This window comes from Ruditapes philippinarum, unplaced genomic scaffold, assembly GCF_026571515.1.
Source record: "Ruditapes philippinarum isolate M1 unplaced genomic scaffold, ASM2657151v2 ctg3573_1_1_1_1, whole genome shotgun sequence".
Taxonomy (NCBI): Eukaryota; Metazoa; Mollusca; class Bivalvia; order Venerida; family Veneridae; genus Ruditapes; species Ruditapes philippinarum.
The window spans coordinates 20,583-92,671 of record NW_026860406.1 but is presented as its reverse complement, the minus strand read 5'-3'; the positions used below and the strand labels follow the sequence as shown (position 1 = coordinate 92,671).

Genomic DNA, 72,089 nt, shown 5'->3' with positions numbered 1-72,089 from the left:
GTTCTCTTTGAAGCCTAGGTCACAAATAAGAAAATGCCGCCGGGCGGCGTCTGTTTCTCCAAAAAATCACAATATCGGCCGGCGTCCGTCCGGCGGCAGTGACTATCGGACGGCAGCAGCTGCAAATTTTGCTCATCGGGCGGGCGCCTTCGAGTTTTAAGTAATACTTAAAAGCTAACGGCGGCCGGACGATAATTTTTGGGGTCACTGAGTATAAATATCATCGAGCGGACATCGTTCGGTCGCCGGGCGGCGACCGGGCGATGATTTTTTTGATCGGGCGATTTTTTGTTCTACTAAAACAGCGTCCAATTTAAAAGGCGTCCGGGCGGACATCGGCCGGGCCCCGCCCGGTGCCTGAATAGAGACAAGTAGTCAAACGATTATTGCCCGGTACCCGGAAGATTCATGTACAGGCACCGGGCGGTCATCGTTTTGTCATCCGGCGACCGGGCTGCTTGTGTTTGTTGTAATTTCAGCTTGAAGAAGTTGTAATTGCCTCAAAAATATATTTGTGAATATAATAATGTTTGAATTTTAACAATAAAACATAAATTTTCTCCTTCAATTTGCGATGTCTGATTTAATTACGCCTTTAACGGAACTCGACTACTGGTCTTTGGGTGACTGAATGTGAACAACAGGACCAAAATCATTGCCTTCCCTTTTTGAATTTAAGCAGTGATTTTTTTGCGATAATTACACAGCTGATTTAATCTAGGAAAGTTATTTAAATGTAAAAATTTGTCGGGCGCCCGGGGTAAGTTTTATTTATCGGCACATCCGTACGGACATGCGGACTGATCCGTTTTTATTTTTTCTGTAAAATTAGGAAAATTGCTCCCCGGCGTTTCTCCGTGACGCAACTGGGTAAGTTTGTGTTGCAAGGCGTCCAGGGACAAAAAAAAACGGGAAAGAAATCTTAATAGGGACGGCCACATATTAAGTGCTCATTGATCATTTAACTTTATGGGCACAGGCAGGTTTTTTTATCACTTGCAAATTTTTGTGAGTACAAGAAATTTAAACCTGCAAAAACCAGACCAAACTCGCTTTTTTCAACATAGTATCTACCAATATAATACATGATGCTTATGCATGCTTATCCATTTGAAATTTTAATAGAAAATTACTAATGACGGACAGCGTTAGTAGTACATGCCGACAGCACTGTGCATTTTCGACATCAATTATCAAAACAATTTTTTTTATTTAATCAGACATTATAAATGTGTAGTTATCACTTAATGCCTTACTAAAACCATGAAAATGTTTCAAAATTGTCATTTATTGAACTTGTCTCAGACTGTTTAAGAAAAAAATCTGCTGTTTCTTAAAGACCATTGACCCCCTTGAGAACCTATAAAATGGCTAATGATTGCTAATGAAACAAATATGGCCGGATTCCTACTCACTGGATATCTTTGGAGGTTTTCAGGGAAGTTAATTATTTTGAAAGAGGAAAAATTGAAATAAACAAGGCACAATTTTTGCCTTTATTGCCTATGGTGATGACATTTTTTAATTTCTTGGGAGGCTAAGACTAATCAGTTTTTGTATAGGGTTATTGTATGATATAAATACTTCAACTTTGTATTCTGTCTTTCAAATAATTGTGACATTATTATTGTTATTTTGTTTATAAATAGGTACACAGCAACTCGTCCAGAAGGCTGTATTTCACTGATTTGTTTCCAGGACCCAACATTGAAAAAGAAAGTACAGTGACTTATACCAAATACAAAGAATAATACTTGTGTATACATATAAAAACTTTGTGTGTTTTATGTACATGTGTAAGTTTTTTGTGTATAGAATCTGATATGTGTTATTATAACATTTAGAACATGTAATGAACTTGAGGAAAACATTTTACACATGCCTTTGCTCTTTGGTATGCAGGTCAAGTACTTTTACTGTTGCTTAATGATCAACAGATACAAAAAAAAGATATGTTATAATGGAAATGGTTGTTTCAAGTTAGAAATTGACCATGTGACAGTCATGTGATGTCAAAATTTTTCAGGATTATAACAAAAAATTGATAATGTACATATTTATATTGTCTGGCATTGGGTACGTTTTTCTTTTAGGGCTTACTGTTTGAACATAATTTATTTGGAAATAAAGAAGATACAGTGACTAAAAATTCCCAGAATTCAATTGTATATTTTTAAAAGATGTAATTCAGTGATAAAATTGTATAGACATAGTGCCAGTTTTTAACATGGTTCTTTTAATGTCATATATTTCATAGCCATTTACATGTTTTCGTTTAAGCTCAATTGTGATGAAAATTTTGAAGCTTGTTTGAATCTTTTTTTGATTCACCTTCTTTGAACTTACCAGTACTGGTGTCATGTTAGGAAAATATGGTCATGACAAAGTAGGCACAAACCAATTATCCTTTGGTTGAGGGGCAGACACTCTACCACAAGGCCACCATGCCCTTTACTAAGAGAATTTTCGTGAATTAATTACCTGTACTTACCTATATGTCAACAAGTAACTGTTAACTTCTCCACAAGCACTATCATCAAAACATGTGTCTTTTCATGTGAGTTATGCCTTTCTATGTTCTATGCAAATGGTACTGACTAAAAAAATGTCTGATGAAAAAAGACTTAGTTTTAAATATTCATTTTACAAATAGTTTGAAGCTTAACTGGACTACTCCAGAGTTAGTTTGAAGATTTTTCTAAGCTCAAATTCAGGACTTGGGTGTCAGAAACCAAATGAGAATGTACGCTGACCAATATCATGGGAGGAAATTTGGCTGTAACTTCATTAGAAATCAAAGCCATGATCCCTTAACCAATATAGCAACCTTGCCCAAAAATATTGCTTAAATTTCTGGGACAAATCTCAACTTTTATGAAAGAAATTATATGTACCAATTCTTTTGTGTTATTTTGTGCAGAGTTTATAATGTTAGTATTTCTTATATAGTTTATGATGATATGTAAATGAAGAGAGCCTCAAGTGGGCCATAGACATTTTATGCTCAACTCCCTTTTTTTCCATATCAGCAGATAAGTTGGGAGTATATTGTTTTTGTTATGTTTGTTTGGTGTCCCTCTGTGGACAATGGCAGTCTTGGACTAGAATCTACAAAGTGGGTCAAAGTCACTTTTCAATAGTGGTCATACAACCATTATTTTAAAGGTCAATATTCAATAAAAACTTTGTGTTTGAATGTCATGGAAATTATTGTAACCTAACTTTGTAGAGGTAATACACAAAAAGGATTACTGTATATCATTAGTATAAAGATTTTTGACAGGTTATATGGCCCTATATAAAGGGTTGTTTGGAAATATAACCCGAGCTGCTAAGCCAGGGTTATTTTTGCAAACAACCATTTAAAACAGTCATATAACCTGTCAGGAATATTTATAACAAATTTATAATACAACAAACTTCTGTTTGAGAAAAAAGTGAGATTTCTTGGAAAATTGACAGCAGCCGTGTATATAAAACTATATAAACATCATGATTTTCCAATGAAAAGTGACATTACAAACGTTCATTATTATAATGCATGTTATTTACATTATTTTTAACAAGGAGACATGTCTTCTTGAGCTACAATATTATTCTACAATATCTGTGATTACCTGTATATGAAATATACATTGTGTTAAAAAAATTGAATTGTTAACACTTAATGATATTTTTGTCTCAAAGTATTTACCTCTAGAGATTTTTTTGAATGCTTCCAAAGCTATATGGTTGTGATGATTAAACAGGAAGGATCTATATGGAACCAGTCTGTAAGTCATTAAATTTAAGCTGTGCAATGACAAAACCAACATAGTGCCTTTGCGACCAGCATGGATCCAGACAAGCATGCGCATCTGTACAGTCTGATCAGGATCCATGCTGTTCACTAATAAACTCTATTACAAGTAGGGGTGTGGATCGTCAGATAAGTGACGATCCGATCCAAACCACGATTCAGCACTTACAATTCACAAATCGAACCACAAATCTTTTGTTCTCAAGACACCCATAAAAACATGTACAATAGTTATAAAAACATGTTTATTTAAAAAAAAAAAAAACAGCAACAATACTAAACATTTAACATATAAAATATAAACTTTGTTTATGTTTTTATTCTTTGGATGAGTATTTTTGTTTTGTTTTTTGAAACCAATTACTTCCTTGCTCAGCATCATGGTACATGGTCTTTAATCGGCTAATTGTATTTAGGTAAACTTCATATAATTTATACTCAAATCGTATTTTTCTCGACTTAGAGTGTGAGAAACAGTCAATGTATATAAAAAAAATTAGATCGCGGTCCACGATCTCTGGGCTTACGAATATTCAAACTCGAATTTTCACTTTGATTCATGATTATCCGAGTACTCAGACCTCGCAGATGCGCAGGCTGGTCTGGATCCATGCTGGTCGCAAACACACTATGCTGGTTTTTTATGGTGCTGCTCATTTTATTTTTGAAGATTTGCAGGTGTAACAGTAATAATCAGAGATCTCTGTATACACAAACAGCATTGTGCAGTCTGACCAGGCTCTATACCATTGGAAGCATAATTTTTTGCATTTTTTAATTGAAACCCCTCTAAAATTAAATGGACTGTTCCAAATTTAAAGCAGTGCAATTACATTACATAAATTCAGGATAAATGTGATAGACCATTGTACATGCATCTTGCTTTTTAGATCCAAATTTTAGCTGTAATATGACCTATTCAACCAGTAAAATAATTTTATCCAACTTAGTTCAATAAATTCAGTATTGAACCTAAACTTGTTCAATATCCTATTTTGTAGGGTAAAGGTCAAATTCAATAAGTGACTGTGGTGTAAGAAGTACATTCGAACATTTTCATGTTATAACAGCATTTACTAGATAAACAAGAGATAGTTTAATGCCTGCCCTGCCTCATTTATGAAATGGACTTGTCTGAGCTTTGAATTTGAAATGGTCTATTAATAATCAAAGGGGTTTCAATGTCAAGAGTGCATGTACTAAAATTTGGGCATTTGAGATAACCTTGTTAATTAATATACATTGTAATTAAGGGCATTAAAGATAACCTTGTTTGTTACATGTACCTCGACCTTGACCTTTATGACCTTGACATTGTTGGCAGCAAAAGTCCTGTAACACTGTTCTGCCATTGATATATAACTGCTTGCTCAAATATCATTTGTACTTAAAACCATATATTAAGGTGCTTGGGATTTTTATAGTTTGTTACAGATTTTACATTGTGAATTTATATAACATTATATTTGAAAGGATAATTTTTGTAATAAAATAAGAATAAAATATGCATAAGTCTTAGTTATTTCTTTTTGTGTGTTATGAAGTTAGATAATCAAGAACACAGAATGATAAATGCTGTCAAATATATTTAACTTGGCTTAAAACATTAGTCAAGTTATTAGAAAACGTGGTCTTGTGATTGAAAATATATGGCCATGTGATTGGAAAAACATGGCACCATAGCTTTGTTATTGGGAAACTTAGCCTTGTTATTGGAAAATATGGCTTTGCTATTAGAAAACTTGGTCTTGGTGATTGGAAATATATGGCCTTGTGATTGGAAATATATGGCCTTGTGATTGGAAATACATGTATATAGCCTTGTGATTGGGAAACATAGCCTTATTATAGGAAAGCATACCTTGTGATTGGAAAATATGGCTTTGTTATTGGAAAGCTTAGTCTTGTTATTGCCACACAAAACAACAACAAAGACCTAAATGGCTTTAATGATTTCATTAGGAAAAGGTAGGAAAATCTATTTTTAGTCTCAAGTGACCTTGAATTGACTTCGGCTAAAATTTCACCTCACTATAGCTATTAAATGTGCTTCCAAATTAAGAAATGGTGTGTAAGTATGAAAGGAGGACAAACAAACCAGAATCTATATTGCGAAGAAAGTTACAACAGGAGCATAAACTTTAGTTGGTTTGATTACTTATGCTTGTCAAAGACTCTCTAAAGCCATGTTACCAAAATACTTTAAACTTGATGTGTAGCAACTGAGCAATGATCCCCTTCAGGATATCTCAAATTTATTGGATCAGGGGCCGACACAGTTTAAAATACTCCAGACAATTTCAAAATCAGCTGGCACATTGTCTGCACTGTTCGCTGTTCAGTCAGTATATACATATTTTAAAATTTTCACTAGAAATGAACACTGAAAAAACTGGACAAGCCAATTTTAGGTATTTACCAAGGTCAATTTATTTTGCTCCCTCAGACGAAAGAGCATAAAGTTGCCGTATGTCCGTCTGCCTGTCCATTTTGTCAAGAGCATAACTTGAAAACCCGTGGATATAATTTGTTTAAACTGCATACAGTGGTAGAGGGTATTGAGGCGTAGTGAAGTGCCAAAGAACCATAACTCTGTCTTGCCTAATTTTGGAGTTATTGCCCTCTGTTCATTTTTACACTTTGAACTTTGTCCAGGACATTACTCTGAAAGTATAAGAGATATTAACATAAAACTTTGTAGGTAGATAGATCTCATTGCATAGATATGCAGTGCAAAAGAACCATAACTCTGCTTTGCCTATTTTTTTAGTTATTGCCCTTTTTCAATTTTACACTGTGAACTTTGTCTGAGACATTACTGTGAAAGTACAAGAGATATCAACAAGAAACTAAGTTGGTAGATAGATCTCATTGATTTGAAGTGCAGTGCAAAGAACAGTAACCCTGCCTTGCCTAATTTTGGAATACTTTGTCTGGGACATAACTCTGAAACTACAAGACATGTACTTTTCTGTGTCCAAAACCTATCCAGGGAGCATCACCCGGTTCAAACCAGCTCTTGTATTTATCAAAAACAAGACAAAAGCATTTTATAATAAGAAAAATACTTTATTATTCAAAAGGTGCTTAAACAATGAAAACAATACATATAATTTAAATAGAAAGTGAAATGAAGGATTTTTTCAAATTATCTATAATCAAATATAAATCTCTATAAAGCAACAAAAAAAATACAGTTGATCACAATTCATAATATTGATTGCACTAAAATAGCAAATATGCTAAAAAAGAACAATAAATTATAAATAACCAATACTAACTAGGTAGTTCTTTAAGAACCATGGGTCTTTCAAAATGAACTGAAAGGCCCTGAGTATAATTTTGCATTGTGATATGAAATGAAAATATAATATGAATAACCCTTAAGTTAACCTGCAGAATTTTTGTAATGAATTCACCCTGCTTTGAATATGGAACAGTCCATTCAGAGTTTAAATTGAAGTACAAACAGTATAGAGCCTGGTCAGACTGCATGGATGTGCAGGCTGACCCCCCTGTATACAGGTGGCATAACCTAATCAATTCTGTAGCAGGAGAGCAAGGGTTTAACTTCACATCAAAGCAAAGTAAAATCATTACATGACTGTGCTTAATGTCTTTTAAACATTTTAACTACTCAAAGGGAAGATAACTGGCAGATGCCAAAAAAAATCTGAAATTTTTCAATCTTTTCAAATGAGGTGCTTAGGAACAGACCTGAAATATATCTTTCTAAGAATGATTGTTTTCACCAAATTTTCATTTGAATTTGGCCGTTGTGCCATGGAAATATATTTGTGTTGTTTACAACAATATTCCAGTAACTTGTATTGCTAAACACCATTCATTTGTCATGGTGTACTCAGAAATGCATTGAGTTTATTTAATAAGTATATTTTAATATACCCGTATAACTTCAAACCAGTATTAGTTTCAGCTTATTTAAATAAAAATTTAAGCATTCAAAAGATGAAATCACAAGGGGTAAAAAGGCAAATTTGAGCTACTTGTAAAAGTTATCTCCCTCTTACATGTATTAATTTATTTAAAAGACAAAAATATGGTCCCACATCAACGAAATTATCATCTTAAGGCTCATGACCTTCATAACTAAAGTCTTATGAAGTAATGCATGCATGTAAAATCTTTTAATGACATCCACTGTAAATCATTCATTTTCATAATTTGAGCCGCGTCACGACAAAGCCAACTTAATGCGTTTGCGTCCAGCATGGATCCAGACCAGTCTGCGCATCCGCGCAGTCTGATCTGGATCCATACTGTTCGCTTACAAACCCTATTACAAGTAGAGAAACTGATAGCGAACAGCATGGATCCTGATCAGACTTTGTGGATCTGCAGGCTGATCTGGATCCATGCTGGTCGCAAACCCACTATGTTGGTTTTGTCGTGACGCGGCTCATTTTTTAATATGACTTCTCTTTTTTAAACAACAATGGATGCACTACATACAGATATATCTTACATGTGGATATATAAATAAAAAAAACCAACAGTCAACAGCAAACAACTAGCAAAATAATTTCTTATATATAACAACTATTTTATTGGCACAAATGCAACTACAGACATAACTATACTAAGTAAAAATATACAGTTATTTCATTGTACCTAAGTATGTAACAGTATTCGTTGAACATTTCTTCTAAAAAAATAGGTAGCCATAACATTTAAACACTATTAAACAACTATTAAACACATACATATTTGTATTAAAAAGCAAAATTGCAACGAGTAAAATACAAAAATATATTTGAAATTCAAAAGTCAGTACTTAATATTATTATCTACTCTATAACACATGTCTAATATGCTTAAAGCTTCATGCCTCCAGATGAGCAAAATATTTAAAGAAAATAAAACTTATTTTTATTGTTGAAAGATTTTAAGAAAAGCAAAAAGTTCAGTAATAATTAAATGTTTTTAATGAATAATTTTGGAGTAACAATCACCATATTTCTTCTGTGTGGCTGACACAGTAAGGGGTATTAGTTTTTTTCACCTCTTTTTGGTAGTTTATGTGGATTGTACAATCATGTAAGTGTCATTTGCAATGTGGAAATTACTTTCTTTGTTCACTTCACAATGTTTTGATTATAAATACATTTTCAAAATTTTCATGAAAATCAGCATGAATCTGGAGGCATGGTGCTTTCATATCTGATAGAATTTCTTGTGGATCAAGATGAAAGCCACTTCCTAAATGTGCTTTCTTAAGCTGAAAAATAACCCTGTATAAACTAAGAATAATCTCGAAAATAAACAGAAAATGGCAGTTTATATAACAAAGGTTCACAGGTGGAATCAAGAGTGAAAATTTTTCTCATGCAATGTTGATAACTGAGCAAAAATGAAAAATTACCAATGCGAAATCCTAACCATCAATTCTATACAACAAAGTCCTAGGATTACCACATGCAGAACTCCTCTCTAGATTCAATGTGAACAGTAACATACGAAATTTCCTAACTTTGTATTTTCAGAGACTTTCATATTACTGAATGAATCTATGTGATTATTAAAAACAAGACTCAGGTCACTCGATAACAATGTGTAGGTATGAGTTGTTAAATATTCAAGTACCTGAATAATGGAATGTAATATGTTGGATAGTAAATTACAAAATGTTCTTCATCTTCAATGTCTAACTCGCAGATTTTTATAAAAGATATAAAAAAATGTAAAATAACAATAAATATTGTTCTTTCTAATGAGTTATTGATGTCATAATTAAATGTTACAATTATATGGCTTCTTGATGTCATAATATCATTTTGTGACCATTTGATGTCATAATATCATGTCACCATTTAGAACTTGACATTTTATTTCTTTATGACATCATATCATATTCCATCTGATCACCGGTAAAATTTAAAATTACCTTAATAATACTATGTTAGGCATGCATGTGAAAAACATTTAACGTTAGTTAGATTATATTGTGTATTGTGTAAGGTTACATTGTGTTTCCAATTAACTGATATGTCTTAATATCATGTCATCATGGACATGGTAATTATTGAGCAATGTGGGACTAATTGATGCAAAAAATATCATGTCACCATTTAAAACTTGACATTTATAATTTGGCTATCTAAAACTTGACATTATTTGGTAATCTTGTAGCAAAATATCAAGTTAGCATTAAAACATTGTGTTTCCAATTAACTGATATGTCGTAATATCATGTCATCATAGACATGTTAATTATTGAGCAATGTGGGACTAATTGATGCAAAAAATATCATGTCACCATTTAAAACTTGAAATTTATATTTTGGCTATTTAAAACTTGACATTATTTGGTTATCTTGTAGCAATTTATTATTTGGCAATCTTGTATCAAAATATCAAGTAAGCATTTAAAATCTGACATAATTTGGCTATATGGTGTCAAAATATCATGTCACCATTCAAAACTTGACATTATTTGGCTAACTAAAACTTTACATTATTTGGCAATCTTATATCAAAATATCAAGTTAGCATCTAAAATCTAACTGATGTCATAATATGATATCATGTTATCATTTATAATTTTACATATATTTACAGTGTGGCTAAATGGCATCATAAAATCATGCCTAAATTAAACATTGTTTTCTAAATTGTCAAAAAAATTCAAAATATCATATCACCATTCTCATGTGTGGCCTACTAACATCATAATGTCATGTCACCAGATTTCAATTAACTATTGTTTACATAGAAAAGAAAGTAAATTATAAACAACAAAGGATGATGCAGTGTCTATTCTAGGATTCGAAAAAACAGGGGGGATTTTTATCAAAAAGTGAGAATTTATAACATTTGTTGATCTTTTTCCTTCTTTCTCTATGTAAAATTTTCCCCCTGCCTCTGAAAATATAGGGGGGAATTCTCAAAAATATGGGTGAATCCCCCATCCCCCCTCCTAAAATAGACACTGATGATGTAAAAATATAATATTTCATCAAATACAAAATTCATCTGAAACAACTGTAACTTCTTTTACCAAAGAAGTTTTTTGGATAACACTTAACACGTCACTATTGGTGACTTTTCAAACATGCATGAGTGAATGGAATTTTTCATCAAAAATTTATGTCTCAAACATAGCTGCCTTGAAATACAAGAATATTTATCTAATTGTATCAAACAGAAAAAAATTAACAACTGGCCTTTTGGTCAACTCATGTCTATAAAAATATACAATGTAGTTTGAGGGGTGTTTTTTTGTCTGTTTAGTTGAGGAGATTTGCACATAAATTAAAGCTGATATGTACTATAAATGAGCCGCGTCAGGACAAAACCAACATAATGGGTTTGCGACCAGCATGGATCCAGACCAGCCTGCGCATCCCCGCAGTCTGATCAGGATCCATGCTGTTCGCTATCAGTTTCTCTACTTGTAATAGAGTTGGTAAGCGAACAGCATGGATCCTGATCAGACTGCGCGGATGCGCAGGCTGCGCGGATGCGCAGGCTGGTCTGGATCCATGCTGGTCGCAAACCAACTATGTTGGTTTTGTCCTGACGCGGCTCAAATGTATACCACAAAATTTGTCATTGAAAAATGAAATGTAGCTTACTCAATCATTTGCCAATTCTTTTGTACTAATAAATATATACATTCAAATACTTCTGGAAACAAATCCAGAGACAACAATAAGCATAATGCCCTAAAATATTATCACACATGAAAAAGAGGCATGTATGTAAATTAATTATCATAGAAAGAACAAATATATATTATATAATAACTTGTTCACAGTTAGCAGAAAACCCTATAAAACATGTTTCATATTTACATATTATAACGTCCCTGTCCAAAAATAATCTGTAAATGAAATAACAAAACTGTGGAAAATAATTTGATCTTAAAGGGACTCCACTGAGGTTTTTTGACATGAAGGGATAATGGGAATAATTTTTCCAGATAAATATTTAATATTATTGTAGGTGTAGATCAATAACTTGTATGCAAAATTTCAGACCAGTCTCTAACTCCAATTTTTAAAAATAATTACCGTACTCTAATTGTGAAAAATTACCCAAAACTGAAAAGCATTGCAACACTCCTCATTTAAATTGGGCTAAGAATAGCACAAAAATACTGTTTTCAATTTATTTCTGAGTATATTTCTTAATTGTCTTTAGTATATCTTTCTGTATTGAGAGCTGTAAGAAATACAAGTTTTATTTTTTCAGGCTTTTGAACCTCAGTGGAGTACCTTTAAAAGAAAGGGTCAACCAGAGGTAAATTTTTTCCCATGCCCTATACCATTTTTCACCATGCTCTACCTTGTAAATGAAAGGTGTTACTCCTATAAGGATATAGCTGTCTGAACACAGACCAGATAGACAAAATATAAATAAACAGACTGGACAAAAGCAATATCCCCTAATTTATCAGTCAATCCAGGGGCATAAAATGGATTTTAGTTACCCTTTATCACAGACGATATAATTTTTATATGGATCAATTGTCTAACACTATGAAATATAAATTTTTGCAGTTTCACCAGTTTTACTGAGTACCAGTATATAATTAAATATAACTTGGAACATTGGCATACAATAGCACAATGTGTAATGACTACTTTTTTATAATTGTCTGTACACTCAGGATAATTTCTAACAGTATTTCATCAAATTATTATCTCTCTCATTATATAAACACCATTCTTATCATAATACCTTTCATACATGTATATAGCAAAAATAGTCATTTCCTCATTCATCCTGTGTGTCCCAAATTTCCACGATATCATCACATGATATATCAAATAAAACAACTGTATAAAATAAGTACCGTTTCACAGTACGATTTAGTCCTACATTTTAAAACATCTATTTAAATGGTCCTCAGAATAATGATGATGCATACGGCAAATGTGGACAAGTATGTACAGTGTCGGAATGTTTTATATATATCTACATCAACATGCTTTTGGAAACATTTTTTAAGTTTACTGTTGCTTTTGCTCAAAACTTTTATTTATCAACAATAACAAATGTACATGTATCATACATGTGTAGACCTTTAGTAGTATTGACCAATGTGCGTGCCTTCACACATCTTCATCACTTTCCAGAAAGAAAGTTCTATCTTAAGGAATTACTCATGTTTATCTGCAATATCGAAATCTTTATGGATTGGTCCCCAGTAAAGCTGCCTGGTGTATTGTATCACATATCTATCTATTATAATACTCAGAAGGTACCACAGGGGGGCGTACTCTAGCGTAATCAGTCCCATGACATCCCAATCATAGTGAGTATAATCCCATGGGCATAGATCAAACTGTTGCAGTATAAATCCAGAGCTAAACTCCCACAAATATGTCCATATAAGATACACAAATCCTCGAGCAAAGAGCGGTAATTTTCTTTTAGAGCATTCTAAATAAATTTGCTCACAGACAAGTCCCGAAATTCCATATATTGGCATTATCCATATACTGGTGTTACCCATGAGCTTCCAGTTCAGGTTAAACACAAATTCCCACATTGCTGTGAATATTATCTCCGTAGCATAACCGTGAAGAGCGTATATATACCACCTCCAGAGTACAGATAAAGATGCTGATTGGTCCATTATTAACTGGATAATCTGAAACAAAATTTTATTACACAATAATACATATTGACGTAGGGTAATTATTGCATAACAACAAGAGCGATCAGTGATCACATAATGATGTGTCACCTCATGATAGCCAATTGCATGGTGCTACTATTGTGTAGCAGGAGACACAAAAATCATTTTTATTCAAGGGCAAGAAGTTCCCATAACTCAGCCAAAAATTATTCAACCGGAAAAACCCATGTAATATGCACAAGAACTTGAGCTACAATTAACCTGTAAAGTTTCATTGAAATTGCATTAGTGGTATAAGAGGAGAAGTCTGGACAAATATTAAAAATAAAGGGCCATGACTCTGACAAAAAACATTGAACCAAAAAATGCCGATAATATGCACAACTAGACTTGTTATTTATCATTCCTGTAAAGTTTGGATGAAATTACACCAGCAGTTTTCTGAGGAGTAGTCCAGACAAGCTTCTGTGTTGCTGGCAACACAAAAAAACACCTTTTTATTGAAGGGCCATAACTCAGCCAAAAATCATTCATCCCGAAAATTCTGGTAGTATGCCTAAGAACTTGAGCTACCAATCAATCTTGAAAAGTTTCATTTAAATTCCTTCAGTGGTACCAGAGGAGAATTCCATTCAAACTTTATTACCACATTTGTTATTCAAGGGCAATAACTTGGCCAAAGATCATTCAAGCAAAAAAACCTGTGTAATATGCGCAAGAACTTTAGCTACCAATCAAATCAATCCTGTGAAGTTTCATTGAAATGGCATTCGTATAAGAGGAGTAGTCCGGACAAACTTTATTAACACCCTTTTCAACTGGGCCAAAAATCATCAGGAGTAGTCCGCTGAAACTTTAAAAAATAAAAAAAATAATTAAAGGGCCATAACTCCAACAAAAGTCATTGAACCATAAAAAGGTAAGAAGTTTTTGAGAAGCAGTTTGGACAAGCTTAAATTGTGTATCTGGCAACACACAAAAAACATCTTTTTTTATTAAAGGGGCATTTAAAACTCAGTCAAAAATCATTCAAATGGAAAACCCATGCAATATGCCCAAGGACTTCAGTTACAGATCAATCCTGTAAAGTTTCATTGAAATTTCATAAGTGGTATAAGAGGAGTAGTCTGGACAAACTTTCAAAATAAAAATTATTAAAGGGCCATAACTCTGACAAAAATCATTGAACCGGAAAATGCTGAAGATATGCAGAACTAGACTTGGTACTGATCATTCCTGTAAAGTTTGGATGAAATTGCACCAGCAGTTTTAGAGGAGTATTGTTGTCTAGACAAGTTTTGTGACAGACAGACAATGGAGAAGTGATCCAATATATCAGTTATAGTTTATGGAAAATGAAAAATGGATAATATCAGATTAATGAATGATAAAAATGAAATAGGTTTCGTATAGGTCTTATAATTAGGACTAAAAATATAGATCGTTTAAGATACATCATGAGATACATGAGCAAACATGTTGATACTATGCCGTATGCTATTCAGATTTGTCTCACCTGACAACGCTAACAAAAATTTGGCTGAATATCTAAAACGTGCAATACATTTGCAACATAAACCAGTTATATGTCTTATTACTATTCAAAAGTAAAAGGTTAACGGATAACGTTAAGTCATTGCAAAAACGTAATTAATAAAGATAGGCAAAAGTTAATAGCTACATCACTGCGTTTCTTGACAGCTACACCTCTTTTTTGAAGAGTGCTCACGAGGTTGAACGCAACTAAATGTTTTATCAGTCAGTCACGACCGTTTTAGCAATAGCGTTTTTCAAATTTAGATGTATGAACCACAAAATGCCAATTGAAACAGGTAGATTTTTTAATTTGGATAGAAGTCTAAGAGTGTGCTGTTTATGTTCTGATAATTTGTTAGGTGATGAATTTCATTATTTATTTCACTGTTCCTATTTTCAACACCTGAGAAAGACATATTTAGACAATTCATTTTTTCATAGACCTAACATTATTAATTTTTCAAATTTAATGAATAGTGAAAGCAAAAATGTTTTATTCAATCTAGCAATATTCTGTAAGAAAATAATCTTTGTGCTTAATAATACATATTGATATATTTATTTTTTTCATTTTGATCTCATTCTCCGATTCTAAATTGTTAAGTATAAATATGTTATATTTTTATTCTATCTTTTTTTATTCTATTTTGTTCTCTTTTTTTTTATGTACATAATTATGTTCATAACATTGCCATTTCAATTATGTATCACTTTACTTTGTTTTGTAAACATTTGTTATATTGTTGTTTTCTCACATGCCCAGTTGGGCCTTGAGATATCAATAAAAACTTGAAAACTTGAAACGTTACTTAAGGTAGTACACCCCTAATGCACTTTCTCCACTTTGAAGAGTATTCAAATAGGCTAGAATCACTGTAAAGTGTATTGAAACTGAGGGGCGTGGGTTCGAACCCCAGAAGGGGCAACTTTTTTTCTTTCTTTTTTTTCTTTTTAACATTTTTTATTAATCTCCCAGATACCTTATGGAAGAAAAAAGTGTTTCACTTTAATTATATAATTTTTGTAGGTATATTTTTACTAAATAATGCCACATTTAATAGCAAATATGATACCAGATATTTTCAAAGGTTAATAAAATAAAAACTACACGGTAAAAGTATTTTATATTTCGCATGATCAACCAATATACATTTAAGAAAATTTAGGCAAACTTTGAAAACAGCCCCTCATTGTGGAAAATTTTAGGAATATTTTAAATAAGGCTTTTACACATGGAAATGGTGAAATAAGTGTTAAAATTGGGTGGGGTAGGGTTACATTTTTATACATATTAAAAACATTTCGTTTAAAAACAATCATTTTGCTTGTTTAATTTGTTACCTAAATGTCATTATTTGTTTCTTAACAATGAGCAATAGGAAAACATTTTTCATAATGATGATATTATAGATTATTTAGAGTTTCCTCATTTCTGAAAAAACCCATCTAATGGCCAAGTTTAAGTTTAGAAAAAGGTCCATAACTCATAAACCACACGGTAAATTTTGTTTAAATTTTGCATACAGGTGACATTTTAGGCATATAACTGTCCTATGTTGTCAATTTTACAGTTCCTTATAGTGACCATTAGGGGTGTACTACCTTAAGACAAAAATCAGTCAGTCATGTAAAAAGTTTCGACATCTGAAGTGTAGACTGTAGTTGTGCCCTTCCCCCATCTCAATAGTCAAACTCAAATTGATCTGAAGATGATTCGAGCATTGGGTCGAATTTGACTTTAGACACACATCAAGTGTTACACAGATGCTATCTAGAGTCTCTTCAATCGAGCCGACTAGATCTTCGTTGTATTGAGTGTAGTCTCTTTATAATATATAAAATCACCAATGATAGGCATATAGTCACCATCCACATACAAGGTTGTCTCAAACCATCAGGGAATGCCTCCCGACATGCCCATATGCTGATCAAATGTCAATTCCAGCCCACCAGACTACTACAAATTATCTTTCCAAGAACATATATTATCACTGGAACAGCTTGTTCCCAAAATATTGTTCCTTTGCCAATTTAACCAGTTCAATATGGCTGTAAGTCAAATTTAGCACATCTCACCATAACAGCTAAATTGCCAGATTGCCTAAAAGTTATTTTTAGCAAATCCTAAACATTTAATTCAAATTTATATAACAATTTTAATTATATAGATCAACTTATAAATGAAATATTGAGAATAGTGATTAATTATTTAAAATGCTTATTTTAATGTCTAAAAAAATATTTTTCTCTCCAGTGAAACATATTTTCAGTATTTTCGGACTTGTTTCTTCTAAATTCAGCCAGTAAACAAAATTTAAGTGGAAACCTTTCAAATTGTAATGAAAAACGTATAGATTATGAACAGAAAATTTTATACAAAAAAAAAGTCTATAAATACAGGCCGTTTTTCATCTTGTGGTATGAAAATTATCATATTATTTTTTTTCTTATCACTCAATGAAAATAATCCTGTATAAATTTATAGAAAAAGACTTGTATTTCCTCTGTGTATACGTGTAAGTATTTTTTACTTCACTTTTTTAGTGGTTTGACGCGCCGACTCTGCAGGTCCTCGCGAAAAGTAAGATAAATAAATAGACAAAAATTGAAATGATATATTTACATATTTTGTTTCACGTCATGGGTTTTATATCAGATCTATTCAAGACCGTTGTACTACTTTATACTTAGATTTGCAAATAAAATTTAAAGTAAATTTATAGCTTTCATTATAAGTAAATATTTTATACTTCTTTAATAAGATATTTATTGCAAAATATTTTATTTCGAAAATGTTCTGCATGGGTTATCACGGCTATTTTTAGATACATATAGTAATCTACCTATACGCACTTGTACGTATGTAAACATAAATGGGCTATTTATAGTTATCATACACATTTCAAAATAACAATTTCATTTCTTGATAAAGTAACCTCAATCTTGATATTGCAAAATTCGTGTACGTCATGGACAAAATAGGTGTTTATATAAAGATCCCGAATCATGGAAAAAGTTAATCTCTTGTAAACATTAAATTTTGTCGGAATGGGTTCACGATTTGGATACACAAAATTAATCGTGTTTATGCTGATATTTGCTGTTTTATTTCAAGGTGAGTTATTCTTAATTAATATGCAAATTATTTATATAGATCTATGTACTTGTCATCTTTTTTTTTTTTGTTTTAGATTAATATTTTAATAGTTTGGTAAGCACTTTTGAAGAGGACCGGGAAATGATCAACAGCGTGTCTGGTTTTTATAGTAAATACCTTAAATTTATATCATTCGTATCTTATTGTATTTCATATGTACATGAATTTCATGCAGAAAATGGTTCCTTTAATAATTGTAAATGTCCAGAAGCATGCCTCCAGATTCATGCTTAATTTCATCTAAATTTTGACAATGTATTGAAAAGTAAAATAATGTGAAGAAAATAAAGAAGTAATTTTTTCATTGCAAACGGCACCCACCTACCTATCCCCCCCCACCCCCTTCCGAAAAAAGAGGTCAAAATCTGAAAAACTACTTCTTACTGCATTAGTCAGAAAAACTGCCAAATCAGTCATTAATCGCCCACAAAATGTAAATTATTACTTGAATCTCGAATTCTTTTACTGTGTTGAAATCTTAATACATTTTTCTCAAGTTTGATTTTTTAAATATTTTGGCTCATGTGGAGGCGTGCAGCTTTAAGAAATAACATTTGGTTACAGATGTACTCAAATTAAATATCATTATAAATAAAGTATATATTAAAACATCTTTTTATTTTAAAACAGATTTTCAAGTTGAATGTCGTGGTGGGCGTGGCGGGTCCCGTGGAGCGAGCAGGGGTTCCAGATATCGAGGTGGAGGAGGGGGAGGAGCTAGTAGGTTCGTTGATTTCCGTTTTTGTAATTTGATAAGTTTTCATAATTGTTCTTCACTAATTTGTCAGTTATAAGCATATTAATTTAATAAATGTACTAGACTAGTGACTATTAATTTAATATCTGCCTACGTCATTATAAAGCCAGACGTGTCTGTTCATCCGCGAAATTCGATCAGACCAATAATTTTTGCTGGGTATTTATTTATTTATTCATTTGCTTTTTGAACTCCTTATATTAATAAATGGCATTTAAACTCAATTCTTGATTAGCTCATTATATAAAAAATAGAGGCAACGTTTCAACTAAAATTTACTGAATGGCAAATCGTGAATTCTAAAGAGATGCTTGACCTTTACCCTTCGCAACAGAAAGTGATTAGCCTTCGCGCCATCAGTTTAGAGCCAGTCTATCCAGCACGTCCGGTAGTCTACTAATGGCTGACCTTTTGAATTTTTATTTTGATTCCTAAAAAAAAGCTAATGGACAGTTTCAACAATGGAAGCTGGAAAAATCAATTCAAGAAATCCAGCAGCTTAATCGTTCAGAATGTAAGTAACCTATCGCTATGATATCCATAATAAGCACAATTAAAAGTTTTTAGTTAAATAAATTTATAATATTTTTCCAGTTCCGGAAACGCAGTTAGAGGTCTTTGGTGGTCAAGTTTGGCATTTGTTGGAGGAGTTTCATACCTTTTTACAAAACCGGCAATAACGTTGCTTATATGAGAATGTTGTGGTATCGCAGTAACCACACTAATAACCACACTGATGATAGAACATTAGGCTTTCTTGATTTCTGGAGTGGTAATGCGGCCAGATAACAAGGACTACACGCTACTGCATGCATTGTAATACTAGTGACTGAATCGCACCGCACTAAATACTAGAAGTCACCTGTGATGTGAGACATTTGATATACATGTACATTTGTTTTGTACATGCTTAAGTTTATGACTTAAAATGAGCGTTACCATGACCAGGAACAATGAAAAAATTGCCAAGTTCTTGACGGATTTGTATGACCTGTTGCTAGATGTATAACAGTAAATGAAATGATTTTTGCCTTAATCATTTATAAATGATTTGACATGTATCTAAATTTTAGAAAAATACATTTATATAAGACCGGCAGGAATAATTATCATACAAAAAGTAATATCTTGCACAAACTGTACATAAATCAATGTTATTTATATATGTGTATATATATATTTTTTGTATATATTTTGTTAGATTGTAAATAAAATATTTGTTAAAGCATTTGATTTGTTCTTGATTTGGTTCCACCACTCCCTCTGGTTTGGAGTTAATAATAAACAGGAGCTGTCAGGGGAGATAGCAGGCTCGACTTATTAAATACTGGATGCAGCAAAGAAAGCCAAAAACTGAACTGTGAGAAAAATCAATTATATAATATACAAATCAATATTTTTGTATCATTACCAAGAAAGCACTATAAAGTCCAACTTTTCCAACGACAAAACACGTCCATGTTATTGAAGGTGAAAAAGAAAATATCAAAAGAAAATTCTTTTCTAAAACATTTAAAATAAATCCCTTACGCCTTACGTAACAACGATGATAAGAGTAAAAAGTAAGATTTTAAAAGCAAAATTTTATCTTCAAAGAGATGAGTACTTTTGAAAAAATAGATGCTGAAGTATATATTATAAGTAACAAATAAGAAGAAGAAATAGTATAAAGAAAGAACATTTTCAAATGAATTCTAAGTTCAAAATGCAATCTTAGAGCTTAACTTATGATTCTTGTCACATATGAAAGGTGTTGATAAGGAACATATATTTGAAGTTTAAAGATAAAGAGGTTAAAAAAGCGAAAGTTCTAAGTTTTTACGATGAGATAATTCTGGAAATAATGCTGGAGTTAAAACCCCTATCAAATGTAATATAAGTGATGAGAAAATCGCAAAATCTTATGCCATCAAATGTCTCAATGGTAACGTTAAATGTCTTACTATTTTCCTTTGCCGTTAAATGTCGCAACAATATTGTTAAATTATCGCAAAATGTATATTCATGATAAAATTAAGTTAGCTAGAAGTATGAAATTACATGTAATCAACATTGAGTAAATGTTTGTATACAGTCCGACCTCGGTTATTCGAATACCGGACATTATTCGAAGTAGATCGGTGGTCCCGTTTATATCTCTATATAAATTAATATAAAGACGAATATAAAGTATTTACTAACTTTTGGACATAACGGAATGTCCCGATCCATCTGCCAACTCAAGACAAAAAATGCCTTTTAAAGTGGATTGGTCTACAATGGGCACTTTTTCAAGAAATATCTTAAATATTGATAAAAGACAATAGAAACGTATCATTTTGATATACTTTATTTTAACAAAAAAATGTTTATCTAGTTCTACATGATTTAATATGACATTTATATGATAAATTACTAATATTTTGTTCCAGAACATTTTATTATCAATGTCCACATAAAATTCTTTCATGGATTGTTATCACACATGATACTTACTACTATCAGCATAAATATTTATGGTATTGCATACTTTCCATCATAGAACAATTCATTTTAAATGTCCTTTTTTATTGCAATCAAAATGTCAAAGCCATTGATGCAACATCGTGGAAGCCACGGACACTGATTTCGCTGAACTACGTGCAATGAAATGTATACGTAAGGAGTACGGATGGGTTACCGAGGATGAGAATGTTACATGTTAGATGTATATGATACTCATCTTTTAAGTATATTGCTCTGCGTATCTTTGCAAACTGGTCACTAGATTAGTGACCATCTGCTTGCTCTTCACCGCTGTAGGTTCGAATCCCAACAGAGACTTAGGACTCTTTAACGTCGGTGGTTCTACTCAGGTTCTCGTTTCGTGTATTGAGGGTCACCGGAGGTTTCCTTCCACTAGTAAAGCTGGAAAGTCACTATTACTGTGTTAATGTGACGTTTTAATGTCTAAACCCTAGTTATGACTTTGCATGTCCTAATTAGAAGTTTTAAAAACTTATTAGGAGAAATAAAATTCTTATTTGTGTTTAGTATAAACACTTAATTAGAAGTCACAAAGTTCAAATTGGATTTTTATTTTGGCTTTTGAAACTTTTCATTAGGTATTAAGATTGTATATGACAACTGTTATTAATATTTTTATTTCTCCTATTTAGGCTAGAATCAGTTTGTAAATGTGAGTAAACAAAGTTTTTTATCTCTGCTAATTAAGAACATCAAATCCTAATTTAAAGACAAATAGTCCTTATTAAGATAACTGAAGTAACAGAGTCCTAATTAGACTTTTGAAACTTCTAATTACGATTTTTTTTTTTTTTTAAAATAATTTTCCACAAGACGTTTTCGTACCAAATCACTTTTGAAAACATTGTCTTTTTATTAGAGATTTTCGACCATGCGACCACATACATGCATCGAGGACATGTTGTAAGGAAAGTGACCGTGCGACCTCATACACGCATCACAGGATTCCCCTTCTCTTATGAGAAAGGGACAAAGAGCAGTCCGCCCTTTCAAAAAAGGGCAGACTTTCAAATTATGCCTTTTCCTTATTATATTGATAAGGAGGCTACCTTTCACGGGTCTTGAATTGGTTTATATACAACAATAATAACGAAAACAAAGCGGGTATTAGTTTTCGTCCTTTTAAGTTCGCCATGAAATTTTAAAAAGATCATATATAATTTCTTGGAAAATTTTGAGTTTACAGTTTTATCTACTTTTCATTCAATGTATATGATAGAATAATTTTATTTTTGCAAAACATGAACGTTTTAAAAACGTTTTATATACGTTAAATATGGGAGATATATTTCACACTTTGTTTGAAAATATTAACCTTGGGGCATTTTTACCAACCATTTAATTTCTATACTAGTATTCGACTTCTCCTATACTTCTAATAGAAAAGATAATATAATGGGTTGCAAGAAAAAGACTAAACTTGAGCAGCCGACAATTCTGACACTGGTAAAACTGTACATATTTGCAAGTCTAATCTAAACCTGCCGAATTTGTAAAACTTTTCAAACTTCCTTTTTTAAAACTGGCTATTTAGTTATTTCAAAAGTTAGTCAGCCATAAGTAAAGAGTTGGTTCAGTCTGCATGGATGTCCAGCCTGGCTTATATGTTTATCTATACTCGAAAATTCATTTCGGTTCCAGCAGTGTAAAGGTGCAGTGTTGTTTACAGTTGTAACATTTGCATAATTCCTTTTAATCTAAGCTCATTCAAAGTTTAAACAAATTCTATTATACAGTTTTCAATTTGCCTTTATGTCTATGTATATAATTGTAGCATATACCTTTAAACTTCCATTTGTTATCTTTTCTCAAGATGGAAAAAGTTATCAATATAATAGGTGCATCGCAGAAACACTTTTTAATGGCACACGTTAAACGTAATTGCAAATCAAAAGCCCACCAACTCAATGCCATTTCACATTACATGAAAATATAAAGAATAATCAGTGAGTGACATAACGGATTACTTACATACATGGGAAACTTTGGTCGTAGTGAATCTTGATTTTTTTTCATGAAGCGTGTCAACAAAAAAGCTTTTTCGATGCACCTTTCGTATAAACATTTTTTCTGTCATGAAAAAATACCACAAATGATAGTTTAAAGCCTCAATTGTTACAAAAGGTAATAATTATGCGAATAAACAAAAAAAGAGAGTTAGCTTGATTTTATGTCATTCAGTCACTTTGAGAGCATTTTCAGTCAACATAGACAGCTTCGACAATACATTTGAGCCGCGTCACGACAAAACCAACATAATGGGTTTGCGACCAGCATGGATCCAGACCAGCCTGCGCATCCGCGCAGTTTGATCAGGATTCATGCTGTTCGCTTACCAACCCTACTACAAGTACTACAAGTAGAGAAACTGATAGCGAACATCATAGATCCTGATCAGACTGCGCGGATGCGCAGGCTGGTCTGGATCAATGCTGGTCGCAAACCCATTATGTTGGTTTTGTCGTGACGCGGCTCATTTCTGCCTACAACGGCAGCAGGGCTAGTTTGGATCCCTGTAACAATCTTAAGAGAAAAAAAACTCTCTGGGTTGATATTTTGTATTTGTGATCTTAAGTGATGATTACATCAATGAAATTTGTAAAACTGCAATCTGATTGTGGCAATATTATAACGCATGCAACACTGATAAAACCGCAGTTAAACATGTGAGAGGCCGACATCGTATTTTAATTAAATCTTTGTAAGTAATAAAAAGCGTGTGCTCTCAACGAGAAAAAAATGGGCGAAACTAAACAAAATCGAATTCTGAAAGGGGATCAGAGGTTATGAAGCCTGCATATCACAGACGTCAAAAGACAAAGTTAAAAAGCAGGCAACATATCCTAAGGGTGATTCAACATTATTCCAGTAGGAATATTGGGACCACCCAAATCAAAAAAGCCAAAAAGTTGAAACTAAAAAAATCCCACAAATACAACAATAATGTCGTGTTGAACGATCTTTAAAGGTCGGAAATATAACATCTCTGATTGAATATGTACGGGGCGACTTTTGACAGCCTACAACGAGTCCAACTTATTCTAAATTTAGAACTGCCATTATAGGAGCGGACGGGAAGAGACAGTATTTACGTACTTTCCATTTAACAAACGTTAATTAGAAATAAAACTTTCCACAACTTCAAAATGTAATGGTTGAAAAACCGCAAGTTGAACAATTTACATTGTATGATTTTATTAGTGAATATATTCCCTTTTGCCGCACCTTGCACCTATGAATTGACGGCCGACGAAATTCACTTCTTCAAGGATGTTATTTTTTCCACAGCAAATTTTATCTTGTTAGGAAAAATATAAAAAAGTGAGTGAGTGAGTGAGTGAGTGAGTGAGTGAGTGAGAAGAAAAGTTAATATTTTTTTCATATTATTGACCGCATATGTACGTATTATATATATCTGAAAATAGTTCGAATCAGTTATTAGACTCTTTGGTACGATTCTTTTCATTTACAGAAAGCAAAGCTTCAATCAATCAATCAATCAATCAATCAATCAATCAATCAATCAATCAATCAATCAACCAACCAAATATTTAAGTAAATAAATGAATAAAGTAAAATAAAATAAATTGAATAAAAATCAATCAATCAATCAATCAATCACAACCAATCAATCAATCAATCAATCAATCAATAAGCAGACTATCATGTCCCATTATTTCATGTTCAAGTAGACGCTTAGGAAGGACAATCGACTTTTCACCAGATAGATTGCTAATCTTCGCATCTAATACAATAATGTTTGGTCCGAGATGATTTTGAATCATTTTTTCTGGTTATTCATTATTTTCTTATGTACAATTTCTCAGAGTTATTAAAATGCTGCCCCATCATTTAGTAATGCGAATAATAAGTCGACATTGTAAACATCATATCATCACTCCCTATATTATGTTTATTTTTCTACATCAGTGATTTTATAAACTCAACTTGATTGATATCATTAACTAGTATGATAAATAAACATGTACATAATTATAATATTCCCAGGGTATTTTATGCCGGACCTAGTTATACTTACTAAAATTGCAGAAGAATTAATCATCGTGCATAAACAGTAAAATTATTCAATATCCTTTTTGTAAATTATAAAATCAGTCGAGCATGTATATACATATTCTTTTGTAAATGTATCAACCACAGGCACGAGTATCGGACCTGGGAAGAAAAGTATGACCAGATTGATAAAAAAACCTGTGTTCATCTTAAAAGTGTCAAAAAAATATGTAAATAATGACCCCCTTTAAAAATATACTATAAGTTAAGAGAAGGCCGGAAACTCCAGATTCGAGCCTACGAGCAAGGGATTCATTTCCCGGGCCGTTGTGAAAACAATTGGCCAGAGAATTAAATAAAACTTTTATCACTATTTCACGTTTATATTAAGCTTCAAAATGAGACCAACCCCAAGTCTCTAGCCCTTCCCGTTCATGAAATATCTATCAGGAAACGAGCGAATTCGTGCTAAAAGTCCTTGGTAGACAGAATTGCGGCACAACAATTCGGTACGTAAACATAGACTAATACATGAATGTCAGCTGAGTACGGGTCAAAATCACTTGAATTTACTAAATAATATTACTAAATACATTAAGTTGGACCACTCACAACCGTCAGTAGCATCTGATACACGCAAAATTCGAATTTCAAACCTTTCCACGGTCTTTAGATTCCTGTCTACGCCATTGTCAATCAGCTGTTCGATATTTTGTAACGAGTCTTCTGATTGGCCAATAGCAACGAAAACCGCAACGTTTCACACAAGATGCCTAATGGCGTAGAAAGCGATTGAAAGACCGTGTAAATGTTTGAAACTCGAATCGCGTGTGTATTAGATGCTCCTGACAATTGTGAGTGGTCCAATTTAATGTATTTAGTAATATTATTTAGTAAATTCAAGTGATTTTGACCCGTACTCAGCTGACATACATGTATTAGTCTATGTTTACGTACCGAATTGTTGTGCCGCAATTCTGTCTACCAAGGATTTTTAGCACGAATTCGCTCGTTTCCTGATAGATATTTCATGAACGGGAAGGGCTAGAGACTTGGGGTTGGTCTCATTTTGAAGCTTAATATAAACGTGAAATAGTGATAAAAGTTTTATTTAATTCTCTGGCCAATTGTTTTCACAACGGCCCGGGAAATGAATCCCTTGCTCGTAGGCTCGAATCTGGAGTTTCCGGCCTTCTCTTAACTTATAGTATATTTTTAAAGGGGGTCATTATTTACATTTTTTTTATTTTTTTTTGACACTTTTAAGATGAACACAGGTTTTTTTATCAATCTGGTCATATTTTTTCTTCCCAGGTCCGATACTCGTGCCTGTGGTATCAACACTTAGTAAATTTCCACCGATTTGCCGCCGGATTCGAAATCAATCAAAATTGTTAGTGAGTATTTAAATACGACACATATGCACCTTAATTAACATTCAGGATTTTCCCCATGATAATGAAGGTCTTAAAAAACACAACATGTTTTATTATATTGCTATTATTGTTGGTTATAGGTAGGTTTTTTTTATTTTTTTTTTAAAGTGACAAATACTTATGTATTGAAATATAGTAATTACTAAAGGATATCTGTTTGTTTTGAATGAATATGGAAGACGGGATAAATCAGAGTAATTTTAAAAACGGACAAAGATTAAATGTTATGATCATAGGTACTGGAGAAAAAGGCAAAGTTCTGCGAAACACGAGACGTTAATCACCGACAAAGGATCAACATAATTATTGCGAGAGGACAGTTTGATTAAACTTTAAAGTAAAACATGCGACAAATTCAACGTTAAATATCGCTATAATTTTCTCGCGAGATTGTTAAATTACGCTACTTTATCCATTAAAGACGTTTTCGGTAGTTTTAAGTGCGCATCGTTATGCGCTTCCAAGAAAGATAATCACGGATAATTACTCTTCAAATGAAGGTAAAGTGAATAGTATTCGGATACTAGTAAGTGTTTAAATTTCGGCTATAAGCAAATAATGAGTAAATAATACAGAATAGATATTTCTAAATGTTCAAAAGGAGATCGGTTCAAAAGAATAAGAGGTCGTTTAGACAACATCACATAAAGGATTTCTCCAAGCATTAGTAAGACAGCATTGATGATAATTCTGCGCGCGTTACCCCACCCACTTGTGGTATAGTGACGAAAGTGCGTCGCGACTTGATTACTGGCAGACAACTGGGCAAAGAAGTTTTAAATGATATAGTTTAAAAGTGTTGAATAAAAAAACAAAATTAATATCTAAGAAATGTTCCGAATTTCATTATTTTCTTTGTAAATTTCTGAATACTTGCTTACTGTTCGGGTATGTTAGTCGAGTGAAAAATTATTTATGGCCCTAGATATGTTTTAAAAAGATATTCAGTATCATTTACTTAATATAGCATCAAAAGAAAACGAAATTTTTATTACAACATGTTTTTGTTGTATATTTGACAATACATTTAGTATAACACCGATATTTCTTAAGAAAGCGTGGGAATTTTGACAGTTGGCATATGCGGTAACCATGGAAACTGCCCGTTTACAAAAAAACTAACACGTCAACATATATATTTTATTTCTATTTTTGAATCCACCATCAAATGTTACTTGATATAGCAATAATGTAGAAAATTCTATGAAAGAAATTTCTTGATAGCTTTAGTTTTTTACAGAATTCATGTTTATTTTTCTCATTTTTTGTTTAGTTAAAAAGCATGAAAACTTATTTTTTAAAGAAATATGTTCCAATTATCGTTTGTTTTATACATAACCCTAAGATAAAGCAAACTTTGTATAAAATTATGTTTATTGTGAGCGTAATAAGCTATTTTATACATTATTATAACACAGTTTGGCTATTTTGACAATTTTGAGATATACGGTTACCATGGAAACTGCCATTTTTCAAAAAATCCAACACGCCAACATATATTTTTCTTTTTCTTTTTGAATTTGTCATTGAATTTTACACAACATACAAAAAAATTAGAAAATCCTATGAAACACTTTTTTCAATATCTCTAATTATTCTCCGAATTCATGTTTATTTTTCTCATTTTTTGTTCGGTTGAGGAACATGGAGAACCCATTTTTTAAAGAAATATGTTCAGATTATCATTTGTTTCATACAGAATCATTAGATAAGACTATCTTCGCATAAAACAATGCTCGTTGTGTGTTTTAAGCTATCTTATACATTTTCTATTCGTTATAACACAGTTAGGCTATTTGACAGTTTTTAGATATACGGTTACCATGGAAACTGCCATTTTACAAGAAATCCAACACGTCAACATATATTTTTCTTTTTAAATTCGTCATTAAATTTTACTCATCATACAAAAAATTTAGAAAATTCTATGAAAGGATTAATTTTTCATAAAACTGTAAAGGAAAAGGACTGCACAAAAGATTTAGTCAACAATTAGCATGCCGACAATGACATTTTTACTTGCCCAAACAGGGCAATAATCATATTATGAAGAAAGCATCTTCAGCTTTCACCGTTAATGCAATTAAGGTTGCTTACATTCAGGTTTTATCACTTTAACATAATCTATGCAGGAAAGTCGCATTCCTTCAAATAATGAAGCTTTCTAGTGAGCTTAACATTAGTTAATGGTTCTACTTCTTAAGTACCCCACTAGTGACTGAATTAATACATGTTCACAAATCTAAAATTTTAATTGTCCACATCAAGCCCCAAACGACTTAAGAATCAACGAAAATATTAATGTAAATTGATATTAAATTGAGCATGTGTCTGGAATCATCGAATAAAAATCATGATAAATTCTGTAATCCATGATTGCTACAAATTCTGTTTGTTATTTATAGCTGTGGAATGCCGGAGCGGTGGCGGAGGGCGTGGTCATGGAGGAATTAGAACAAGCGGAGGTGGTAATGGGTCGATCCGGTGAGTTAATTAGTAACATGCATTTTTCAAGTTTCTTCGGATTGATAGCTCTATCGCATTAAAACATATAATTTAGATAAAATTTAAACTTACCGTTTCTGCAGCAAATACAGACGCTACACTCAAATTGATGGTCTGATTTGAAAGAGGTGTTGTTTAAATCGCATAATATAACTTTTTATTAACTTCCATTTCTAACACATTTTATTTTAGTTTAAACGTATTTTATTCAGAAAATTGTACATAGTGACTAACATTAATTAGTAATAGATTTATGCTCTAACAAGAACGGGATTTTTTCTATGTCAATTGTGGTTGTATATCATTGACTTTTGTTTTGTTTTTTTAAATGGATTTGTAAGCACTGCATAAAGCATTGGTTAGTCTTTATACGTGATAAGTTACACAAAAATGGCATTAATTGTAAAAATATAAATTTCTTTCCTTTCAAATGATAGCGGAAGTGGATCAGGTGGTAGCTATAGGTGGATATATGTGATTATATTCCTCGGTCCCGTCGTCATGATTATTAGCTGCTGTATAATCTGTTGTAAAGGTACGAACGAAAATTTGACAACCACGAGATCTCAGAGAATTCTCAGTCTTCCAAAAACAGAAGGTCACGTGCCAACACAATACCAAACGCAGCGTTCCAAAAGCGATACGCCATCAGATCGCATGCATCGGCCTCAAGAGCATATCAACTTGTCGACGATATCTGGTGCATACCAAATACAAGATCGGAAAACATTGCCTTCTTACCCGCAGCACACGGTAGTAAAAATACACAACGAACCTTTACAATTGCCGCAAACAAAACTTCCGTACCAACAAAAAGAATAAAGCACATCGCATCGTTCATGTTATGATTTTTTAAAGCTCTAAATAAAAACAAAACTATTCTTGTTATTTTTCACAAAATTCGATGATAATCAGAATACTCATCACAAAAACATTGAATCAGGCTTCGGATTCATTTATTTGTATGGTTAGTTTGTTGAATGACAATTGAAAAGGATCTACTGTTCTTGTTAATTTGTTACTTTAAATAATAAAAGTAAAAGAGAAAGATGTTCCGGTACGTTGGAAATATTGAGTATATGTTGACCAGGAAAAAAGAAACTCTGATATAGTTTGTAGATTTGTTTTTATAGAAAACTGTAAATTATGTTTCAACTGTTTGATAAAATAAAGTTTCATGTTCTTATTGAGTCTTCCTTTTTTCTATGCAAATTAAAATAAGTTGGCTAACAATTTTTGACGATGCAATGTATTTTTCTTCGTCAACTATAGACCTTTGACCTTATTCTGTGTTAGTCACGTCACCCTTCTTCAGCAGCAAATAATATCAATGCAAACTAAAATACATGATAAAGTTGACATTACAATTAGGATTAAAACACCTATCTATCCTCATTTTAGTGTAAGAAAATCACCCTTTGATATTTGTGATAATCCAAATCCCCATGCAACCGATTCAATCGGTAACTTGCCACTTAAGACTCATCTCTGGCGGAACTAAGTTAACCGTGAACACTTTACATAGTCTTTGTCAACTGCACCACCTTTCTACTATTTTTAACTATTTTTCCCATTTTGTAATTTTCCCTATACATGATGGATGGTCTTGTCCACATTGAAAGATAAACATATCCATTTAAAGGCCCTTTATGCCTAAGAAATGCATTTTTTATAGTTTCTCAAAAAAAGCATTTAAAATGTTGGTTTACTTCTATTATATCCAAAAAGTAACTCATTAGCCAATTACCGGGACTTTCTTTTTCATTTGTTGCTTTTTAGCAATAAGTACAGTAATAGTGAATTAGTATTTGTATGGTAGTCAAAATACTACCTTGTTTACATTTTGCTACTTTGATGACAATTCGTTTCACATTTATCGCTACTTTCTACAGGTAACAAGCATCTAAGATTCTCTAAAATCGTTATTTAAACATTATAAACAAAATGTTTGCCCTTTCTTAAAAATATTTTTTAAAATTTATTTCTGAGCCATAATGTGCCTCTAAGATATTGACAGTATAGACTATGGTAAGGTTGAAAAATCTTTATAAAATTGCAGCAGAGATATCTGTTTAACGGGCGTCTTTTGACAAATTGATTATTTCTTTAAAGTTGCGTTATAATCTGCGAACAGACTATCATATTTCCTCTTTCTGGAATCGGAAGTGACGCACCTTAAATTTGACACCAGTTTAGAGCCAGGCACAGCACAACTGTGCAGGTTGATCAGCTCAGTATCTTTATTTTGAAAAATGAAATCCCTGACCATCCACATGGACTGTTCCAAATTAAAGAATAGTAAATTCATTACTGAAACTATGCGGGTTAAGGGTTACTATAAAGTTTATCTGAACATATGGACTGAGACACACATGAAAAGCGGTTATATTAATTAATTAATCCGGTTATTAATTAATTAATAAATTTGTCAATTTGTTTTGTTCAGTTACGTCAAATGTTATCTCGTTAGAAACGACTTTGGGAACCATATGCCGCTTTCATTAAATGAAACTCACATGTCACATTGAAGGTTCAATGATAACCGCCATATGAACACATCTGCGGATGTTTCAAAATTCAAAATTTTACCAAATTATGTTAATGTTGAATTCTGCTCAAGCCGTTGCTCGGGGCTTCCACTTTTTATAGGCTCACTCAAACCGAGCCTGTAACATTTTCAACTTTGTCGTTTTTGGTCTTATTTAGGGTTTTCTTTTCAACTTTAAAACACAATACCATGGGTTGACTGTACATATGGCATTGTTTATATATATATATATATACATTGTTGTATATGTACACTGAAAGACTTTTCTAACGCAACTCTTGTACTTTTTAGTGTATAGTGAAATATATTTCACCTTGTGAACACCAAAAGTTCATATTTCACTCGTGGCTGCGCCACTCGTGAAATATACCTTTTGGTGCTCACTCGGTGAAATATATTCCGATCTTACACTGAACTAAACAAATATCCTCTATGTATACCTCATTAATGTATTGTGAATTTTTTTTATTGTAGTCAATAATAAAAAAGTATAAAATTCATCAGAAATAAAACATGAGTATAACTTTGATACACCTCTTTCTCATTGGCATTACAAAATCCCTCAGAAATCTCTGTGGAATATTCCTCCACAGTTCTGGTAGGTTCTGCGGTGATACCGCTCGCCTGCGCATACGCCTATTCAACTCATTCCACAGGTGTTTAATAACATTCAAATCTGGAGACAAGGACGGCCAGGGAAGCTGCTGAAGGTTTTGCTGTTGTAGTAGGTTCCGGGTGGCATGTATCGGTTATTTGAATACCGGACATTATTCGAAGTAGATCTGTGGTCCCGTTTATATCTCTATATAAATTAATATAAAGACGAATATAAAGTATTTATTAACTTTGGGACATAACGGAATGTTCCGATCCATCTGCCAACTCAAGACAAAAAATAAATGCCTTTTAAAGTGGATTGGTCTACAATGGGCACTTTTTCAAGAAATATTTTAAATATTGATAAAAACAATAGAAATGTGTCATTTTGATATACTTACAAAATGTTGTTGTTTTTTAACAAAAAAAAATGTTTATCTAGTTCTACATGATTTAATATGACATTTATATGATAAATTACTAATTTTGTTCCAGAACATTTTATTATCAATGTCCACATATAATTCTTTCATGTATTATTATCACACATGATACTTACTACTATGAGCATAAATATTTATGGTATTGCATACTTTCCATCATAGAACAATACACTTTAAATGTCCTTTTTGATTGCAATCAAAATGTCAAAGCCATTGATGCAACATCGTGGAAGCCACGAAATGTATGCGTAAGCAGTACGGATGGGTTACCGAGGATGAGAATGTTACATGCTAGATACATATGATACTCATCTATATATAAGTATATTGCTCTGCGTATCTTTGCAAACTGATAACTAGATTAGCTCTCACCGCTGTGGGTTTAAATTACACCAGGGACTTAGGTTATTTTTCACGTGAGAAAGCTATCCACGTCGGTGGTTCTACTCGGATTCCAGTTTTGTGTACTGAGGGCCACCGGAGGTCTTCTTCTACCATTAAAGCTAGAAAGTCACTATCTAAACTTATTGTGTTAATGTGACGTTTTAAAGTCTTAAAACTAGTTATGACTTTGCATGTCCTAATTAGAAGTTTTAAAAACTTATTATGAGAAATAAAATTCTTATTTGTGTTTTGTATAAACATTAAATTAGATGTCACAAAGTTAAAATTGGATTATTTTTATTTTGGCTTTTGAAACTTTTCATTAGGAATTAAGATTGTATATGGCAACTCTTATTAATATTTTTATTTCTCCTATTTAGGCTAAAATCAGTTGTAAATGTGAGTAAACACAGTTTTTTATCTCTCCTAACTAAGAATATCAAATCCTAATTTAGAGACAAAAAGTCCTTATTAAGATTTTTAAAATCCTTAACTGAAGTAACAGAGTCCTACTTAGACTTTTAAAACTCCTAATTACGATTTTAATTGTTTTTTTTTTAAATAATTTTCCACCAGACGTTTCCGTACCAAATCACTTTTGAAAACATTGTCTTTTTATTAGAGATTTTCGACCATGCGACCACATACATGCATCGAGGACATGTTGTAAGGAAAGTGACCGTGCGACCTCATACACGCATCACAGGATTCCCCTTCTCTTATGAGAAAGGGACAAAGAGCTGTCCGCCCTTTCAAAAAAGGGCAGACTTCCAAAATATGCCTTTTCCTTATTATAATGATAAGGAGGCTACTTTTCACGTATGTATGTATGTAAGTTAAAGCTTAATGAGGGTCCATCCGCCCTTTCGGGCACAAAATGCAGCTTGCGCTGTCGAGTACGGACCCCGGACATGTCACCAGTCATGTCCTTAAAGAGTTAATTTTGAAGCACAAAATGGTGATAATTTACCTCCATGCAATTTCCACGGAGTATTAGCCAAAGATATGAATTTTGAGCCAAAAGTAGGTCACTGTACGGCGGTCAATGAGAACCTAAATGTACAGTAACCTGTACAATAGGAAAGGTAGGTGTTTGGCCCTGAAAAGGGCTGTTGGTGCCAGCTATAGGCCTGCCTTACAAGCCGTCTATCTGTACTAGGGGCTCACGCACCCTAGTACACCATCCTCGTCGTCTCAGCCTACTTTGTAGGGCCACTTCCCTCGGCATTAGTCAGGACATCGGCAGCTGGTCCGCAGAAGTGACGAAGTAGGAGTTCCGTAAGGAAAAATTTAAGTTGACTGCCAGCCAAGTTGTAAATCTTCTGCCGATGCCCTGTGCCTTCTCAGCGACGTGCACGCTCCGAGGGGAAATGAGAAGGCTACTTTTCACTGGTCTTGAATTGGTTTATATACAACAATAATAACGAAAACAAAGCGGGTATTAGTTTTCGTCCTTTTAAGTTCGCCATTAAATTTTAAAAAGATCATATATAATTTCTTGGAAAATTTTGAGTTTACAGTTTTATCTACTTTTCATTCAATGTATATGATAGAATAATTTTATTTTTGCAAAACATGAACGTTTTAAAAACGTTTTATATACGTTAAATATGGGAGATATATTTCACACGTTGTTTGAAAATATTAACCTGGGGGCATTTTTACCAACCATTTAATATCTATATTCGACTTCTCCTATATACTTCTAATAGAAAAGATAATAAAAAAAGACTAAACTTGAGCAGCCGACAATTCTAAAACTGGTAAAACTGTACATATTTGCAAGTCTAATCTAAACCTGCCAAATTTGTAAAACTTTTCAAACTTCCTTTTTTAAAACTGGCTACTTAGTTATTTCAAAAGTTAGTCAGCCATAAGTAAAGAGCCGGTTCAGTCTGCATGGATGTCCAGCCTGGCTTATATGTTTATCTATACTCGAAAATTCATTTCGGTTCCAGCAGTGTTAAGGTGCAGTGTTGTTAACAGTTGTCACATTTGCATAATTCCTTTTGATCTTAGCTCATTCAAAGTTTAAACAAATTCTATTATACAGTTTTCATTTTGCCTTTATGTCTATGTAATTGTAGCATATACCTTTAAACTTCCATTTGTTATCTTTTCTCAAGATGGAAAAAGTTATCAATGCGATAGGTTCATCGCAGAAACACTTTTTAATAGCACACGTTAAACGTAATTGCAAATCAAAAGTCCACCAATTCAATGCCATTCCACACTACATGAAAATAAAGAATAATCAGTGAGTGACATAACAGATTACTTACATACATTGGAAACTTTGGTCGTAGTGAATCTTGTTTTGTCCTGAAGCGTGTCAACAAAAAAGCTTTTTCGATGCACATTTCGTATTAACATTTTTTCTGTCATGAATTTTTTTTATCACAAATGATAGTTTAAAGCCTCAATTGTTACAAAAGGTAATATGCGAATAAAACATAATAAGAGAGTTAGCTTGATTTCTGTCATTTAGTCACTTTGAGAGCATTTTCAGTCAACATAGACAGCCTCGACAATACATTTCTGCCTACAACGGCAGCAGGACTAGTTTGGATCTCTGTAACATTCTTAAGAGAGAAAAAAAAACAACAACAACAAAACACACTGGGTTGATATTTTGCATTCGTGATCTTAAGTGATGATTACATCAATGAAATTTGTAAAACTGCAATCTGATTGTGGCAATATTGTAATACATGCAACACTGACAAAACCGCAGGCAAACATGTGAGAGACCGATATCGTATTTTAATTAAATCTTTCTAAGTAATAAAAAGCGTGTGCTCAAAACGAGAAAAAAAAATGGACGAAACTAAACAAAATCGAATTCTGAAAGGGGATCAGAGGTTATGAAGCCTGCATATCACAGACGTCAAAAGACAAAGTTAAAAAGCAGGCAACATATCCTATTCAACATTATTTCAGTAGGAATATTGGAACCACCCAAATCAAAAAAGCCAAAAAGTTGAAACTAAAAAAATCCCACAAATACAACAATAATGTCGTGTTGAACGATCTTTAAAGGTCGGAAATATAACATCTCTGATTGAATATGTACGGGGCGACTTTTGACAGCCTACAACGAGTCCAACTTATTCTAAATTTAGAACTGCAATTATAGGAGCGGACGGGAAGAGACAGTATTTACGTACTTTCCATTTAACAAACGTTAATTAGAAATAAAACTTTCCACAACTTCAAAATGTAATGGTTGAAAAACCGCAAATTGAACAATTTACTTTGTATGATTTTATTAGTGAATATATTCCCTTTTGCCGCACCTTGCACCTATGAATTGACGGCCGACGAAATTCACTTCTTCAAGGATGTTATTTTTTCCACAGCAAATTTTAACTTGTTAGGAAAAATATAAAAAAAGTGAGTGAGTGAGTGAGTGGGTGAGTGAGTGAGTGAGTGAGTGAGAGTGAGTGAGTGAGTGAGAAGAAAAGTTAATCTTTTTTTCATATATTGACCGCATATGAACGTACTATATATATCTGAAAATAGTTCGAATCAGTAATTAGACTCTTTGGTACGATTATTTTCATTTACAGAAAGCAAAGCTTCAATCAATCAATCAATCAATCAATCAACCAAATATTTAAGTAAATAAATGAATAAAGTAAAATAAAATAAAAATCAATCAATCAATCAATCAATCACAATCAATCAATCAATCAATCAATAAGCAGACTATCATGTCCCATTATTTCATGTTCGAGTAGACGCTTAGGAAGGACAATCGACTTTTCACCAGATAGATAGATTGCTAAACTTCGCATCTAATACAATAATTTTTAAGTTTGGTCCGAGATGATTTTGAATCCTTTTTTCTGGTTATCTAATTTTTTTTCTTATGTACGATTTCTCAGAATTAATAAAATGCTGCCCCATCATTTAGTAATGCGAATAATAAGTCGACATTGTAAACATCATATCATCACTCCCTATATTATGTTTATTTTTCTACATCAGTGATTTTATAAACTCAACTGGATTCAAATCATAACTAGTATCATAAATAAACATGTACATAATTATAATATTCCCAGGGTATTTTATGCCGGACCTAGTTATACTTACTAAAATTGCAAAAGAATTAATCACCGTGCATAAACAGTAAAATAATTCAATATACTTTTTGTAAATTAAAAATCAGTCGAGCATGTATATACATATTCTTTTGAATGTATCAACACGAAGTAAATTTCCACAGATTTGTCGCCGGAGTAAAATCGAAATTTCGAAATCAATCAAAATTGTTAATGAGTATTTAATTATGACACGTATGCCCTTATTTAACATTCAGGATTTTCCCCATGATAATGAAGGTCTTAAAAAACACAACATGTTTTATTATTTTGCTATTATTGTTGGTTATAGGTACGTTTTTTATGTTTTATGGTGACAAATACTTATGTATTGAAATATAGGAATTACTGAAGGATATCTGTTTGTTTTAAATAAATACGGAAGACTGGAAAAATCAGAGTAATTTTAATAACGGACAAAGATTAAATGTTATGATCATAGGTACTGGAGAAAAAGGCAAAGTTCTACGAAACACGAGACTTGCGGGAATAAAAGTTAATCACCGACCAAGAGTTAACAGAATTGCGAGAGGACAGTTTGATTTAACTTTAAAGTAAAACATGCTAAATATCGCTATAATTTCCTTGCGAGATTGTTAAATCACGCTACTTTATTCATTTAAATGAAAAGGACGGCACAAAAGATTTAGTCAACATTTAGCATGCCGACAAATGACATTTTAACTTGCCCAAACAGGAAATCGATCATATTATGAAGAAATCATCTTCAGCTTTCACCGTTAATGCAATTAAGGTCGCTTACATTCAGGTTTTATCACTTTAACATAATCTATGCAGGAAAGTTGCGTTCCTTTAAATAATGAAGCTTTCTAGTGAGCTTAACATTGGTTAATGGTTCTACATTTTAAGTACCCACTAGTGACTGAATTAATACATGTTCACAAATCTAAAATTTTAATTGACCACATCAAGCCCCAAACGACTTAAGAATCAACGAAAATATTAATGTAAATTGATATTAAATTGAGCATGTGTCTGGAATTATCGAATAAAAATCATGACAACTTCTGTAATCCATGATTGCTACAAATTCTGTTTGTTATTTCTAGCTGTGGAATGCCGGAGAGGTGGCGGCGGCGGTGGTGGGCGAGGACGTAGTGGAGGGCGTGGTCGTGGAGGAATTAGAACAAGCGGAGGTGGTAATGGGTCGATCCGGTGAGTTAATTAGTAACATGCATTTTTCAAGTTTCTTCGGATTAATAGCTCTATCACATTAAGTTTAACCACTTTTATTAAGGTCCATGCTTAAACATATAATTTAGATAAAATCTAAACTTACCGTTTCTGCAGCAAATACAGACGCTACACTCAAATTGATGGTCTGATTTGAAAGAGGTGTTGTTTAAATCGCATAATATAACTTTTTATTAACTTCTATTTCTAACACATTTTATTTTAGTTTAAACGTATTTTATTCAGAAAATTGTACATAGTGACTAACATTAATTAGTAATAGATTTATGCTCTAACAAGAACGGGATTTTTTCTATGTCAATTGTGGTTGTATATCATTGACTTTTGTTTTTTTTCTTTTTTAAAACGGATTTGTAAGCACTGCATAAAGCATTGGTTAGTCTTTATACGTGATAAGTCACACAAAAATGGCATTAATTGTAAAAATATAAATTTCTTTTCTTACATATGATAGCGGAAGTGGATCAAGTGGTAGCAATTGGTGGATATATGTGATTTCATTCCTCGGTCCCGTCGTCATATTGATGATTATTAGCTGCTGTATAATGTGTTGTAAAGCATGTAAAGGTACGAACGAGAATTTGACAACCACGAGATCTCAGAGAATTCTCAGTCTTCCAAAAACAGAAGGTCACGTGCCAAAACAATACCAAACGCAGCGTTCCAAAAGCGATACGCCATCAGATCGCGTGCATCGACCTCAAGAGCATATCAACTTGTCGACGATATCTGGTGCATACCAAATACAAGATCGGAAAACATTGCCTTCTTACCCGCAGCACACGGTAGTAAAAATACACAACGAACCTTTAAAATTGCCGCAAACAAAACGTCCGTACCAACAAAAAAGAATAAAGCACAACGCATCGTTCATGTTATGATTTTTTAAAGCTCTAAATAAAAACAAAACTATTCTTGTTATTTTTCACAATATTCGATGATAATCAGGATACTCATCACAAAAACATTGAATTAGGTTTCTGATTCATATATTTGTATGGTTAGTTTGAATTACAATTGAAAAGGATCTACTGTACCTGTTAATTGGTTACTTTAAATAATAAAAGTAAAAGGGAAAGATGTGTTACGTTACTTTGGTAATATTGAGCATATGTTGACCAGGAAAAAAGAAACTCTGATATAGTTTGTAGATTTTTTTTTATAGAAAACTGTAAATAATGTTTCAACTGTTTGATTAAATAAAATTTCATGTTCTTATTGAGTCTTACTTCTTTTTTCTTCTATGAAAAGTAAAAGCAGTTGGTTAACAATTTTCGACGGTATTTATCTTCGTCAACTATCCACATCCGACCTTATTCCTCGCTTCTTCTGCAGCAAATAATGTCAGTACACACTAAAATATATGATGAAGTTAACATTAAAATCATTTCGACTTGGACTTAATATTTGATAATCCTACCCACCCCCGGGTAACCGGTTCCATCGGATACTCGCCACTTACTCGCCACTTAAGGCTTGTTCCCGACGGAACCAAACATGAACACTTTGTATGGTCTTTTTCACTACATTTCTACTATTTACACTATTTTTTTCTTATTTTTTAATTTTCTCTACATATAATGAATGGCCATGTCCACATTGAAAGATTAACTTCTGATTTATTTCTGAAAAGCATTTTAATATTGATGTACTTTTATTATATCCAAAAAGTAACTCATTAGCCAGTTACCGAGACTTTCTTTTTCATTTGTTGCTTTTTGGGCAATAAGTACAGTAATAGTGAATTAGTATTTTGTATGGTAGTCAAAATATTACTTTGTTAACATTTTGCTACTTTAATGACATGTTGTTTCACATTTATCCCTACTTACTCCAGGAAGCAAGCATCTCAGATTCTCTAAAATCATTATTTAAACATTATAAAAATCATGTTTGCCCTTTCTTCAGAATTAAAAATTTATTTATTTCTGAAGGCATACTGTGCCTTTAAGATATTTACAGTATGGACTATGGTAAGGTTGAAAAATCTTTATAAAACTGCAGCAGAAATTTCTATTTTACGGACGTTTTTTTGACAAAAATTGTTTCGTTATAATCTGCGAACAGACTATGATATTTCCCGGAAGTGACGCACCTTTGACATCAGTATAGAGCCAAACACATCTGTGCAATTTGACCAGCTTAATATCGTTATTTTGAAGAAAAAAAAAATGAAATCCCTGACCATTCAAATGGACTGTTTCAAGTTATAGAACAGCGTACTCATTACTGAAACTATGGGGTCAAGGGTTACTATAAAGTTAATCTGAACATATGGACGTATAAATTAATTATTAATTAACTAATTCATTAATTAATTAGTAAATCAGTCAATGAATATGAATAAACATATAGATACAAAAATAAACAAATAATAAATCAATAAAACGGGAAAAAATAGATAAATAAACAATGTTAAATTTATTAATTAATTAATAGATTAATTAATTAATTAAACTCTTTTAATTAATTAATTAAACTCTTTATATGGTCCCCTGTCAAAATTACATTTTGTTTAGTTCCGCCAATAGTGTTCTCGTTTAGGACACACTTGGGGACCATATGCCGCTTTTCATGGAATAAATCTCACATGCCACATTGAAGGTTCTATGATAACCGCCATATGAACACATTTGTGGATGTTTCAGAATTCAAATTTTTACCACTTCATGTTAAATGTTGAATTCTGCTTAAGCCGGTGCTAGGGGGCGTGGACGGTAACGTGCACTTACAATTACCGTCCATGTACAGGCTTAATCAAACCGAGCCTGCAAAACTTTCAATTGTGTCGTTTTAGGTGTTATTAAAAAAAGGATTCCGTTTTTCTCTATTTACAATATCATTGGTAAACTCATATTACGTATAAGTATGTATACGAGTCATTCTATATTTTCGCAGCATTTTCTGTCCGACGGCCAAAATTTTGTATATTTAAGAAATTTTAATAAAACTGCAAATGGACACAAAATCTCATAAGTTCAACAGTTTCCTGTTTTAAGCGGTTATATAAACCCTTCAAAATTATATCAAAAGTGCCAATTAGGGCCAATTACTACTGTCCCTATGAACAAATAACAGCATTTGTGAAAATTTTACGAAACAATTGACCATTCTACCGGCAAAAGCACACATTTTTGCATTATTTTATGTATAAGCCAGTCAACTATGATGTAAAACACATATTTTAACAGTTTTTGTATTATTTTTGTAAATTTTTAAAATCTGTCAATAAGTTTACTCCTGTAACATAATTATAATCAGTAAAAGTAATAACTGATCTTAAGCTATTATGAATAAAGGAAAGCCTCTAATATAAAGAGAAGTCTCTAAATAGTAACACATTTGACGTGCCACAGGGGATTGTCTTGTTTGTATATTTTAGTACAACAACAACAACAACAACAACAACATTTTATTTGCATAAATGTTATAACAACATTATAGCCATAAAGTATATATAATGTTAACAGTGATACAAGTTCAAATATAAAAAGTACATAAAAGTTAGCACGGGAAGTATAAAAAAGAATTTAATTTCTCTGTCTATTACACGATGCAAAATAAACATATTTGCCTAAACCAATTAATTCTTTAGAAGACTTTGTTAAAAATAAATTTTCAAATTTTCTTAATGAAGGCCATCTACAGTAATAATGTTTTAAATATTTATTCCTAATTTCTGTGTGTTTGGGACAAACCAAAAGAAAATGATATTCATTTTCGACCATTCGCATATTACAATTTGTACAAATTCTATCTTGTCTAGTGTATTTATGTACCGACCAGTTTCTATTTTTAAATCATGTGTCGAGGTTCTTAGTCTGCATAAGGTTATTCTAAATTTAGCTTCTGAAATTTCATTTAAATATTTTTCACACACGAAATCATGTTTCAATAGAGAGTATGAGCACAGTTTTGGTGTGTATACCACGACTGTGTAAAATTATCGTGTATACGCTGTTTAATTTGTGCTAAATTTATTACGTCAGTATTTTGGTTAAGCCACAAATCAGTCATGCCTAACTGGTTTAACATTTCTCTAATGTTGAATGCCCAATTATTTCCATTATAGGATAAATTATTTTCAGTATCATTTCGGAGCATATTGTATATTAACTTTATGATGTGGTTATCGGATGATTTTAGAATTTTTACCCAAAATTTAAAAATAATTGACTTTCGAATAACTTTCATCGGTAATCTACCCAATTCTCCGTATAGACAGTCTAAGTAAGTAGATTGTTTTACTCCTAATATTTTTCTACAAAATTTAGTATGAATTTTCTCAATATTTTGACCGTCATGAAAGCCCCATACTTCTGCAGAATAATTTAACACTGGCGCTACCAAGCTATCGAATAATTTGCATTTATCTTTAATGGGTAAATCTATTTGATTAATAACAATGAATAAATTATGCATGGAGTTAGCTGCATGTTGTGCTAATCGTTTTTTAGTTCTATTCCAGTTGTTATTTTTAAACAGATGTGTTCCTAGGTATTTAAATGATGTAACGATTTCAATTTCAGTGTTATTAAGATAGAATTTATAACTAGTATGGCGACCCTTTTCGAAAATCATTGCCTTTGTTTTTTTTGGAGTTAATCGTTAATTCCCATGTGTTACAGTAATTTTGTAAATCATTGAGCATACTTTGCAGTGTTGCGGGATCTTGTGCGAACAGTACTGCGTCGTCCGCGAACATGAGTAAAAAGAGTTTAACATCTTCTATTGTAAATATACCATTTATGTTTGATTTTATATTTGTTGTGACGTCATTGACGAAGAATAAGAACAATAAGCTGGAGCTCGGACAGCCTTGTTTTAGACCTACGCCCGAATCAAACCACCCGGATGTTTCATTTTTATATCGTACGCATCATTTTACCGAGGAATACATTGCCTTTAATGATAATACTAATTTTGAACTTACTTTTTCTTCAATCATTTTTTTGCTAAAGTTTAATTCTGTCAATTTTATCATACGCCTTTTCATAATCTACAAATATGCAAAATAGCTTCTTATTTTTACTAAGTGTTTTCGCAATAATAGAATATAATATAAATACGCAGTCAATTGTAGACTTCCCTTTTTGGAACCCAAACTGCGTTTCGTTTATTTTTTCGTTTATTTCTGCCCACTTGGTTAATCTATTTACTAAAATCTGTGAGTATATCTTACTCATAACATTGCTTAACGTTATACCTCTAAAGTTTTTAGGGTCATTTAAATCTCCCCCTTTAAATATAGGTGATATTATACTTTCACCCCAACATCTTGGATATTCCGCATTATTAAGCATTCTATTAAATAATTTTAGTAAATAAGTTGATATTAAATCATATGAATATTTAAAAATTTCTGCAATGAGCATATCATTACCGGGGCTTTTCCCATTGTTTTGTGAAAATACAGCATTTCTAATCTCTATTTCTGTGATATCATTATCGAGAAAATCATCATGTTGATGGGGTATATTAAAGTTTTGTTCTCTGTTCGGTGAACCAAAAAGAGTACTAAAATGTTCATGCAAGTCGTTTGCAGTAAGATTATTTGATACTTGATTATTTTTATTATATTGTTTTTTAATCACTTTCCAAAATTGTTTTGGTTCTGATTTAGCCATATTTGCTATCTTTCGGTCCTCTTTTATAGCGTATAGCCTTTTGTGTTTGCGTTTTGTTTTATTATATTTTGATTTTGCCTCAACATAGTTCCGGCGTGATTGCGCATCATTTCTGCGCCGGAGGAAATTGTTTCGCGCTTTAGAAAATTCTTTTCTTGAATTACGACATTCATCATTAAACCATTTTGCTTGTTTGTGCCTATTATAATTACTCTTATAATCATTATCATTATTATAATATGTTTTTTGTTTACCCAATACGTTTATGGCACATTCTTTTATTATTTCAGTCTGTATTCAATACATTTTCACATAGTGTAGTAAATTCTCTACTATGCGCACTGCGGTATACCGTACCCCGGATATTGCTCGATATTATGAGGACTTTCATCCCATTTCGCGACTTTGAACGGGGAACGGAGGTAAGTTCAGCGACGATATTTTCCAAACTAATGGCTATTTCATTTGTCTAAACGAGTTTTATATATCTAGAGGTATTTTTGTAGCTCTAAAAGACGTAAAAATATTACAGCTATTTGTAAAATTGATTAAACTACCCCTAAACGATCCGCTGCTCACTAGAAAATACTGACCGCGATACTGTAGAATCGTTAGAAATTATTATATTACCAATATAAAAAAAATTGAATCGAGCAATTTTTTTATTCACAATCCAAGTATGCCTTGTCCAAATTTCAGGCAAAAAGTGTGAAAGTACAAAAAGATACAGGCCAAAAAAGATACAAGACAGTGTACCGAGTATTGATTTTAAGTGTACAGAGTATTGCAAAATAGCCCAACTTTTAGTGTACAGAGTATTGCAAAACAGAATGAGCACATTAGTATGGAAACTCGATATTTTTGTCTAACTTTTACGTCTGTTTATCGATTTTATTTCATTTTTCTGATAATGTACTTGTTTATATGATATTTATTCAAATATTTCAGATTCAACAGTGCATTTTCAGTGTTATTACTGTTCTTTTCCTACGGGCAAATACAGAGATTTAATTTCCAATTTGGTTGAAAATCACACTATGGATGAAATAAAGTGTGCGCGGGGACGGAAGCAGGGTAGAACCATCAAAATTGACGATAAAAAACTTTAAATACATGTCTCAAGACACTTTGATCAAGGAGAACCATCTCTGAAATGGACAAGAATAAAAAAAAAAACATATTTAGATGACATTAATAATAGGTTTTACAGGGCAAGTTTGCCTTAAGAAACATATCGACGAAATTAATAAAATATTGGCCCCAGGGCTAATGCCGTCCAAGCATGCCGGTATCGTCTTAACCTTTTACTGCATGAGCATAATGCGAAAAATGGCTGTTTTCAAGCCTTTTGTTACAAGTTCAAACTGCTATGAAACTATAAAAAATGCTTCAATACTGATCAAAATCAAACTGGGCACAAATGTTAGCTGGACCATAGCCTGTGGAATAGCATGCTCAATTTTAAATTTCCAATTATCATGGCAACGGGGTGGGGGGGGGGGCGTCTCAAAATTGCCAAAAACCTCTATTTTGCGTTGTTTTTTTCCCATCAAAACTGATTTCAAGGTGCACCAACTTCTCAATTGATTGATATAAAGTCTTAGGTTTTAGGCGTTTATTACACGGTACCTTTAAATCGACCTGAGGCCATTTAGCCCCACAAGTCCCAAGTCTTCTCGGCGATTAGAGGGGCTACTGCCCCACTTCAAACCCCCAAACAGAAGGGGGCACATCCCCCCGCCTACGTAACCCCTTGATGTACCTTTTTGATGGGGTGGCGCCGAAAAAGTTGATCACTCTTTTGAACAACATTTCTCAAACGAAAAAACCGTGTTTGGGGCCTAAATAGCAAATGTTTTACACTATTTGAGGCCTCAAACTGGGTTGGGTGTAAAGCCTTCAAAACACGCCTTTATGAGGTTAAAGATTATAAGGAACATAACATTTTTATTGCATCTGCTGCCCTTTATCATAATCTAATAAAAATCCTTAATTCGGTTTTTTGAGCTGTACCCGCTCGGCAGTCATACGGTAACTCAATGCTAATGACGTACAAATTTCACGAAAGTTACATTTATGAATTTTTGGCATAGTAGGAAGTCGGTTGATATTAGATTTTGGCACACTTGCTCAATACCGTCTAATATTGACAATCTTTAAGCAGCACTAATGCACTTTGGAAGCATCTTTTTGCTATTTACTGTTTAAAGTAAGATATGCAATAATTATTAACAAATTCTGGAAAGGTTGACCCTTCGATAGCAACGAGAACATTTTAAACACAGACAATTGCTGAGTTCGTTCGGCTGAGATTTTTCACGAGCAGGAGTGAAAATCTGGATTATTCGCAGATGTTTCCAGTAAAGTACCTCCGAATTCTGCATATTCTGCACATATAGTGTAAATAAGTATACACAGTAAGAAATATTTAAAATTAAATGTGGTAAATACTTTGTGTTTACTACTTGCATTTACTCTTCATTGATAACCAATACTCGTTACACTAAAAGCAATACTCGTGACACCGGCGGGCAACTCCAACGCAATACTCGGTACACTGACATGTGTATTTATTCTCAAAATGCACTGTCATCTGAGGTTCTATTGTTGATTGAACATTTACAACATAAACATTATCATCATTATCACATTTCACTCGATTCAAGTTTTTCTTTTAAAGAAGTATATGCACAAAAACATCAAATTTGATTGATCCGAGCTCATTTATCACGTGAGCAAAAAGACGAATTTTACCTCCTAATTTCAAAGCTATTTCTCAACATTTTTGGGGTTTCAGTAACTAGAGAAATTATCGTAGTATTTGTTTTTCTACAAAATTTATATCAAACCAATTCAAAATGACTAAATATCGTCACTAAACATACCTTCTTTCCTCGTTCAAAGTCGCGAAATGGGATGAAAGTCCTCATAATATCGAGCAATATCCGGGGTACGGTATACCGCAGTGATGCGAGCGTAGTAAATTTATGAATGATTCACGCTTATCGTCCTCCCACGCAATAAATACATGGGAATTTTCCGAAACATCTCACGTGACATTCATTTGCATGTAGAATTTCAAAATCTCATTTGCATGTAGAATTTCAAAATCTGATATTTGTGGAAAATATTTAAAATTAATGATAAAATAATCTACCAGACTATTTCCGTTTAAATTATGAAAAATAAATTCCCCTATAGATTTATCTTTGTGTAATCTGTCATTAACAATTTGTAAATTTGAAGCTTTACACAATTCAATCAATCTAGTACCATGATTATCTAAGATATTGCCTTTACTTGTTCTATTAAGAGATAGAGGTAAAAATTGTTCAAAATTGTCATTGTCAATATAATTATCATATAATATAAAGTCTCTCTCGTCTGCTGTACGACTATTAAAGTCACCATTTAATGCAATTATTCCTAATTAACTATATTTTTCTATACCTTGTTCTATCAGATCAAAAAAAAATCTATATCAAACTGTTTTAATATATTAGAATTCCTAGGTGGTAGGTAAACATTACATATGTAAAGATCATCATCAATTGACAGTAAACTTTTACCTATTTTCAGCCAAATAATTCCATTACTATGTTTTTCCACAATTTTAATTTTATCTTTAAGAAAGTTTTTATAATAAATGGATACTCCTCCACTATAACGACCCTTGGTGGTGTTTCTACATTTAGATCCATATAAATGCTCACATTGAAACGATTTTATATCAAAATTAAATGAATGTTTTTCGGATAACCATGTCTCTGATAAAATTATAATGTGGTACTTAGATATAATGTCTATAAAGTCTGGATCACTTATCTTTTTGCAAAGTCCATTAATATTCCATGAAATTATGCGAATATCATCCCGACGACTGTCCTAATGTGATGAATATGAGCTTTCTGCTCTAGTATTGCGCCCTCCGGTCCTTTATCCAAATCTTGGTGTTGTATCATTGTATTCCTCTCCATTAATATATAACTTCTTCCCGATGAAATATGTTCTTTTCCCTTTTGCTTCTTCAGTTTTCATGATGGGGTACAATGCTTTTCTAGCATCTCTTATTTCTTTTGGTTGTTGTATACCGACACCATACCCAGCTCTTTTGATTGCTTCTCTATTTTCAAAGGCAATTTTTCTTATATTTTCTCTTTGTTTATAGTAATGAAACTTTACTAAAATGGGTCTTGGCTTTCTCGCTGTATCTCTGCCCACTCTATATATATTGTCTATTTCTATTTTTCCCACTTCATCGTCATGTAATAAGAATTTGCCAAGGAACTCTCTTAACAATTCCTCACAGTTACTGCTTTCGTCATTTCTTGTAAGTCCTGTGTCTTCTTCGAAACCATAGACTATTAGGGAATCTTTCATAGCTTTTGCTTCATTCATAGTAAAAACATTCTGCTGTTGGCAAGCACTTGCGTAATTTTATTCCTGTCATTTCTGTAACAAGTAGTATGTTGTTATTTTAAGTACTGTGCATTTACAACTCTGATGAGAATTTGTAAGATATATGATAAAAGTCAGTAAGAACGATTCGCATCTATTAGGGATACATGGTTACGACTTTTACTTAGATTTACATTGAATAAGTCAACTCATGTAACAGTCATTATTATCATGACTGATTTTGTAACAGTAATGACCAAATAATATACATCTAAAACAATTATCAATTAAATTAAACGTAGCTTTTAAATTTACTTTATAAACTTAAAGTTTTCAGATTATACATTAGAAATAATGGTTTACTTTTTAAAGTATGCGATATAGAATGATGCTCATTTTGCATAATTTATGTTACAGTAGTGACAACATGTGTTACAGTAAAAACCTAAGTTCTTATTATGATACCTTATTGTAGGAAGAGGATCTTCTGTATGTAAATATATATAAAAAAATTAGTACTAACTGATTGATTTCTCAGAGATAGTAGTTGCACCTCCTTGTATTAAGCATTGTTACATGAGTGACAAATATGTTACAGTTTAAGCTTTTAAATTTAAAGAAATTTGTTAGTAAGTGATTTTGAAAACTAGATTATACTCTAATTTTAGGAATACGAAAAAAATAACTTTTGTTACTATTATAATTATATACACAACCACAAAACATACATATTTTCTACATCAGTGATTTTAGATACTTAACTTGACTCATATTAAATATGTATTATGTATATACTATGTATATAATGTTTTCCCTGGGTATTTTATTTATACATAAAACACCCGAATAAACTTCCGTTTTTAGGGCTTAAATTGCAAAATGATCAATAACAAATAATTCATCATCAGTAGTCATATATACAGTTTCTGTGAATTAAAAAATCAGTCGAGCAACGCTCAATATTATATATTTCGAAATTATCAAAATCGATGAGTATTTAAGTATTACACTTGTATACATTACTTTAGAATCAGAAAATCTTGTAATGATAATGATGGTCTTCAAAAACACAACAGTTTTCATCCTATTACTGGCGCTGTTTGTTCTAGGTAGCATTGAGATATTTTATTTCAAATTGTCAGACACTTATGATTATATTAATTGGATACGCAATAAATATCTTTCGTTGTTTTGAGTGAATATGGGATATATAAGACAATAGATTTAGTGAAAAAAAATCTTAAGTAATTTTGTTAATGTGCAGAGAGAAATGTCAAGGTCAGGAAAAAGAGACATTTTGTTCCCGCGGGGGTTTTAATCAGACTTGCGAGGGCACAGTTTGATGATCGCGATGATTAAAGTAAAACAAGCAACAAATTAAACATCGTTGTATTTATTGTTCTCGTTTAATTTATATATATATATATTTGAACAGTACAACTTTTCTCTGCAATATATTATACAAATGTTCAATTATGAGGAAGTAAAACAATCGGTCAATGTAAAAGGCGATCTCTAAAATAGTGATTAGTGTGTAATGTTTGTAGATATAAAGGTCAAATCACTGGTTCCTCAAATTCGACAGGAAAGATTCAACGAAAATGTTAATAAAAATTAATTTACGATAAATTAACGATATTACATTTTACGTCTATTTAAAGCTGTCAAATAAATAAAAGCATGACCAATTTTCACAACAATTTAAACGAATTTTGAATTAAATCATGAATACTACGACTTAATTTGTGTTTTTCTTTACATAGCTGCCGAATGCCGGAAAGGTGGTGGTGGCAGTGGAGGAGGGCGTAGCCGCGGAAGAATAATAACAGGCGGAGGTGGTAATAGGTCAACAAGGTGAGTAAATACGGCACATATGAATTTAAAGTGTCCATTAATTTCATTTAATGATCGCATTAAGTTAAAAAAATTTTTAGATTCATTCAAGAAGCCTGACTCAAGAAACAACAATAAGCATATTATGCTAGGTATTTACATTTTTCACGAAAATTAAAATTAATTTCCTTTTCTTACATATAGATCTAGCAGTAGCGGTTCAATTGGTTACTGGTGGATACTTCCTGTTGCGATCGTCTGTCCCATCTTGGTAGCATTGATTGTTTATCTGTGTTATAAATATGAAGCATGCAAGAAAGGGACATCGGCAACAGAGCAATCGCAAAGGATGACGAGTCTTCAAAGAATTGGAGGCAACGTGCCAAAACAATTTCCAACGCAGCGTTCCGGAAACTCATCGGATCGCAGGCATCGTCCTCAGGAGAATGTCAGCTTGTCGATGATATCAGGCGCACATCAAGTACAAGATCGGAAGACCTTTCCTTCTTATCCGCTACATACGGTAGTACAGCTACCTTCATCATTTAAACAAACCAAAATTCCGTACCAACAAAGATCCGCAAAACACAACGCAGCGTTCATGTTATGAGAAATGGACTATTGCTATATCTTGTACATTTTGTCGAAGACGATTTTCAAAAACATTCTTAAACTGTTATTTTTTATTTATTTTTTTTTTGCATTATTTTGTTGTTATTGACAAACTAGAGTAAAAATATTGAAATTATTTTAGATACTTTGTACCCGATTCATGCATTATTAAAGTTTCTTTATAGCTAAGGGTTAATAAAAATTGTAAAACTACACAGATCTTAATAAAGTTATAAAGCTATGAACTTTTTGTATTAGTTACTTAAATTCTTCTTGTTAATGCCTTTTTAATTACCCAACCATTTTTGTAGCTGTTCATATATAACAAATTATAAACACAATCGACATTTACTTTATTCATGTCAATTTATTGCAGCACATACATATAAAATCATATACAAATAATATATCAACATATATTATTTGTGTTTGTGCGTGCGCGTGTGTTACCTCTTCCCTGATTTTCTAGATAACTTGAGATTAAATCGTCCAAAATTTGCAAAGACATGTCCAGTATATATTTTTAGTTCTTTTGTTAAAAGTTTATAATATTTATCTATGAAATATGTATGTTGATAATATCCACTTTCCCCACATGAAACTTAAATTATGATACCCATTTAATATTGATACATATTTGTACACATGTAATTACAAAATGACACCTTGTTATCTGTGCCTCTCGTTCTGTTATGTTCTGTACTGATCAAATAGTTTGTGCAACAAGTTCCTGCAACCTTAGATTAGGCATTTCCCAGAGATGAAAACTTTAAAATATATGTTTCTAATGAGCGTCATATCTTTACATGCGAATTCGACAATATTTATTGCATTGCTTAACATTAATCTTTTTTATATTAAAGAATAGTAATATCTTATGTGTAAAGAATGCATTTAAGTACAAATCAGTGTTCATTAGAAAGCATTTACCAAATTTAATATTAAATTTTAAAGAACGGGGAAATTCGTGCTCAAATTCATTTTTATTAACCGTAGTTAATTGCCAATTTTCCTAAGTAGTAATTATGAAAAATAACTTTTCATTGACCATTCTGATTCTGTGCTGGTATTTAAAACCAAAGAAAGCTTTTTTATCATTCAAATATACATTCCTTATTAAAAAAAATCCATGTCATGTATAAGTCTAACATTGTAAATCTATATTTTATTATTATTATATCCTTGCATGTCTTGACATGTCATCTTCATATTTGGTATGTGTCTACACTATTTTACAGTTCATGTTTTTAAATTGGCATTATGCATTATTAGCATTAATCGGTATCTTAACTCATTCGTTGTTAAATGTTCAGTTCAAAATTTCGGAATTAATGATATTTTTTCTAAAGAAATAGTTAACTAATTCCAATACATACATTCAGTTATGATCATCATTCTACTTTAAATGTTATAATTTGATCTACATTTCAAAGATGAAAATCCACCAAGAAAAACAACATATGGTTAGATTGTATAACAGGAGGATCCGATTTAAACATTATAAGCCGATTGCACAATTGTCGCCGAGTTTTAACGGCGTTTGAAAATTTTAATGATGTCAATCTGGGTAACATATATACTGTAGTCCATATTCGAATATTTTGATAGTGACTTTGACTGGCTTGTGGAAATATCTGTTGATACCGGATTATATTATTAAGATGAATTAATGCTAATATTTTTTCTTCAACGAAGGCCATTAAACTTTGAATAATTTTATATTCAGCAATACGTTAACTGTTTGTGTAAGATATCTGAAATTGTCTCAACATTGGTCAGTTTAAAATCCATGATATGATTATATAAGCCCTTAAACGTTCTTTATTAAATTGGTGAAATTTACATTAATAAGAACTGTAAGCTAATTAGTAATTTCACGTGTAAATAATGAATGCTCTTGATTATTAAAAGATATCAAAACATTTTGACAAATTCATCATTTCTGCGCAATTTAGTAGAAACAAGCAGGCCATCATGTCTGTCCCATCATTTTGTGTGTTTAGAAGGACCATTGGCTTCCGGCAAGCTTGATATAAGACTATTAAGGATTTATCCTCCAGGTGTATTTGAGCACTTTACATGGTTATTTGTATCCAGGCTGCACTTTGATATTAAACTTTAAGTGTAAAGCTGTTTGTTAATATTTATAAAATGAATTTGTAAAATGACATATATACTTAACTTGACTATTATCAAATATGTATAATGTACATGTGTATATTACATTCCAAGGGCTTTTCATTTATATATAAGTATATAAAATACCCGGATTTACTTCCGCATTCTTTCGCTAAAATTTCAAAATGTTAAATACAATAAAATGTTAAAATCACACATTCTCGGTGAAATAAAAAATCAGTCAAGCAAAGAGGAATATCTTATAGCCCATTATAGGAGTTTTTGAATACTTTGTACAAACAATATTACTTTAAATTTAGAAAATATTCTTATGATAATGAAGGTCTGCAAAATAAAAGCATTTTTCATCGTATTACTTACATTGCTTGTACTAGGTATATTTCAGATAATTTAGTTTTCAAAGTGACACTTATTTATGGAATATTTATTGGATATATTTTGAAAGACTTTTTTAAGTGAATTTGGAATATATATATATATATATATATATATATATATAAGACGATAAATCTCGAATAATCTAAGAAAGCCGTCCGGTTATCTCAATAGGAAAAGCGTCGGACTGTGAATCGGACGACTCTGGTTCTATTCCCGGACGGTGCAGGTTAATTTGTTGTGATTGATCATGAAATCCTTTCTACGGTCATTCACACAGTACCTCTGTTCTGGCATTGACTTCAGTTTATTTTTTATTTCTGTAGCTGTCGAATGCCGGAGAGTTGGTGGAAGTAGTGGTGGACGAAATCGCGGAGGAATACGAACAAGCGGAGGTGGTATAGTGTCAAGCAGGTGAGTAAATATGCCGCATATAATTTTCAATTCCTCGAATAACAAAAAAATATGAAAATACTGATGAATGCTGTATGAATGCATAGTGTCATTAAAAAAAAAATAACTGGCATTATTTTTAAGAAATGTCCAAATCAACTTGACCAATTATAGGGAAAGCAGCTTCCAAGACATACTATATGTAGTTTTTAGCTAAACATATTGTGTAAGAATATCCTAGATTTCAGTTAATTTATGCGTAAAAAGTATCTTACCTAAAGGCAAGCATAGTATATGTTTAAATTATACTTGTTTTAAGGTACAACCAAGGAGACTGACCTCTTTTGCTGCAAATAGAAACGTTGTTTTCAATCGAAAATCTGATTTGAAAGACTAACCAGGATATATACATTAATTAAATATTTCTTTGAATATCGTTATCGGACTGCAGAATTCTGTTACCATGGCAACCAAAAGGAATAATAGAAAGAAATTTTAAAAATATTATCCTCTACAACTTAAAGACATAGAGCATAGCTATTTTGTAGAAGGCATTGTCTTCTGGACTTCTAACAAGATTGTTCAAATTATAGCCATGTTTTATAGCCATCATTTTTTCTAAACAAAATCAATAGCTGGGAGTTTGTCTAAAGTTTATGAACCTCTAGTAAGACAGATGTTTGCTTTTCAGGGATACATGTATTTATGAAATGATTTCAGGATACTATGTTTCACATTATGTAAACCCTTTGCTCTTGTAAAAGAAGCTTGTATAGATTATTTTGAATATTTTACATTATTTTGTCTCTAATGATGGTTTAAAATCGTAAATCTTTTATTTTATGTTTTCAGAAAAAGGTATTATTAATACAGCTATGTAAATCAAGTAAGAATACTTCTATTTTGAATCAATCATTAAACTATGGCTTTTGCACACATCTGGCCTTGATACCTAAAGTCAATAGACACTACTGCATTATGGCAATGTTCAATTGTATAAAAAACCCTCAAAAATAATGATCTATTTCATGCGGTGTCATAACATTTTTTTCACAAATGCAATCTTGTTTTAACTGATCTTTAAAAAGCAAATTCCTTTTTTTCCCTCACATCTAGCGGTGGTGATTCAAGTGGTACATACTTGTGGATAATTCTGCTTGCAGTTTTCGGTCCCATTTTGATAGTGCTGATGTTTTACCTTTGTCTTAAATTTGGACCATGTACGAAAGGGAAATCGACCAATGGACAATCGCAAAGGATGACTAGTCTTCAAAGAATCGAAGGCAACGTGCCAAAACATTTACAAACGCAGCGTTTCGAAAGCGAAAAATCATCAAATCTCACGCATCGTCCTCAAGAAAATGCCAATTTGTCGATGATATCAGGCGCACACGAAGAACAAGATCGGAAGATCTTTCCTTCTTATCCGCTACATACGACAGTACAACAACCTTCCCCATTACCACAAACAAAAAATCAGTAGAAACAAAGAAGCGCAAAACACAACACAGCGTTCATGTTATGAGAAATTGACGATTACCCAAAGTGGTTATCTTGTACTCTGTCTTTGACGATTTTTAAAAGTTTGTATTTGTGCACTAGACCTAAAAATCGTATTAAACGCCACGGAACATAATTAATGTTTTACTATATCATTTGTTTACTTATGTAGTAAGTTAAAATATATTGAATTATTGGATCCAAAACTTTTATAAAAATGCATTGTTCCAGCTTTGACGGAAACGTTAAAGGGCCTCCAATCAAATGGAACAAAATCAGTCGTCTTACACCTCATAATCGCATCTAATCGAGACTAACGTTTCCGTAAACTTACAGCCTTTATCAAATCAGCCCTACTGCAGCCGTACAAGCGAATACTGACAAAAACAGCTGTGTTTCGTGTGGAAGCCGCAAGACATTCGTACGGATTTTTTATGGTCGCAAGATTGTCGCAACGTCGCAGACTGATTTCTCAACATGTACATTATTCCTGCGATTTTTGACAGACTTTGGACGTCTCAAGACTGTCGTAAGATAATCCCATGGTAGACTCAAGATATCTATATAAAAATGTTTTGCGTTTGTATTGCGAGGACTGCAGGTTTGTCGCACGAGCGTCTTACGGCTACCGTGGGTCGTATTCGACAGATCTACAAATCTGTCTAGATAGATTTTGAAATTGCCTGTGACCTTTCTACGTACAAATCGAACGAACCAAATTTCGTGCGACTCATGTGATAGAGGCTTAAAGTTAACTTACATTCGGAACAACAAAAATAAGAAGTTTTACAAAATGTTATACGGACAATAACTTTATGCCGGCTCGCCACGGCGAGCCGGTATTACGTTAGGATTTTACTGAGAAACAACCTAAAACTCCGAATCCATCCAAAAATTAAATCGAAGCTTGGCTTCCAGCTTTCTACAAAATTTATCTGTCAGGGCTGGAATCCAAAATTATTTAGCCAATCAAATTTAATCTTACATAGCGTCAAAAAACCTTCAATTTTCACGCCATTTTTAAAAAGCAGCAAGTATTGCTTTGAGCGCAAAGATATAATGATGATTAAAATGTTTGTTTTCATGAATTCTTTTCAATAAATCATATTTACACTGACTTTTGATTTAGCGATTTCACCTGTTTTCTCTGTAGTAAGTTTTCGTTTGGTTAATTAACATAAGTGTACATCTGGTTCTGTGCATTTTTTTCTTTTTCTTTTTTTCCGGTCATTTTATCCTTTCCGGTATTTAGTGTATGTATTTACTGGCCGGGATCCGGGACGCCCGGGATCCGGGATCGTATAAGATATAGAGGAAAAAACTAATAAACTATATTTGTGTTGATTATTGTCGTAATGAAAGGCCATTAAACGTTAAGTTTTTATTTTTTTTTTATTGTATGTAATGAACGTTAAATTAATTTAACTTAGGATATAGATATATTTAGAGCTATTTATTAACAAACTTAAAATGCGGAAATCACAATACTTATAATTATATGCCTAATTAATTGGAAAAATCAAAGACTATATTCTTGAATTGGTCAAATCCCGGGATCCCTATATGTTTTAATACGATCCCAGCTTTTCTGAAAACTATATTCTTGAACTGGCCAATTCCTGGGATCTCTATATATTTTAATACGATCCCGGCTTTTCTGAAAACTATATTCTTGAACTGGTCAATTCCCGGGATCCCTATATGTTTTAATACGATCCCGGCTTTTCTAAAAAACATCTTCTTAGACTGGTCAATTTCCGGGATCCTTATATTTTTTAATAAGATCCCGGCTTTTCTGGCTGAATTGATTGACAACTTGTGTTTACTTTAGGACTTGTGTCTGTCACTCATTCCAATACTAAATAACATATTACAACTTAACTTCGTATAAAGAGACATCTTTATGAATTCTACCTATCTAACATTTTTTTGGTCAAGGTCAACAGGCCATATAGTAAATGTGCATAGACATAGGGACTTCATTCTATCTGTTTACATGCATCTTCATATATACTCATATTCCTCTTTGTTAAACTGAGAGAACTGGCTTCCATAACTTTATATGTCACTTTTATTTTGATGTTCGCTGAAGTCTCTTCAGCTAACAGAACTGTCATTTTTACATTTAAACACACCCCTGGAAAAAAATTACGAAGCGAGTCGCTACTAGCTTTTTTTTTAAAAGCTAATCTTGTAATATATTTTATAATAATAAGTTACATCGACATTTGTTTATTTAAATGGTAATTGTTAACTTGATACAATCGTATAAAATATTTTATTATTTCGAAAAATGCAATAATTGACGCCATGACAAGCGAAACCTGCGAGCTTTTAAATTTTAATATTGGCGATAAAAATATTTGTTTTCAACAGTAACAGAATCGAATTCCGTGTAATATCCCATATCTTATTCAAGTCGTTTAAATATTTTAAGTACGGAGGCGTTAAAAGGTCTCCATAAAGTGGAGTCAATCTTTGGTGCCCTACATTATTTTGATTCGACAAGAACAACATACACATACCCGAGCAAGTATGAATATATATTTATATGATGCATTATATATACATATAACGGGGAAAAAATGCAAGAACATTTTCTTAATATCACAAGTTTCTAATTACATTTGCATTTTCCTAACTGCGGATCATTTGTTCAGTAACATTAATCTGAACATGTTTTGTTGTTGTTGATGTTTATATCAATTTCCAACCAAATAACGTTGGTGAAAAATTTTCTGCTCATCTGAGTTAATAATCAAAACTAAACCGGTGAATATGTTCTATTTGTTTATTATTTAAATATAAAAACGGGGCGTCCGTGGCCGCGTGTTTAAGGTCGTTGACTTCAAATTACTTGCCCATCGCCTCTGTGGGTTCGAATCCCGACAGGGACTTTGGATTCTTTCATGTGACGAAGCTATCAAGCTAGTTTACGGAACGTCGGTGGTTCTACTCAAGTGCCCGTTCGTGGCTGAAAATATTGCACGGAGGGGCACCGGAAGTCTTCCTCCACCAGTAAAGCTGGAACGTCGCCAAATAACCTATACTGTGTCGCTGTGACGTAAAACCCAAATCAAACAAACAAATAAACAAAATATAAAAACGCATTCTATTAAAAGAAAATTTTAAAGCAAAATCAATAAAGTCAAGCGAAAAAAGTTTACAATAAAAACAAATCTGCTTTAATAAATTTATAAAACGTCAACAAATTCAAAGACAAATTACCTCATTTGCTACACTAAAGATTAAATTTAGAATAAAACAAACATTTTAAAGAGGAAAAAAAACAATATTAAGCAATCACTTTTCAAAACACCATTTCCTTTAAAACAACAAAAACAACAACAACATAATTAAGAAAAAACACACCACCGCCAATAACAATAACAACAACAACAAAAACTATAACAACGGCAGCAAAAACAACAACAAAAACAACAACAAATAAATAAAAAAAAACATAATTAACAACAACAGCAAATAATAATAATAATAAAAAAAAAACGAAACGAAATGTAAAATCATTTATAAAGAAGGCGTAACACTTCAAATCAAACAACATTACAAATTCAGTAATGAAAAACTTTCAAATACATTGTTCACAAGAAACACTTAGATTTACAGCGGTTACTTCCCCTGATCATTACAGTAGCAAAGCGTGACGTAACCACTGTGTACTCCAGTAAACGGCTGCATTCGGAACTGCCTCGGCTATTATTTATAATAACCTCGGAAACAATACGGAGTGAAAATAGTTCTACCAAGTGGTTTCAGAGAGAGATTTAAAACGAATGTATATATAATTGACATCCAAAAGAAAATTAAGTCCGTTTCGTTACAATTATGATTGAAAATATATCTGACAACCATTTTTAATTTAAATATGCCCACTGATGTACAATTAAAACAAATGCGACTGAATGTCAACAGGTTGGCATTTCGTACTTAACCATAATGATAAATATACAAATATATGTATTGTTTACTTTTGTATCTATGAATTCACTTATTTTAGGTGGGCATTTACTTGATATATTGGAAATAAACTTGTCAACAACTCCCAGCATTAAATTACCATTTGTTTACATGTCTAGTTTCTTAGCGTAAGTAAGGCCGAAATACCGTATCCGTTTTGTGTATTAATACTATTGTGTTCGAGGTCCTTATCCGAAGACTTACGAAAAGGGCCGAGTAGATGCGATTGTAAATGGCTGCAGAAGCAGGATTTCAGAAGAAAAGACTTAAAAGTAAAAGGAATGTCCTTCCTGTTCATATCCGACAATATTAAGTAAAAATAGAAACAATCAAAAATGGACCTTTCTCTTTTCTTTAAAGCGGCCTTCAGCTTTTCTTAATATAATTTTAGACAAAGTGTGTCATATAATTGTCAAATCAAAAGACCTAAGGTGGAAAACGAAATTTGCCGACGCTAAAAATACATAAACAACAAGGAAATCACTCGATACCTCTAATCTATCGGTTCGCTCTCTATATGTAAATTAGTAAAATGGTTTCCTGCGGTGAACATTTTAATGATATAAAGATATTTCATTTAACTATTTTCAACATTATTTGGGGGGGGGGGGGGGATAAATAAACGTTTGTATCAGGAATATAGTTGACAATAATCGATCAATATAGAAGAAGGTATTTGGAAACTGGTGACCGTTGAAGAAAATGATTAAATAGGCCTACCATTAAATGAATAATTCCGAGCAAAAAATAAATTAAGTAAACACACAAGTTTACGCAGAAAATATCTCTATTTATTATGGCAGATGCCACTACGAATATTTTAATTTTGTAGATTTTCAGTTTAAACAATTTATTGTTTGTAAAATTTGAGATAGATATTAAGGAAACATTGATAATTTTCAAACACATCATTCAAGTTTTTTCACCTTAAACGGTAAAATAATTATAGAAAATTAGAAATATCACGTAATAGTTTTTTGTTCTCAATTAGGTATAATTCGGACTAATTCCCTACAGGTGAATCCGTAACGTACCGGCTAACGGTATTTTGCTGGGTTTTCGAAAAGGTCAATTAACCAATCATATACGGTTTACAGATCACATGCTCCTCCATGTACCGAAAACAGGTCACGTGCTCCTCCATGCCTCAAAAGTTAAACGCGTACCAATACCCTGCGGTCTCCAGACCGCAGGGAATAAGTAAAGCGGTCGACTAGTTTCCCATTTTCTATTTTTAGAAACGAACGTCACTGACGCGCTTTAATTAAATAGATATCGGGACGCTGTTTAACAGTGGTATGATGCACTTTTTCAACATAAAATTACTGAAATACTTAATTTGAAACAACAAAGCATTGTTTTTCTAATTTTCTTACAGAAAATAAAAGCTGTAGACTGCTTAAAGTGCGGTTGTTTTCATGGTCAAGTTTTTTTGTGAAGCCTTTCCTCCAAATATACAAGACTTATACAAAAATAGAACTCGCTTGTTACAGACAAAAGAAATGAAGACAAAAAAACCTTGCAAAGTGTTGAAAGTAAGCGCAATGAACGAGAATACCGACATTTTAAAGAACGCGTCAACAATCAAAAGGGGCCAAGCGATACCAAGAAGGGTTGATAGACGCATATACACAAAAACATCACGCCTTTCAGATGAACGTTCTAATTGCGGATCGCTCAAGATCCTGTTCATTGAAAAAACTGTTTTCAAGAAGAACAGGATATTCAACAGGAAAACAAAAACACAAGGGCATATAAAAGATATTATTATAGAAATGTAGTGTGTAAGGAAACAAATGGTTCTGCCATAGCCAAAGTCATCCCCATCAGACAGTGCCAGATGTATACATATTGTTAATACAATAACCAAAACGGGTAACAGGTACGTGTAAAGAAGATACAACACGCTTGTTTTCCGAGATGCCACAAACAAAAATACAGATTTGGAACTAAATACGCGGTACATATGAAAAGAACAAACGTTCATTGAACAAAATGTAGCGAGCCAAAAGAAATGGATCATAATTCCAACCACAGGGCAAAAAATCATATCTGTTGGTTGCCAGATTCCAAATTTAAGGGTTAACTGGGCAAAGAATAGTGAAAATATTAGACTCATATTATTTATGCCCGGAACTGTCCGTAGAGATGGGAAAATTAGGTAAGTTATGAAAGCAAGCAATATAGCCAGCAATGATAGAATAGTGCAGACATTATCAAAAACTTTATAGATTTTTTGAAGTAATGGTATCTGTAATACCTTTTGGACATTTGCTTTAAAATCTTCTAAACAAATTCTTACTCGCCCATCTAATATATCATAATCCTCAACTTTATTTTTGGTATTCAGAAGTAGTAAAGTATTTGAAACATTATCAATTTCGTACTCATTTTCAAAAAGCTCTATTTGAGGACAAGTCAAAAGTTTGCTGACAATAAATTCTTTTGAAATAAAAGTACTATCATTATCATAGCTTACTCTAAAACAAAAATGTAAATGCAGATTTCGATAACGACGCAAATAAAATAATTGAACACCGGACTGGCCTACAATAAAAGTACTTGGTGCGCTTTCCAATGACCAAATAAGCTTATTTTCAACTACAGATAAAGATTTAGTAAAATGAATGATTATCTTAATTTTAATTTCAATATTTGAGCCAATAAATATTTCTGAAATAGTGTTTTCGGAGCAAATCGTGTCTGTCCTCACTTTACAATCTGTAAAAGAGTATGAAATGGTCTCGTTCAGCTGATACCGAATAACGTCTTGGATAATGGCACAAATGTCCGCAATTTCAATGACATCTAGATTTAAGGCAAGTGCTTGATACGTGCTGGCATCTTTTACTAAAGCCGTCCTTTTTTCTAATTTGGAGACCGCAACATTGAAGGTTAGATGATACAGAACATTTCCGTTAGTTTCAAATTCATGTCTACAGTCATTGTTGATCAAAATATGGCCATGTGAGCAAACTATCTCACGACAAGAATCCTGAAAAGAAGAGTAATCACATGTTACATTTGATAATAAATGTCACAGATGATCTGAATATGATTAACAATACGTGTATATACCAAAAAGGTTTAATTATAATTCTCGCCTAAGATTTATGTGAATATTCGATGAATAAGTGGTCGATAGAGCAGTAGTCCGAGTTCTTAACGAGTACGCGACCTCGGGGCAAATTGTGAATAATTAAACTAAGCAACTTAATATTAAAGCATATTATGCGTCAGAAATTAATTAATTTTTACTAAACATGAATTTTATAACGTTTAAATGATGGTTTAAGAGCATCTTAGATGCCTGTTTCCATGCAGAAAATAGCGCTAAATGTTAAACATTATGTCACAAAAATAGCAAAAATGTAAACAAAGGTAGTATTTTGACTTCCATATAAAATACTTAATCACTATAAATGAACAAATTGCCAAAAAGCAACAGAAGATGAAGACAGTTCAGGTAATTGGCCAATGAGTAGCTTGTTGGAAAGTATAAAAGAAAATACCAAAAATAAAAAAAAAAGATTATGAGAAATAAAAATGAGAACATTTTTTAAAACATTTATACCACTGCTCTGTCTGTCGGAGCATTATACGCACGAAGAATGTCCTATCATTAGCTGCATCATATTAAAATGCCAAGAGAGATACTTTAACCCTTTTCTCCTTTCATATTATAAGTGGTATTGATGTAATTCAACTGCTTTGTCATCCAGGAATGTTTTCTTTGAACAAAGTATCATTCCTTTTTACATGAAGTCTTTTTTTCAAATTCAGGATAGCAGTATGAAGAAATGACTGAAGTGGTAAAGAGCAATGAGTGTCATCTACGGGTCATGACAAACTTATCTGTAGAAATATAGCGTACGATGTGTTCGTATGAAAGGACTGGTCACTGAGATCTTAAACATACTGCCGCTCATCTACTTGACATGGCTATCGTTCCATGTAGTTATGAGCGTTATAAGTCTTTAAGAAAGTGAGATGATCAGATGTTTTCAAGCAGATATAAATGATAAGATCTTAAATCGTATAAGTGAGTTACGATAACTACATTTAAAAAATCAAAACAATCCTCTTTCTTATTTGTTAAAGTACTTATATAGTACGTCATTCATTTTTCAAATTATAATGAATTAAAAACGAACGTTTCCATGTACATGACATATGATTTGGTATCACTTTGAAATAAATTTTAGATAAGATTTTAAATATGAAATGAGTGAAAAATAAAATGAAATCATGCAGAATACAAGAGATGTTTAAAGGTTATAAACTTACGTTTGTGTTTATTGTTGATCTGTCCATGGATTGAGCACAATATTGTGATATATTAGACGACTGTTGTCTTTCTCCTTGTAAGATATCTTCCAAATCATAATTTGAGTTAGGTATTGAAAACAACTTTCTATACGAACCAAAATAAAAACTTCCTGCTGTACTTTGGCACGACAATTGGTCGATCCATGGAAAGTCAATGCAGTCGTCGATATCATCTTCCAGTATACTAGTGAAATAAGAATAGGGAACTCCTGTTGGGTAAAACCAAATTGAACAGTCGCTCTCACGTACAGCTTCGAGAAATGAAAAGGTGTCCAGAAAAAGATTAGCCCCAAAAAAGATAGGGCAGACGGTCTTTATCAAAAAATCGAACCCAGTTGCCCTATCATCAATGAATTCTACCTTATAAGCGTTGCCATTGTTGCAAATGAAGCACGGCAACGAATTATCTGTTACGTTTGATGATATTGAGAATGAATTAATTTGATTTGTTGTATAAGATTCGCAGATGTTATTCATCTTGACCGACTCATCGCAAAGAAAAATATGAAAGATGAACCTTGAAAGTAATTCTTCTTTCGCATAACTCGAATTTCCATTTTCTTTTGCGACGCTGTACTTTTCTGAGAAATCAGAACAATTATAAATTGGACCCTTGACAAGGTTTGTTTGTTTTAGAGTGTTGTTGCCTCTACAATCTGATAATGGGCCCTCTGTTTTCGTGTCGTAACCAGTTTGAATATGAATTGGGATGGTGCATGAATGTTCAGTTTGGTCGAGTCTAATTGTTTCATGTAACGATGTTTCATAAAAGAAACCACTAATACGTGATGTATTCTTACATGAATTTTCAATATGGAAGAATTGACCAATCGCTCTAGCAACAATGTTTTCGTCGATATTCTGAACAAGTACCCATGTTTCCAGCAATCCTACTCTGACATATACAAACGGATAAGGTCTACTGTTACATAAAAGGCAGAACACATTTTTATATGGTAGATAATAGGTGGTTTGTTCATTTGTTATGCATGCATTCCGAATCTTTTCATTACTGTATGCGCTATCACATGTGCTTATAGTAATTTTATTCAAGTGGTATTGTATAGACAGTCCTGGATTACAAATGTAACAAAAAACATTTTTGTAGTCTCCAAATGTCAAAGACAAATGTTGGCATGCAAAATCAATGTACGGATCAAACTTTTCCCAAAGACCCGTGATATTACACTTGTCCACTTTTTCTTTTTCTTTTAAGTATTTTTTCATTAATATGTACATTGGACCATCGCAAACGGCTTGGCTAGGAACGGTTGGATATGTAACAGAGAGTCTAATTTCACAATTTCGTTCAGCAAGGTGTCGTAAAAGTTCGTCAAAAGAATTGATAATGACTTCCTCGAAAAAATCCTGTAAATTTTTGACAATAGAATGTCGTGTTCCATGTTGCCAACGACTTGTTATCCCCGTTACATTGGGCAAACTCCACAGTTTGATATGTCAGTCCGGTCAAGAAGGATGTGACAGGTAAAATACTCTCACGTTGCTTGGTCATATTGTGTGAAGCTACCCAGGATTGTGGACATGACGCAATCATTGAAAATTTCTCTTCATTATAGAACTCTTTACCTTTATGTTTTACGGAACTGACACAGTCATATTGAAGGTAGCCATATATCACATCTGGACAGCAATTATTATTTATGACACAGTCTTGTTCACAACTACAATTAGGACATTGGATAGGAAGGTTAAAAAGATCATATTCAGTCAATGTGTCAATAAATGATTCATTTTTATCGCCACATATTGTTACTGTTGGACAAACCTTCATATATTCTCTGATAACATAGTCCATATCAAAGTCAAATCCAAGTAGATTTTTGTAAATATGAGAAAAATTTTCCTCATCACTACCATCACAAAACATTTCTGAGCTGAGGTATATTACCATCACCAAGAAGAAACATTTATGTAGTAATGCCAACATTGTGGAAAGTTCTACTGGAAACCTGAAAAGCAAATGTTTCATGTCGCCATTAAGATTTGAGAAGAAACGCTTATATATATAAGGTATTCAATTTCAAAAACAGTAGTTGTTACTTTTGCATTTACATGTTAATGCCAAATTAACTTTACTTGTACGAAACTCTTGTATGTATATTAAACAAATAACCGTAAATGCAATCATGATTGTTGATCATCTTTAACCTTCTTTATTAATTCTTAACAAATAGGAGAGATTTTCTAAAACCTATCCATTCAAATTCATTCAGCAAATTATACATTTTTATTTTGTTTGACCGTTTCGACAACCTTGATAATTTGTACTAACAACCATCCATACAAATTTTGATAGTAATGGACAATTAAAAATTCAGGTAAATTGCAATTTCAACACGGGTCATCAGAGGGCTGTTAACCAACGCATTTACTGCAATGCGGCATACAGCAGCTGTCCAGCGAGTTTCATCCGTTGACGTCAAGCCGTGCTAGCAACTTATACAGCTACCAACAACGGAGTGCTGTATATAGCTACATTGTCACACGTTGTCGCATTATGCTCTGGTCAACACTAAACCAATCACCATCCAATATAATTATCAACAATGTGACGACCAGCATCTTGATGTAACTCAAAAAGGCAAAAGAAAAGGGTTCTCGTATTTTACTAAAACATCCAGATGGAATTAATCGGTAAGATCGTCTACCAACGACTATTATCTTGTTTAATTACAATACTCCTACCATAGAAAGATTTGCTTTTTAATTAAGCAGGACATTGTATTTTGATTCGCTCCATGCATATACAATGATTGTCATATACAATGATTGTTCATCAAACCAAATGACGTCAGTTATTAATACACTCAGTGTAGTTAAACATCTTTTTGTCAACTCTCTTTAATATAAGCATGTTAGAATAGAAATAGATTTAAATTGTTCCTGCATTAAAGTATAATAATGAAAATGCTTTGTTATTAATCACTCAGACTTTTGGGCCTTCGTGGTTATTTTCCTGTGCAATTGAACTCACACGGTGCATTTTTCTACAACAATGTACCCAAAATTAAAAGAAAAAGTCAGAGACCATGGATTATAATAATGAGGTTGGTGACAGTATCGACCCTTTCCAAAATAAACTTTGGCACATTAATTTCTTTTAACAAATTTGGAGATTAAGTATTTATTTAAATTTGCATTTTTATTTTTGAATATTGTATAATAAACAATATTGAATTTGATCACATATTTTTAGGTAATTTTACTATATTTACTATATTTGAGGATAAAGCTTATTTTTAATGTACACGCATTATAAATACTTTTAAAATAGAGGAAACAGAATACCTAAAGAAAAGTCCAACATGGACAGGCTCGGTTTGATTGAGCCTTTTCATGGACGGTACCGGTAGTGGTAATTTCAAGCTACCGTTTAAGCCAGACTTATAGCTACATGCACAGGCTATCTTATACATAACAAGTAAAATACAAATATAATGATAATAATGATAATGACAATAATGATAATGATAATAATGATAATAATAATAATAATAATAAATAAATAAATAATAATAATAAAAGTGTTACGTACCACAACACTAACAACCTTGTGTCATTCCTTCAAGTTTCCCCTGAACTGTCTTCTCCAAATGTGTACCACGGAAAATGTCGTCTACTTCACGACACTAAATAAATAGCAGTAACGTCACTAACAGGCGTTCCTTTCAGATAAAAAAGCACCAATAAATGAGCATAAATATCCGTGATACTTTGAATAAAACAAAACAACATTTTTCATTTGATACCGTTCACTCGGTTGTGCATAAACAATGACAACCACATAAATCTTTGTTATCTAGTTGTATTTTGTCTGATAGATTTACAATACATTTCCCCATTAGAATATTCATTAAATGAACGAATACATATGGTTTGTTGTTTTCAGCAATGCAATGTTATATCTTAACTCATTACATTAGGTAGGTAATCCAAATAGTTTATTTTAAGATGTCATAACCTCGTTTATCCATTTTGTAAGTTCGAGTCACACAAAATATGTGACACGAGTTGTCAAAAACAATGCTTCACATAGCATTGTGTGTATCTGAATCTAAATTTGTAATTTTCTTTAATTTTATTATCTGGACTATCTCAAAAAACTGACTCACTTTCAGAAAAGGTGAGTCACATATTTGATAAATAATCAGAAATTGACAATTATCGAACTTTAAGCATATAGATGCCAAAACTGTATTTGAAGTTTTCTTCCTGGGCTCGTATTTTTTTAGACTTGTATACAATTTAAGCTAAATATAGATTTCAAAGACTGTACTCTATCAACGAGCTCTCACTAACTAGAATCCGGACCAAATCTGTAATAATTGCTGGAAATAACGGAGCTGGAAAGTTGCGTTTCGTATTGGGTTATCTAGTATTTATGCACAAAGGATAGCAAGTAATTGTATGAGATAATTTTTATGTAGAAGATTCACTATGCAGTAAATCACACAAGATCCTTGATCCATGAAATCAATATATGATAATTAAATCATACATGATAAGAAGGGAAAGAATGATGATGATGGTGATAATGATGCTGATGATGATGATGATGATGATGATACTACTACTACTACTACTACTACTACTAATAATAATAATAATAATAAAAATAATAAATGATTATAATGATGATCATAATCATAAAATAGAAATTATAATAATAATAATAATAATAATAATAATAATAAGACAATATATATGCATAATGAGTATTCTGTACTTACAGATGAATAAAATTTTTGATGCTGGCAAAATATCTAATTTTGTGGTTTTTTTTTTTTTCTTTTTTCTTTTTTTAAGCTTTCTATTAAAAAGTTGCAAGATCTTTTGTAGTTTTCGCTATTAAATTAATTCAAGAATATTTAAAAGTTTGGGCGTTTGTCATATATTTTTTTCTTTGCTTTTGTCATCTGACCACAGAATTATTATATTTGTAATTATTGTATGTAACGAGATACAGTAAATGTATAAGTTATCGAAATAAACTATTTCTTCTTCTTCTTCATATAATTTTTGCTATATTGTTTCCTTAAATCAAATAAAATAAAATATATTATAAAAAGCCGTCCAGTTAGCTCAATAGGTAGAGCATTGGACTGTGAATCGGGCGACTGGGGTTTGATTCCCGGACGGCGCATGTCACTTTCATTGTGATTGATCATGGAATCCTTTCTACGGTCATTCGCACTGTACTGTAGAGAGTGTACAGAAGTTTCAGTTCCTTGCGAAAGTGAAGGCAACTAGTACTGGTAAACTGCTTGACAGCCTGCCAAGGAACGATGCGGTGGTTGAACTGGTGATTTCCATGTGGCTAACTGTCGTGATCCGGAGTGAAAACACCACACCACTACATTATTAAATAAAATAAATAAATAAATAAATAAAAAGAAATGAATGCTTTTTCATGTTAATAATTATTCAAGGTAACGAAAAATATGAGACTAACTGAGCCCGAGAATATTTTGAATAATAGAACCTAGGAATTTGATAAAAAAATGTATGGGATTGAACCAATTTAAGAATGTAACAATGTACTTTATTGCCTATTGCTGACTTCACAAAATCGTTTAAATTATTGAATTTTTTTCAAAAATGAAGCAATTTACGCCATGACATGCGGAAAATATGAGCAATAAATAAAAGATGGAAATAAGATATTTTGTCACATAAGTGGTATCTGATCGGTTAATAGTCTGTATTTTTGTTACATTATTATTGAAGTCGTTTAAATAATTCTTTGTCATTATTTTGACGATAACGTTTTTCATTATTCAAATTGATTTGATAAAAATATAACAATTTTAGGTGAAGAAATTTATAATATTTTTCTTTACAAGAACAGGCAAGATATGAAAATTGAAAAAATAGATTTAGAAAACAATATAGAGGAAATCAATCTATTTTATGTTTATTATTAATTTTACTATTCTTTATATCACGTGGCAAATCTATTGATAATCACCCAATAACTTATATTAGCTTTCTGGTTTAATATTGTAATAAGTGCTAGAACAGTTATTACATTTTCGATAACATGCAAAAACATTTATTACCATGTGGATCGTATGTCTTATTAAGTGATGGAGTTATATGGGAGTTTATTACCGTATCATGTTCTTTAAATTTATATCTTAAATGTTTTTATAAAATGAATAAATTCGATGCCACGGGAAACATGTATTACTTGATGTTTTTATTCGCAATAATATTTTATGATTTTTAAAAGTATTTATTACAAATAGCCTAGAATTATTGGGAACATCTGAAACTGAGGGCCGAGGGTTCAAACCTTACTAGTTTAAAAACTACAAAAAATATATAAACATTATGTAATGATGTATGCATCTCTCAGGTCCTTCTTACAAGGAAAATGTGTTTCATTTTAATAATTAATCAATAAATATTATAGGTCGTGGATAAATAATGCAATTTAATTACAAATACGGTACATGTCATAACTTAAGATCTAGCAAAAGTTTCTTTCTTTATATTGAAAAGATCTTAGAAAATTTTGGCTCTGGCAATCGTTAAGTAAGAAAATGGTCAAACAAGTGTGTAGGTGCTGTGTACCGAATTTCAGGGACTTAAGGTGTGTATCTCAACGTAAGTCAACAGTAACTTAAAATATACAAACTACCAATAAGGACATGGTGTCATGCTAAAATTCTGGCAGCGAGTTTAGATACAAAATACTGGTGAAAAATCTTTTACATCATTTTGCAGTTTTTGCTAAAAAGGATGTCCATGTCAATAAACTCCGTTAGGCTTATTCACGTTCATACATCAAAGTCGAATTTTATTTTACATATGAGCAAATGCTATCAAACGCATACATTGTATTTCGTAATTTAGATTATTTCTCCGTGATGTAATAAAAGTAAGTGGCTAATTAGCATAGCGTGGAAGCTAATAACATGAAATAGGTTTAGGGTCCGAATCCTGGGTCAAAGAGACTAGAAGCAATTTCTTAGAATATATACTTTTAATAAAGACAAAGGTATGTTTTGTTTCTAATAATTACTGGGCCGCTATAGTTAAATAACCCAAACTCTTGTCCATTATAAACCTCCGTAATGATCGTGTTAAACATGCAAACACAATTTTATCTATAAAAAATGTTAACACACACGCAGCAATTAATAAAAAAATCTAAGGTAACATCCTTTTCCTTTATCATAACCTGTGCAAAGCTATGTCCAAAACGAGTAACACGGCATTACGGGATAAACACTCGATTGTGAGTAAAGGTAAATACATATAAAAATGCCTAAATTATTGTTGAATAAATTGAAGATTTCCTCGGCAAAAATGTATTAATAATCTTATTTTAAAAGTTGTTGCCTTCAGCACCAATGATTTAAACCCTCATTCGAGAGTGAAGGCTTTTGCCGAATTAACCATCACAATTTCCAAAGACAAAAAGAAAACTGCATTGAAATAGAAAAGCGGATTGAGAAACATTTAACATCCAAAGTTGTTGTCCTTATCGATATTTCTCTGTTTTATATAATTCCAAGGGCAATAATTTCTGACTAAATAGTTGTAGCAAAAGTGGTCAACAGCTTAAATTGTTACCCGTCCGGTGAATTCTAATACATGTACATATACTAGTAATTAAACAATGATTTGATTGTGGAAATTTCATTTGGACTATGGGGTCGTTGCAATTTGGGGTACTTAATTATTTTCATAACATCTATTTACGACATATTCTATTTATAGGATTTACGTTTAAAGATTACATTTGAGTCATTTATATATGAAATTCCTAAGACTATTCTTACCAATCAGGTTTTGATTAATATGTCATCCGGATGGATACATTATTTTGTTATTGACTTTTTACATACATGTATCACTTTCTTCTACAAAAAATATTAATGAAGCATAATTATTGTTGACAATATTGTTGAAACAACACATTGAAGGTAAAACGAGTTCAAGGCACTCTTGCTCAAAGAACACCTTTAACACCGTCGGTGTTCCGATTCAGATCAGGTTTGCGCCTTCCGACGAGCACTTTTTTGTGCGCTAAATTTTATAAAACTTTAATGTAAGTGGTTCGCTTTTCTGATGATATAAAAATATTTTTCAGGTATTTTCAAAACAAAACCCATACTTCAACCTACTTTTACAACATGTATATTTACTTTCTCAACTCACTAGAATATATTTTTAATGAGTAAATGCAAAGTTGAAAACGAGTTGAATCTTGATAAAAATGTTTAATTTTATATATGAGTCATTTGTATGGTTACTGATTTATCTT

The 72,089-nt window shown here is 32.2% G+C and overlaps 6 protein-coding genes across 10 annotated transcripts in view; 3 read left to right on the top strand and 3 right to left on the bottom strand.

The window, feature by feature from the left end:
* The window catches only part of LOC132759937 (3-hydroxyanthranilate 3,4-dioxygenase-like), a gene marked incomplete at its 5' end in the record, with an annotated part of 9,711 nt that extends 4,623 nt beyond the window's left edge, over window positions 1-5,088 (top strand). Inside the window, 1 exon segment of the mRNA XM_060751815.1 lies at window positions 1,650-5,088. Within this exon segment, the coding sequence (XP_060607798.1) occupies window positions 1,650-1,728 (79 nt within the window).
* Window positions 5,089-12,923: 7,835 nt separating this feature from the next.
* LOC132759933 (transmembrane protein 229B-like) lies at window positions 12,924-13,403 on the bottom strand. The gene has a single exon (XM_060751809.1). It carries the CDS (start codon window positions 13,401-13,403, stop codon window positions 12,924-12,926), a length of 480 nt encoding a protein of 159 aa, XP_060607792.1.
* A 13,361-nt stretch (window positions 13,404-26,764) lies between these two features.
* Window positions 26,765-39,764, top strand: LOC132759935 (uncharacterized). 5 transcript variants are annotated; one of them, XM_060751813.1, is made up of 3 exons: window positions 26,765-26,891; window positions 29,217-29,295; window positions 39,064-39,764. In XM_060751813.1, the coding sequence occupies exons 1-3, from the start codon at window positions 26,828-26,830 to the stop codon at window positions 39,488-39,490; spliced, it is 570 nt and encodes a 189-aa protein (XP_060607796.1). In that variant the 5' UTR covers window positions 26,765-26,827; the 3' UTR covers window positions 39,491-39,764. The 5 variants fall into 5 exon arrangements, 4 of the variants coding, with proteins under 4 accessions (XP_060607796.1, XP_060607797.1, XP_060607795.1 ...); XM_060751814.1 differs by lacking the exon at window positions 39,064-39,764 and adding an exon at window positions 29,754-30,502 and having other exon boundaries at window positions 26,766-26,891; XM_060751812.1 differs by lacking the exon at window positions 29,217-29,295 and adding an exon at window positions 38,465-38,570 and having other exon boundaries at window positions 26,771-26,891; window positions 39,064-39,756.
* Window positions 39,765-49,584: 9,820 nt separating this feature from the next.
* Window positions 49,585-51,320, top strand: LOC132759939 (uncharacterized). Its single transcript, XM_060751818.1, has 3 exons — window positions 49,585-49,743; window positions 50,398-50,488; window positions 50,672-51,320. Exons 1-3 carry the CDS (start codon window positions 49,680-49,682, stop codon window positions 51,075-51,077), a joined length of 561 nt encoding a protein of 186 aa, XP_060607801.1. The 5' UTR covers window positions 49,585-49,679; the 3' UTR covers window positions 51,078-51,320.
* An 8,850-nt stretch (window positions 51,321-60,170) lies between these two features.
* On the bottom strand, window positions 60,171-62,480 carry LOC132759932 (uncharacterized; the record flags this gene model as incomplete). The annotated part of the gene is made up of 1 exon (XM_060751808.1): window positions 60,171-62,480. A coding segment is annotated over one exon (1,617 nt), but the record flags the coding sequence as incomplete, so codon positions are not given.
* Window positions 62,481-65,043: 2,563 nt separating this feature from the next.
* On the bottom strand, window positions 65,044-65,778 carry LOC132759938 (uncharacterized). The gene has a single exon (XM_060751817.1). It carries the CDS (start codon window positions 65,739-65,741, stop codon window positions 65,127-65,129), a length of 615 nt encoding a protein of 204 aa, XP_060607800.1. The 5' UTR covers window positions 65,742-65,778; the 3' UTR covers window positions 65,044-65,126.
* Between the last annotated feature and the right edge of the window lie 6,311 nt (window positions 65,779-72,089).

Bases quoted from the DNA above. Each gene is read 5' to 3' on its own strand.
- LOC132759933 (XM_060751809.1), bottom strand. From the start codon at position 13,403: ATGGACCAATCAGCATCTTTATCTGTACTCTGGAGGTGGTATATATAC.
- LOC132759935 (XM_060751812.1), top strand. From the start codon at position 26,828: ATGATAATGAAGGTCTTAAAAAACACAACATGTTTTATTATATTGCTA. The intron at 26,892-38,464 runs GTAGGTTTTTTT...TGTTATTTCTAG, and splicing joins GCTATTATTGTTGGTTATAG to CTGTGGAATGCCGGAGAGGT. The intron at 38,571-39,063 runs GTGAGTTAATTA...TACATATGATAG, and splicing joins GGTGGTAATGGGTCGATCCG to CGGAAGTGGATCAAGTGGTA.
- LOC132759939 (XM_060751818.1), top strand. From the start codon at position 49,680: ATGATAATGATGGTCTTCAAAAACACAACAGTTTTCATCCTATTACTG. The intron at 49,744-50,397 runs GTAGCATTGAGA...TTCTTTACATAG, and splicing joins ACTGGCGCTGTTTGTTCTAG to CTGCCGAATGCCGGAAAGGT. The intron at 50,489-50,671 runs GTGAGTAAATAC...TCTTACATATAG, and splicing joins GGTGGTAATAGGTCAACAAG to ATCTAGCAGTAGCGGTTCAA.
- LOC132759938 (XM_060751817.1), bottom strand. From the start codon at position 65,741: ATGTTGGCATTACTACATAAATGTTTCTTCTTGGTGATGGTAATATAC.